The sequence below is a fragment of the Schistocerca gregaria genome, unplaced genomic scaffold, assembly GCF_023897955.1.
Source record: "Schistocerca gregaria isolate iqSchGreg1 unplaced genomic scaffold, iqSchGreg1.2 ptg000256l, whole genome shotgun sequence".
In the NCBI taxonomy this organism is placed as follows: Eukaryota; Metazoa; Arthropoda; class Insecta; order Orthoptera; family Acrididae; genus Schistocerca; species Schistocerca gregaria.
In genome coordinates this window covers 7,861,427-7,933,515 of record NW_026061762.1, presented here as the reverse complement: position 1 = coordinate 7,933,515, position 72,089 = coordinate 7,861,427, and positions in this window count along the sequence as shown.

Below are 72,089 nucleotides of genomic sequence, written 5' to 3'. Positions count from 1 at the left end.
TGTAGTAAAAACCTGAGAAATCCGTGGGTTTTCGTCATTTGTTATCGTATCGACTTAAAGCCAGATTGTCACATTGGCCGCTTTTCTCTCTGAGACGGTTACATTTATCGTCTGCAAAGCTATGTCGCGTGCTGCGGTATGCGGAGACACTAAAAGCACCATATTAGAACACAGAAGAAGCTTCTAAGTTGAAGTAATAGCCAGTAAGAAGTAGTACAATTCAAGTTGTAGTTGTCGATTAATCACTTTTTAGCTGGCTTTGGTGGCTTGGACATGAGGTGGAACCTTAAGATTTTGCATGAAAAGAGGACTAGCAGCCGCGTTGCACGGGAGAATGTGAAAAGTGTTCATATGTAGTAAAAACCTGAGAAATCCGTGGGTTTTCGTCATTTGTTATCGTATCGACTTAAAGCCAGATCGTCACATTGGCAGCTTTTCTCTCTGAGACTGTTACATTTATCGTCTGCAAAGCTATGTCGCGCGCTGCGGTATGCGGAGACAATAAAAGCACCATATTAGAACACAGAAGAAGCTTGTAAGTTGAAGTAATAGCCAGTAAGAAGTAGTACAATTCAAGTTGTAGTTGTCGATTAATCACGTTTTACCTGGCTTTGGTGGGTTGGACATGACGTAGGACCTTAAGATTTTGCATGAAAGGAAGACTAGCAGCCGCGTTGCACGGGAGAATGTGAAAAGTGTTCATATGTAGTAACAACCTGAGAAATGCGTCCGGTTTCGTCTTTGTTATCGAATCGACTTAAAGCCAGATCGTCACATTGGCCGCTTTTCTCTCTGAGACGGTTACATTTATCGTCTGCAAAGCTATGTCGCGCGCTGCGGTATGCGGAGACAAAAAAACACCATAGCAGAACACAGAAGAAGCTTCTAAGTTGAAGTAATAGCCAGTAAGAAGTAGTACAATTCAAGTTGTAGTTGTCGATTATTCACTTTTTAGCCGGCTTTGGTGGCTTTGACATGACCTACGACCTTAAGATTTTGCATGAAAGGAGGACTAGCAGCCGCGTTGCACGGGAGAATGTGAAAAGTGTTCATATGTAGTAAAAACCTGAGAAATCTGTCCATTTTCGCCATTTGTTATCGAATCGACTTAAAGCCAGATCGTCACATTGGACGCTTTTCTCTCTGATACGGTTACATTTTTCGTCTGCAAAGCTATGTCGCGTGCTGCGGTATGCGGAGACACTTAAAGCACCATAGTAGAACACAGAAGGAGCTTTTAAGTTGAAGTAATAGCCAGTAAGAAGTAGTACAATTGAAGTTTTAGTTGTCGATTATTCACTTTTTAGCCGTCTTTAGTGGCTTGGACATGACCTAGGACCTTAAGATTTTGCTTGAAAAGAGGACTAGCAGCCGCGTTGCACGGGAGAATGTGAAAAGTGTTCATATGTAGTAACAACCTGAGAAATGCGTCCGGTTTCGTCTTTGTTATCGAATCGACTTAAAGCCAGATCGTCACATTGGCCGCTTTTCTCTCTGAGACGGTTACATTTATCGTCTGCAAAGCTATGTCGCGCGCTGCGGTATGCGGAGACAAAAAAACACCATAGCAGAACACAGAAGAAGCTTCTAAGTTGAAGTAATAGCCAGTAAGAAGTAGTACAATTCAAGTTGTAGTTGTCGATTATTCACTTTTTAGCCGGCTTTGGTGGCTTTGACATGACCTACGACCTTAAGATTTTGCATGAAAGGAGGACTAGCAGCCGCGTTGCACGGGAGAATGTGAAAAGTGTTCATATGTAGTAAAAACCTGAGAAATCCGTGGGTTTTCGTCATTTGTTATCGTATCGACTTAAAGCCAGATCGTCACATTGGCCGCTTTTCTCTCTGAGACGGTTACATTAATCGTCTGCAAAGCTATGTCGCGTGCTGCGGTATGCGGAGACACTAAAAGCACCATAGTTGAACATAGAAGAAGCTTCTAAGTTGAAGTATTAGCCAGTAAGAAGTAGTACAATTCAAGTTGTAGTTGTCGATTAATCACGTTTTAGCTGGCTTTGGTGGGTTGGACATGACGTAGGACCTTAGGATTTTGCATGAAAGGAAGACTAGCAGCCGCGTTGCACGGGAGAATGTGAAAAGTGTTCATATGTAGTAACAACCTGAGAAATCCGTCAGGTTTCGTCATTGTTATCGAATCGACTTAAAGCCAGATCGTCACATTGGCCGCTTTTCTCTCTGAGACGGTTACATTTATCGTCTGCAAAGCTATGTCGCGCGCTGCGGTATGCGGAGACAATAAAACACCATATTAGAACACAGAAGAAGCTTCTAAGTTGAAGTAATAGCCAGTAAGAAGTAGTACAATTCAAGTTGTAGTTGTCTATTAATCACTTTTTAGCTGGCTTTGGTGGCTTGGACATGAGGTGGAACCTTAAGTTTTTGCATGAATAGAGGACTAGCAGCCGCGTTGCACGGGAGAATGTGAAAAGTGTTCATATGTAGTAAAAACCTGAGAAATCCGTGGGTTTTCGTCATTTGTTATCGTATCGACTTAAAGCCAGATCGTCACATTAGCCGCTTTTCTCTCTGAGGCGGTTACATTTATCGTCTGCAAAGCTATGTCCCGTGCTGCGGTATGCGGAGACACTAAAAGCACCATATTAGAACACAGAAGAAGCTTCTAAGTTGAAGTAATAGCCAGTAAGAAGTAGTACAATTCTAGTTTTAGTTATCGATTATTCACTTTTTAGCCGGCTATGGTGGCTTGGACATGAGGTGGAACCTTAAGATTTTGCATGAAAGGGGGACTAGCAACCGCGTTGCACGGGAGAATGTGAAAAGTGTTCATATGTAGTAAAAACCTGAGAAATCCGTGGGTTTTCGTCATTTGTTATCATATCGACTTAAAGCCAGATCGCCACATTGGCCGCTTTTCTCTCTGAGACGGTTACATTTATCGTCTGCAAAGCTATGTCGCGTGCTGCGGTATGCGGAGACACTAAAAGCACCATATTAGAACACAGAAGAAGCTTCTAAGTTGAAGTATTAGCCAGTAAGAAGTAGTACAATTCAAGTTGTAGTTGTCGATTAATCACGTTTTAGCTGGCTTTGGTGGGTTGGACATGACGTAGGACCTTAGGATTTTGCATGAAAGGAAGACTAGCAGCCGCGTTGCACGGGAGAATGTGAAAAGTGTTCATATGTAGTAACAACCTGAGAAATCCGTCAGGTTTCGTCATTGTTATCGAATCGACTTAAAGCCAGATCGTCACATTGGCCGCTTTTCTCTCTGAGACGGTTACATTTATCGTCTGCAAAGCTATGTCGCGCGCTGCGGTATGCGGAGACAATAAAACACCATATTAGAACACAGAAGAAGCTTCTAAGTTGAAGTAATAGCCAGTAAGAAGTAGTACAATTCAAGTTGTAGTTGTCGATTAATCACTTTTTAGCTGGCTTTGGTGGCTTGGACATGAGGTGGTACCTTAAGTTTTTGCATGAATAGAGGACTAGCAGCCGCGTTGCACGGGAGAATGTGAAAAGTGTTCATATGTAGTAAAAACCTGAGAAATCCGTGGATTTTCGTCATTTGTTATCGTATCGACTTAAAGCCAGATCGTCACATTAGCCGCTTTTCTCTCTGAGGCGGTTACATTTATCGTCTGCAAAGCTATGTCCCGTGCTGCGGTATGCGGAGACACTAAAAGCACCATATTAGAACACAGAAGAAGCTTCTAAGTTGAAGTAATAGCCAGTAAGAAGTAGTACAATTCAAGTTTTAGTTGTCGATTATTCACTTTTTAGCCGGCTATGGTGGCTTTGACATGACCTAGGACCTTAAGATTTTGCATGAAAGGAGGACTAGCAGCCGCGTTGCACGGGAGAATGTGAAAAGTGTTCATATGTAGTAAAAACCTGAGAAATCCGTCGGTTTTCGTCATTTGTTATCGAATCGACTTAAATTCAGATCGACACATTGGCCGCTTTTCTCTCTGAGACGGTTACATTAATAGTCTGCAAAGCTATGTCGCATGCTGCGGTATGCGGAGACACTAAAAGCACCATAGTAGAACACAGAAGAAGCTTCTAAGTTGAAGTAATAGCCTGTAAGAAGTAGTACAATTCAAGTTTTAATTATAGATTATTCACATTTTAGCCGGCTTTGGTGGCTTGGATATGACCTAGGACCTTAAGAATTTGCATGAAAGGCGGACTAGCAGCCGCGTTGCACGGGAGAATGTGAAAAGTGTTCATATGTATTAAAAACCTGAGAAATCCGTCCGTTTTCGTCATTTGTTATCGAATCGACTTAAAGCCAGATCGTCACATTGGCCGCTTTTCTCTCTGAGACGGTTACATTTATCGTCTGCAAAGCTATGTCGCGCGCTGCGGTATGCGGAGACAATAAAAGCACCATAGGAGAACACAGAAGAAGCTTCTAAGTTGAAGTAATAGCCAGTAAGAAGTAGTACAATTCAAGTTTTAGTTGTCGATTATTCACTTTTTAGCCGGCTTTGGTGGCTTGGACATGAGGTGGAACCTTAAGATTTTGCATGAAAGGAGGACTAGCGGCCGCGTTGCACGGGAGAATGTGAAAAATGTTCATATGTAGTAAAAACCTGAGAAATCCGTGGGTTTTCGTCATTTGTTATCGTATCGACCTACAGCCAGATCGTCACATTGGCCGCTTTTCTCTCTGAGGCGGTTACATTTATCGTCTGCAAAGGTATGTCGCGTGCTGCGGTATGCGGAAACACTAAAAGCATCATATTAGAACACAGAAGAAGCTTCTAAGTTGAAGTAATAGCCAGTAAGAAGTAGTACTATTTAAGTTTTAGTTGTCGATTAATCACTTTTTAACCTGCTTTTGTGGCTTGAACATGTCCTAGGAAATACGATTTTGCATGAAAGGAAGACTAGCAGCCGCGTTGCACGGGAGAATGTGAAAAGTGTTCATATGTAGTAAAAACCTGAGAAATCCGTCCGTTTTCGTCATTTGTTATCGAATCGATTTAAAGCCAGATCTTCACATTGGCCGCTCTTCTCTCCGAAACGGTTACATTTATCGTCTGCGAAGCTATGTCGCGTGCTGCGGTATGCGGAGACACTAAAAGCACCATAGTAGAACACAGAAGAAGCTTCTATGTTGAAGTAATAGCCAGTAAGAAGTAGTACTATTTAAGTTTTAGTTGTCGTTTAATCACTTTTTAGCCGGCTTTGGTGGCTTGGACATGAGGTGGAACCTTAAGATTTTGCATGAAACGAAGACTAGCAGCCGCGTTGCACGGGAGAATGTGAAAAGTGTTCATATGTAGTAAAAACCTGAGAAATCCGTCCGTTTTCGTCATTTGTTATCGAATCGATTTAAAGCCAGATCGTCACAATGGCCGCTCTTCTCTCTGAAACGGTTACATTTATCGTCTGCAAAGCTATGTCGCGTGTTGCGGTATACGGAAACACTAAAAGCACCACAGTAGAACTCAGAATAAGCTTCTAAGTTGAAGTAATAGCCAGTTAGAAGTAGTACAATTCAAGTTTTAATTATAGATTATTCATATTTTAGCCGGCTTTGGTGGCTTGGATATGACCTAGGACCTTACGACTTTGCTTGAAAGGAGGACTAGCAGCCACGTTGCAACGGGAGAATGTGAAAAGTGTTCATATGTAGTAAAAACCTGAGAAATCCGTCCGTTTTCGTCATTTGTTATAGCATCGACTTAAATTCAGATCGACACATTGGCCGCTTTTTCCTCTGAGACGGTTACATTTATCGTCTGCAAAGCTATGTCCCGTGCTGCGGTATGCGGAGACACTAAAAGCACCATAGCAGAACACAGAAGAAGCTTCTAAGTTGAAGTAATAGCCAGTAAGAAGTAGTACAATTCATGTTTTAGTTGTCGATTATTCACTTTTTAGCCGGCTTTGGTGGCTTGGACATGACCTAGGACCTTAAGATTTTGCATGAAAGGAAGACTAGCAGCCGTGTTGCACCGGAGAATGTGAAAAGTGTTCATATGTAGTAAAAACCTGAGAAATCCGTCCGTTTTCGTCATTTGTTATCGAATCGATTTAAAGCCAGATCGTCACAATGGCCGCTCTTCTCTCTGAAACGGTTACATTTATCGTCTGCAAAGCTATGTCGCGTGCTGCGGTATACGGAAACACTAAAAGCACCACAGTAGAACTCAGAATAAGCTTCTAAGTTGAAGTAATAGCCAGTAAGAAGTAGTACAATTCAAGTTTTAATTATAGATTATTCACATTTTAGCCGGCTTTGGTGGCTTGGATATGACCTAGGACCTTACGAATTTGCTTGAAAGGAGGAATAGCAACCGCGTTGCACGGGAGAATGTGAAAAGTGTTCATATGTAGTAAAAACCTGAGAAATCCGTGGGTTTTCGTCATTTGTTATCATATCGACTTAAAGCCAGATCGCCACATTGGCCGCTTTTCTCTCTGAGACGGTTACATTTATCGTCTGCAAAGCTATGTCGCGTGCTGCGGTATGCGGAAACACTAAAAGCACCATATTAGAACACAGAATAAGCTTCTAAGTTGAAGTAATAGCCAGTAAGAAGTAGTACAATTCAAGTTGTAGTTGTCGATTAATCACGTTTTAGCTGGCTTTGGTGGGTTGGACATGACGTAGGACCTTAGGATTTTGCATGAAAGGAAGACTAGCAGCCGCGTTGCACCGGAGAATGTGAAAAGTGTTCATATGTAGTAACAACCTGAGAAATCCGTCCGGTTTCGTCATTGTTATCGAATCGAATTAAAGCCAGATCGTCACATTGGCCGCTTTTCTCTCTGAGATGGTTACATTTATCGTCTGCAAAGCTATGTCGCGCGCTGCGGTATGCGGAGACAATAAAACACCATAGTAGAACACAGAAGAAGCTTCTAAGTTGAAGTAATAGCCAGTAAGAAGTAGTACAATTCAAGTTTTAGTTGTCGATTATTCACTTTTTAGCCGTCTTTAGTGGCTTGGACATGACCTAGGACCTTAAGATTTTGCATGAAAGGAGGACTAGCAGCCGCGTTGCACGGGATAATGTGAAAAGTGTTCATATGTAGTAAAAACCTGAGAAATCGTCCGTTTTCGGCATTTGTTATCGAATCGACTTAAAGCCAGATCGTCATATTGGCCGCTTTTCTCTCTGAGACGGTTACATTAATCGTCTGCAAAGCTATGTCGCGTGCTGCGGTATGCGGAGACACTAAAAGCACCATAGTTGAACACAGAAGAAGCTTCTAAGTTGAAGTAATAGCCAGTAAGAAGTAGTACAATTCAAGTTTTAGTTATCGATTATTCACTTTTTAGTCGGCTTTGGTGGCTTGGACATGAGGTGGAACCTTAAGATTTTGCATGAAAGGAGGACTAGCAGCCGCGTTGCACGGGAGAATGTGAAAAGTGTTCATATGTAGTAAAAACCTGAGAAATCCGTGGGTTTTCGTCATTTGTTATCGTATCGACTTAAAGCCAGATCGTCACATTGGCCGCTTTGCTCTCTGAGGCGGTTACATTTATCGTCTCCAAAGCTATGTCGCGTGCTGCGGTATACGGAAACACTAAAAGCACCATTGTAGAACTCAGAATAAGCTTCTAAGTTGAAGTAATAGCCAGTAAGATGTAGTACAATTCAAGTTTTAATTATAGATTATTCACATTTTAGCCGGCTTTGGTGGCTTGGATATGACCTAGGACCTTAAGAATTTGCATGAAAGGAGGACTAGCAGCCGCGTTGCACGGGAGAATGTGAAAAGTGTTCATATGTAGTAAAAACCTGAGAAATCCGTCGGTTTTCGTCATTTGTTATCGAATCGACTTAAATTCAGATCGACACATTGGCCGCTTTTTTCTATGAGACGGTTACATTAATCGTCTGCAAAGCTATGTCGCATGCTGCGGTATGCGGAGACACTAAAAGCACCATAGTAGAACACAGAAGAAGCTTCTAAGTTGAAGTAATAGCCTGTAAGAAGTAGTACAATTCAAGTTTTAATTATAGATTATTCACATTTTAGCCGGCTTTGGTGGCTTGGATATGACCTAGGACCTTAAGAATTTGCATGAAAGGCGGACTAGCAGCCGCGTTGCACGGGAGAATGTGAAAAGTGTTCATATGTATTAAAAACCTGAGAAATCCGTCCGTTTTCGTCATTTGTTATCGAATCGACTTAAAGCAAGATCGTCACATTGGCCGCTTTTCTCTCTGAGACGGTTACATTTATCGTCTGCAAAGCTATGTCGCGCGCTGCGGTATGCGGAGACAATAAAAGCACCATAGTAGAACACAGAAGAAGCTTCTAAGTTGAAGTAATAGGCAGTAAGAAGTAGTACAATTCAAGTTTTTGTTGTCGATTATTCACTTTTTAGCCGGCTTTGGTGGCTATGACATGACCTAGGACCTTAAGATTTTGCATGAAAGGAGGACTAGCAGCCGCGTTGCACGGGAGAATGTGAAAAGTGTTCATATGTAGTAAAAACCTGAGAAATCTGTCCATTTTCGCCATTTGTTATCGAATCGATTTAAAGCCAGATCGACACATTGGCCGCTTTTCTCTCTGAGACGGTTACATTTTTCGTCTGCAAAGCTATGTCGCGTGCTGCGGTATGCGGAGACACTAAAAGCACCATAGTTGAACACAGAAGAAGCTTCTAAGTTGAAGTAATAGCCAGTAAGAAGTAGTACAATTCAAGTTTTAGTTATCGATTATTCACTTTTTAGCCGGCTTTGGTGGCTTGGACATGAGGTGGAACCTTAAGATTTTGCATGAAAGGAGGACTAGCAGCCGCGTTGCACGGGAGAATGTGAAAAGTGTTCATATGTAGTAAAAACCTGAGAAATCCGTGGGTTTTCGTCATTTGTTATCGTATCGACTTACAGCCAGATCGTCACATTGGCCGCTTTTCTCTCTGAGGCGGTTACATTTATCGTCTGCAAAGGTATGTCGCGTGCTGCGGTATGCGGAAACACTAAAAGCATCATATTAGAACACAGAAGAAGCTTCTAAGTTGAAGTAATAGCCAGTAAGAAGTAGTACTATTTAAGTTTTAGTTGTCGATTAATCACTTTTTAACCGGCTTTGGTGGCTTGGACATGTCCTAGGACATTAAGATTTTGCATGAAATGAAGACTAGCATCCGCGTTGCACGGGAGAATATGAAAAGTGTTCATATGTAGTAAAAACCTGAGAAATCCGTCCGTTTTCGTCATTTGTTATCGAATCGACTTAAAGCCAGATCGTCATATTGGCCGCATTCTCTCTGAGACGGTTACATTAATCGTCTGCAAAGCTATGTCGCGTGCTGCGGTATGCGGAGACACCAAAAGCACCATAGTAGAAAAGAGAAGAAGCTTCTAAGTTGAAGTAATAGCCAGTATGAAGTAGTACTATTTAAGTTTTAGTTGTCGATTAATCACTTTTTAACCTGCTTTTGTGGCTTGAACATGTCCTAGGAAATACGATTTTGCATGAAAGGAAGACTAGCAGCCGCTTTGCACGGGAGAATGTGAAAAGTGTTCATATGTAGTAAAAACCTGAGAAATCCGTCCGTTTTCGTCATTTGTTATCGAATCGATTGAAAGCCAGATCGTCACATTGGCCGCTCTTCTCTCCGAAACGGTTACATTTATCGTCTGCAAAGCTATGTCGCGTGCTGCGGTATGCGGAGACACTAAAAGCACCATAGTAGAACACAGAAGAAGCTTCTAAGTCGAAGTAATACCCAGTAAGAAGTAGTACTATTTAAGTTTTAGTTGTCGTTTAATCACTTTTTAGCCGGCTTTGGTGGCTTGGACATGAGGTGGAACCTTAAGATTTTGCATGAAACGAAGACTAGCAGCCGCGTTGCACGGGAGAATGTGAAAAGTGTTCATATGTAGTAAAAACCAGAGAAATCCGTCCGTTTTCGTCATTTGTTATCGAATCGATTTAAAGCCAGATCGTCACAATGGCAGCTCTTCTCTCTGAAACGGTTACATTTATCGTCTCCAAAGCTATGTCGCGTGTTGCGGTATACGGAAACACTAAAAGCACCACAGTAGAACTCAGAATAAGCTTCTAAGTTGAAGTAATATCCAGTTAGAAGTAGTACAATTCAAGTTTTAATTATAGATTATTCATATTTTAGCCGGCTTTGGTGGCTTGCATATGACCTAGGACATTACGAATTTGCTTGAAAGGAGGACTAGCAGAAACGTTGCAACGGGAGAATGTGAAAAGTGTTCATATGTAGTAAAAACCTGAGAATCCGTCCGTTTTCATCATTTGTTATAGCATCGACTTAAATTCAGATCGACACATTGGCCGCTTTTTCCTCTGAGACGGTTACATTTATCGTCTGCAAAGCTATGTCCCGTGCTGCGGTATGCGGAGACACTAAAAGCACCATAGTAGAACACAGAAGAAGCTTCTAAGTTGAAGTAATAACCAGTAAGAAGTAGTACAATTCATGTTTTAGTTGTCGATTATTCACTTTTTAGCCGGCTTTGGTGGCTTGGACATGACCTAGGACCTTAAGATTTTGCATGAAAGGAAGACTAGCAGCCGCGTTGCACGGGAGAATGTGAAAAGTGTTCATATGTAGTAAAAACCTGAGAAATCCGTCCGTTTTCGTCATTTGTTATCGAATCGATTTAAAGCCAGATCGTCACAATGGCCGCTCTTCTCTCTGAAACGGTTACATTTATCGTCTGCAAAGCTATGTCGCGTGCTGCGGTATACGGAAACACTAAAAGCACCACAGTAGAACTCAGAATAAGCTTCTAAGTTGAAGTAATAGCCAGTAAGAAGTAGTACAATTCAAGTTTTAATTATAGATTATTCACATTTTAGCCGGCTTTGGTGGCTTGGATATGACCTAGGACCTTACGAATTTGCTTGAAAGGAGGAATAGCAGCCACGTTGCACGGGAGAATGTGAAAAGTGTTCATATGTAGTAAAAACCTGAGAATCCGTCCGTTTTCGTCATTTGTTATCGCATCGACTTAAATTCAGATCGACACATTGGCCGCTTTTCCCTCTGAGACGGTTACATTTATCGTCTGCAAAGCTATGTCGCGTGCTGCGGTATGCGGAGACACTAAAAGCACCATAGTAGAACACAGAAGAAGCTTCTAAGTTGATGTAATAGCCAGTAAGAAGTAATACAATTCAAGTTTTAGTTGTCGATTATTCATTTTTTAGCCGGCTTTGGTGGCTTGGACATGACCTAGGACCTTAATATTTTGCATGAGAGGAAGACTAGCAGCCGCGTTGCACGGGAGAATGTGAAAAGTGTTCATATGTAGTAAAAACCTGAGAAATCCGTCCGTTTCCGTCATTTGTTATCGAATCGATTTAAAGCCAGATCTTCACATTGGCCGCTCTTCTCTCTGAAACGGTTACATTTATCGTCTGCAAAGCTATGTCGCGTGCTGCGGTATGCGGAGACACTAAAAGCACCATATTAGAACACAGAAGAAGCTAATAAGTTGAAGTAATAGCCAGTAAGAAGTAGTACAATTCAAGTTTTAGTTATCGATTAATCACTTTTTAGCTGGCTTTGGTGGGTTGGACATGACCTAGGACCTTAAGATATTGCATGAAAGGAAGACTAGCGCCGCGTTGCACGGGAGCATGTGAAAAGTGTTCATATGTAGTAAAAACCTGAGAAATCCGTCCGTTTTCGTCATTGGTTATCGAATCGATTTAAAGCCAGATCGTCACATTGGCCGCTATTCTCTCTGAAACGGTTACATTTATCGTCTGCAAAGCTATGTCGCGTGCTGCGGTATGCGGAAACACTAAAAGCACCATAGTAGAACACAGAAGAAGCTTCTAAGTTGAAGTAATAGCCAGTAAGAAGTAGTACAATTCAAGTTTTAGTTGTCGATTATTCACTTTTTAGCCGGCTTTGGTGGCTTGGACATGACCTAGGACCTTACGATTTTGCATGAAAGGAGGACTAGTAGCCGCGTTGCACGGGAGAATGTGAAAAGTGTTCATATGTAGTAAAAACCTGAGAAATCCGTCCGTTTTCGTCATTTGTTATCGAATCGCCTTAAAGCCAGATCGTCATATTGGCCGATTTTTTCTCTCTGAGACGGTTACATTAATCGTCTGCAAAGCTATGTCGCGTGCTGCGGTATGCTGAGACACTAAATGCACCATAGTAGAACACAGAAGAAGCTTCTAAGTTGAAGTAATAGCCAGTAAGAAGTAGTACTATTTAAGTTTTAGTTGTCGATTAATCACTTTTTAACCGGCTTTGGTGGCTTGGACATGTCCTAGGACATTAAAATTTTGCATGAAAGGAGGACTAGCAGCCGCGTTGCACGGGAGAATGTGAAAAGTGTTCATATGTAGTAAATACCTGAGAAATCCGTCCGTTTTCGTCATTTGTTATCGAATCGACTTACAGCCAGATCGTCATATTGGCCGCTTTTCTCTCTGAGACTGTTACATTAATCGTCTGCAAAGCTATGTCGCGTGCTGCGGTATGCGGAAACACTAAAAGCACCATAGTAGAACAGAGAAGAAGCTTCTAAGTTGAAGTAATAGCCAGTAAGAAGTAGTACTATTTAAGTTTTAGTTGTCGTTTAATCACTTTTTAACCAGCTTTGGTGGCTTGGACATGTCCTAGGACCTTAAGATTTTGCATGAAAGGAAAACTAGCAGCCGCGTTGCCCGGGAGAATGTGAAAAGTGTTCATATGTAGTATAAACCTGAGTAATCCGTCCGTTTTCGTCATTTGTTATCGAATCGATTAAAAGCCAGATCGTCACATTGGCCGCTCTTCTCTCCGAAACGGTTACATTTATCGCCTGCAAAGCTATGTCGCGTGCTGCGGTATGCGGAGACACTAAAAGCACCATAGTAGAACACAGAAGAAGCTTCTAAATTGAAGTAATAGCCAGTAAGATGTAGTACAATTCAAGTTTTAGTTGTCGATTATTCACTTTGTAGCCGGCTTTGATGGCTTGGAAATGAGGTGGAACCTTAAGATTTTGCATGAAAGGAAGACTAGCAGCCGCGTTGCACGAGAGGATGTGAAAAGTGTTCATATGTAGTAAAAACCTGAGAAATCCGTCCGTTTTCGTCATTTGTTATCGAATCGATTTAAAGCCAGATCGTCACATTGGCCGCTCTTCTCTCTGAAACGGTTACATTTATCGTCTGCAAAGCAATGTCGCGTGCTGCGGTATGCGGAAACACTAAAAGCACCATAGTAGAACAGAGAAGAAGCTTCTAAGTTGAAGTAATAGCCAGTAAGAAGTAGTAATATTTAAGATTTAGTTGTCCATTAATCACTTTTTAACTGGCTTTGGTGGCTTGGACATGTCCTAGGACCTTAAGATTTTGCAAGAAATAAGACTAGCAGCCGCGTTGCACGGGAGAATGTGTAAAGTGTTCATATGTAGTAAAAACCTGAGAAATCCGTCCGTTTACGTCATTTGTTATCGAATCGATTTAAAGCCAGATCGTCACAATGGCCGCTCTTCTCTCTGAAACGGTTACATTTATCGTCTGCAAAGCTATGTCGCGTGCTGCGGTATGCGGAGACACTAAAAGCACCATAGTAGAAAAGAGAAGAAGCTTCTAAGTTGAAGTAATAGCCAGTATGAAGTAGTACTATTTAAGTTTTAGTTGTCGATTAATCACTTTTTAACCTGCTTTTGTGGCTTGAACATGTCCTAGGAAATACGATTTTGCATGAAAGGAAGACTAGCAGCCGCGTTGCACGAGAGAATGTGAAAAGTGTTCATATGTAGTAAAAACCTGAGAAATCCGTCCGTTTTCGTCATTTGTTATCGAATCGATTTAAAGCCAGATCGTCACATTGGCCGCTCTTCTCTCCGAAACGGTTACATTTATCGCCTGCAAAGCTATGTCGTGTGCTGCGGTATGCGGAGACACAAAAAGCACCATAGTAGAACACAGAAGAAGCTTCTAAGTTGAAGTAATAGCCATTAAGAAGTAGTACTATTTAAGTTTTAGTTGTCGTTTAATCACTTTTTAGCCGGCTTTGGTGGCTTGGACATGAGGTGGAACCTTAAGATTTTGCATGAAACGAAGACTAGCAGCCGCGTTGCACGGGAGAATGTGAAAAGTGTTCATATGTAGTAAAAACCTGAGAAATCCGTCCGTTTTCGTCATTTGTTATCGAATCGATTTAAAGCCAGATCGTCACAATGGCCGCTCTTCTCTCTGAAACGGTTACATTTATCGTCTGCAAAGCTATGTCGCGTGTTGCGGTATACGGAAACACTAAAAGCACCACAGTAGAACTCAGAATAAGCTTCTAAGTTGAAGTAATAGCCAGTTAGAAGTAGTACAATTCAAGTTTTAATTATAGATTATTCATATTTTAGCCGGCTTTGGTGGCTTGGATATGACCTAGGACCTTACGAATTTGCTCGAAAGGAGGACTAGCAGCCACGTTGCAACGGGAGAATGTGAAAAGTGTTCATATGTAGTAAAAACCTGAGAATCCGTCCGTTTTCGTCATTTGTTATAGCATCGACTTAAATTCAGATCGACACATTGGCCGCTTTTTCCTCTGAGACGGTTACATTTATCGTCTGCAAAGCTATGTCCCGTGCTGCGGTATGCGGAGACACTAAAAGCACCATAGTAGAACACAGAAGAAGCTTCTAAGTTGAAGTAATAGCCAGTAAGAAGTAGTACAATTCATGTTTTAGTTGTCGATTATTCACTTTTTAGCCGGCTTTGGTGGCTTGGACATGACCTAGGACCTTAAAATTTTGCATGAAAGGAAGACTAGCAGCGGCGTTGCACGAGAGGGTGTGAAAAGTGTTCATATGTAGTAAAAACCTGAGAAATCCGTCCGTTTTCGTCATTCGTTATCGAATCGATTTAAAGCCAGATTGTCACATTGGCCGCTCTTCTCTCTGAAACGGTTACATTTATCGTCTGCAAAGCAATGTCGCGTGCTGCGGTATGCGGAAACACTAAAAGCACCATAGTAGAACAGAGAAGAAGCTTCTAAGTTGAAGTAATAGCCAGTAAGAAGTAGTAATATTTAAGATTTAGTTGTCGATTAATCACTTTTTAACTGGCTTTGGTGGCTTGGACATGTCCTAGGACCTTAAGATTTTGCATGAAAGGAAGACTAGCAGCCGCGTTGCACGGGAGAATGTGAAAAGTGTTCATATGTAGTAAAAACCTGAGAAATCCGTCCGTTTTCGTCATTTGTTATCGAATCGACTTAAATTCAGATCGACACATTGGCCGCTTTTCTCTCTGAGACTGTTACATTTATCGTCTGCAAAGCTATGTCGCGTGCTGCGGTATGCGGAGACACTAAAATCACCATATTAGAACACAGAAGAAGCTTCTAAGTTGAAGTAATAGCCAGTAAAAGGTAGTACTATTTAAGTTTTAGTTGTCGTTGAATCACTTTTTAACCGGCTTTAGTGGCTTGGACATGTCCTAGGACCTTAAGATTTTGCAAGAAATAAGACTAGCAGCCGCGTTGCACGGGAGAATGCGAAAAGTGTTCATATGTAGTAAAAACCTGAGAAATCCGTCCGTTTACGTCATTTGTTATCGAATCGATTTAAAGCCAGATCGTCACAATGGCCGCTCTTCTCTCTGAAACGGTTACATTTATCGTCTGCAAAGCTATGTCGAATGCTGCGGTATACGGAAACACTAAAAGCACCACAGCAGAACTCAGAATAAGTTTTTAAGTTGAAGTAATAGCCAGTAAGAAGTAGTACAATTCAAGTTTTAATTATAGATTATTCACATTTTAGACGGCTTTGGTGGCTTGGATATGACCTAGGACCTTAAGGATTTGCATGAAAGGAGGACTAGCAGCCGCGTTGCACGGGAGAATGTGAAAAGTGTTCATATGTAGTAAAAACCTGAGAAATCCGTCCGTTTTCGTCATTTGTTATCGAATCGACTTACATTCAGATCGACACATTGGCCGCTTTTCTCTCTGAGACGGTTACATTTATCGTCTGCAAAGCTATGTCGCGTGCTGCGGTATGCGGAGACACTAAAAGCACCATAGTAGAACACAGAAGAAGCTTCTAAGTTGAAGTTATAGCCAGTAAGAAGTATAAAAATTCAAGTTTAAGTTGTCGATTATTCACTTTTTCGCCGGCTTTGGTGGCTTGGACATGACCTAGGACCTTAAGATTTTGCATGAGAGGAAGACTAGCAGCCGCGTTGCACTGGAGAATGTGAAAAGTGTTCATATGTAGTAAAAACCTGAGAAATCCGTCCGTTTTCGTCATTTGTTATCGAATCGATTTAAAGCCAGATCGTCACATTGGCCGCTCTTCTCTCTGAAACGGTTACATTTATCGTCTGCAAAGCTATGTCGCGTGCTGCGGTATGCGGAGACACTAAAAGCACCATAGTAGAAAAGAGAAGAAGCTTCTAAGTTGAAGTAATAGCCAGTATGAAGTAGTACTATTTAAGTTTTAGTTGTCGGTTAATCACTTTTTAACCTGCTTTTGTGGCTTGAACATGTCCTAGGAAATACGATTTTGCATGAAAGGAAGACTAGCAGCCGCGTTGCACGAGAGAATGTGAAAAGTGTTCATATGTAGTAAAAACCTGAGAAATCCGTCCGTTTTTGTCATTTGTTATCGAATCGATTTAAAGCCAGATCGTCACATTGGCCGCTCTTCTCTCCGAAACGGTTACATTTATCGTCTGCAAAGCTATGTCGCGTGCTGCGGTATGCGGAGACACAAAAAGCACCATAGTAGAACACATAAGAAGCTTCTAAGTTGAAGTAATAGCCATTAAGAAGTAGTACTATTTAAGTTTCAGTTGTCGTTTAATCACTTTTTAGCCGGCTTTGGTGGCTTGGACATGAGGTGGAACCTTAAGATTTTGCATGAAACGAAGACTAGCAGCCGCGTTGCACGGGAGAATGTGAAAAGTGTTCATATGTAGTAAAAACCTGAGAAATCCGTCCGTTTTCGTCATTTGTTATCGAATCGATTTAAAGCCAGATCGTCACAATGGCCGCTCTTCTCTCTGAAACGGTTACATTTATCGTCTCCAAAGCTATGTCGCGTGTTGCGGTATACGGAAACACTAAAAGCACCACAGTAGAACTCAGAATAAGCTTCTAAGTTGAAGTAATAGCCAGTTAGAAGTAGTACAATTCAAGTTGTAATTATAGATTATTCATATTTTAGCCGGCTTCGGTGGCTTGGATATGACCTAGGACCTTACGAATTTGCTTGAAAGGAGGACTAGCAGCCACGTTGCAACGGGAGAATGTGAAAAGTGTTCATATGTAGTAAAAACCTGAGAATCCGTCCGTTTTCGTCATTTGTTATAGCATCGACTTAAATTCAGATCGACACATTGGCCGCTTTTTCCTCTGAGACGGTTACATTTATCGTCTGCAAAGCTATGTCCCGTGCTGCGGTATGCGGAGACACTAAAAGCACCATAGTAGAACACAGAAGAAGCTTCTAAGTTGAAGTAATAGCCAGTAAGAAGTAGTACAATTCATGTTTTAGTTGTCGATTATTCACTTTTTAGCCGGCTTTGGTGGCTTGGACATGAGGTGGAACCTTAAGATTTTGCATGAAAGGAAGACTAGCAGCCGCGTTGCACGGGAGAATGTGAAAAGTGTTCATATGTAGTAAAAACCTGAGAAATCCGTCCGTTTTCGTCATTTGTTATCGAATCGATTTAAAGCCAGATCGTCACAATGGCCGCTCTTCTCTCTGAAACGGTTACATTTATCGTCTGCAAATCTATGTCGCGTGCTGCGGTATACGGAAACACTAAAAGCACCACAGTAGAACTCAGAATAAGCTTCTAAGTTGAAGTAATAGCCAGTAAGACGTAGTACAATTCAAGTTTTAATTATAGATTATTCACATTTTAGCCGGCTTTGGTGGCTTGGATATGACCTAGGACCTTACGAATTTGCTTGAAAGTAGGAATAGCAGCCACGTTGCACGGGAGAATGTGAAAAGTGTTCATATGTAGTAAAAACCTGAGAATCCGTCCGTTTTTGTCATTTGTTATCGCATCGACTTAAATTCAGATCGACACATTGGCCGCTTTTCCCTCTGAGACGGTTACATTTATCGTCTGCAAAGCTATGTCGCGTGCTGCGGTATGCGGAGACACTAAAAGCACCATAGTAGAACACAGAAGAAGCTTCTAAGTTGAAGTAATAGCCAGTAAGAAGTAGTACAATTCAAGTTTTAGTTGTCGATTAATCACTTTTAAGCCGGCTTTGGTGGCTTGGACATGACCTAGGACCTTACGATTTTGCATGAAAGGAAGACTAGCAGCCGCGTTGCACCGGAGAATGTGAAAAGTGTTCATATGTAGTAACAACCTGAGAAATCCGTCCGTTTCCATCATTTGTTATCGAATCGATTTAAAGCCAGATCTTCACATTGGCCGCTCTTCTCTCTGAATCGGTTACATTTATCGTCTGCAAAGCTATGTCGCGTGCTGCGGTATGCGGAGACACTAAAAGCACCATATTAGAACACAGAAGAAGCTAATAAGTTGAAGTAATAGCCAGTAAGAAGTAGTATAATTCAAGATTTAGTTATCGATTAATCACTTTTTAGCTGGCTTTGGTGGGTTGGACATGACCTAGGACCTTAAGATTTTGCATGAAAGGAAGACTAGCGCCGCGTTTCACGGGAGCATGTGAAAAGTGTTCATATGTAGTAAAAACCTGAGAAATCCGTCCGTTTTCGTCATTTGTTATCGAATCGATTTAAAGCCAGATCGTCACATTGGCCGCTATTCTCTCTGAAACGGTTACATTTATCGTCTGCAAAGCTATGTCGCGTGCTGCGGTATGCGGAAACACTAAAAGCACCATAGTAGAACACAGAAGAAACTTCTAAGTTGAAGTAATAGCCAGTAAGAAGTAGTACAATTCAAGTTTTAGTTGTCGATTATTCACTTTGTAGCCGGCTTTGATGGCTTGGAAATGAGGTGGAACCTTAAGATTTTGCATGAAAGGAAGACTAGCAGCCGCGTTGCACGAGAGGGTGTGAAAAGTGTTCATATGTAGTAAAAACCTGAGAAATCCGTCCGTTTTCGTCATTTGTTATCGAATCGATTAAAAGCCAGATCGTCACATTGGCCGCTCTTCTCTCCGAAACGGTTACATTTATCGCCTGCAAAGCTATGTCGCGTGCTGCGGTATGCGGAGACACTAAAAGCACCATAGTAGAACACAGAAGAAGCTTCTAAGTTGAAGTAATAGCCAGTAAGATGTAGTACAATTCAAGTTTTAGTTGTCGATTATTCACTTTGTAGCCGGCTTTGATGGCTTGGAAATGAGGTGGAACCTTAAGATTTTGCATGAAAGGAAGACTAGCAGCCGCGTTGCACGAGAGGGTGTGAAAAGTGTTCATATGTAGTAAAAACCTGAGAAATCCGTCCGTTTTCGTCATTTGTTATCAAATCGATTTAAAGCCAGATCGTCACATTGGCCGCTCTTCTCTCTGAAACGGTTACATTTATCGTCTGCAAAGCAATGTCGCGTGCTGCGGTATGCGGAAACACTAAAAGCACCATAGTAGAACAGAGAAGAAGCTTCTAAGTTGAAGTAATAGCCAGTAAGAAGTAGTAATATTTAAGATTTAGTTGTCGATTAATCACTTTTTAACTGGCTTTGGTGGCTTGGACATGTCCTAGGACCTTAAGATTTTGCAAGAAATAAGACTAGCAGCCGCGTTGCACGGGAGAATGTGAAAAGTGTTCATATGTAGTAAAAACCTGAGAAATCCGTCCGTTTACGTCATTTGTTATCGAATCGATTTAAAGCCAGATCGTCACAATGGCCGCTCTTCTCTCTGAAACGGTTACATTTATATTCTGCAAAGCTATGTCGCGTGCTGCGGTATGCGGAGACACTAAAAGCACCATAGTAGAAAAGAGAAGAAGCTTCTAAGTTGAAGTAATAGCCAGTATGAAGTAGTACTATTTAAGTTTTAGTTGTCGATTAATCACTTTTTAACCTGCTTTTGTGGCTTGAACATGTCCTAGGAAATACGATTTTGCATGAAAGGAAGACTAGCAGCCGCGTTGCACGAGAGAATGTGAAAAGTGTTCATATGTAGTAAAAAACTGAGAAATCCGTCCGTTTTCGTCATTTGTTATCGAATCGATTTAAAGCCAGATCGTCACATTGGCCGCTCTTCTCTCCGAAACGGTTACATTTATCGCCTGCAAAGCTATGTCGTGTGCTGCGGTATGCGGAGACACAAAAAGCACCATAGTAGAACACAGAAGAAGCTTCTAAGTTGAAGTAATAGCCATTAAGAAAGAGTACTATTTAAGTTTTAGTTGTCGTTTAATCACTTTTTAGCCGGCTTTGGTGGCTTGGACATGAGGTGGAACCTTAAGATTTTGCATGAAACGAAGACTAGCAGCCGCGTTGCACGGGAGAATGTGAAAAGTGTTCATATGTAGTAAAAACCTGAGAAATCCGTCCGTTTTCGTCATTTGTTATCGAATCGATTTAAAGCCAGATCGTCACAATGGCCGCTCTTCTCTCTGAAACGGTTACATTTATCGTCTGCAAAGCTATGTCGCGTGTTGCGGTATACGGAAACACTAAAAGCACCACAGTAGAACTCAGAATAAGCTTCTAAGTTGAAGTAATAGCCAGTTAGAAGTAGTACAATTCAAGTTTTAATTATAGATTATTCATATTTTAGCCGGCTTTGGTGGCTTGGATATGACCTAGGACCTTACGAATTTGCTTGAAAGGAGGACTAGCAGCCACGTTGCAACGGGAGAATGTGAAAAGTGTTCATATGTAGTAAAAACCTGAGAATCCGTCCGTTTTTGTCATTTGTTATAGCATCGACTTAAATTCAGATCGACACATTGGCCGCTTTTTCCTCTGAGACGGTTACATTTATCGTCTGCAAAGCTATGTCCCGTGCTGCGGTATGCGGAGACACAAAAAGCACCATAGTAGAACACAGAAGAAGCTTCTAAGTTGAAGTAATAGCCAGTAAGAAGTAGTACAATTCATGTTTTAGTTGTCGATTATTCACTTTTTAGCCGGCTTTGGTGGCTTGGACATGACCTAGGACCTTAAGATTTTGCATGAAAGGAAGACTAGCAGCGGCGTTGCACGAGAGGGTGTGAAAAGTGTTCATATGTAGTAAAAACCTGAGAAATCCGTCCGTTTTCGTCATTCGTTATCGAATCGATTTAAAGCCAGATCGTCACATTGGCCGCTCTTCTCTCTGAAACGGTTACATTTATCGTCTGCAAAGCAATGTCGCGTGCTGCGGTATGCGGAAACACTAAAAGCACCATAGTAGAACAGAGAAGAAGCTTCTAAGTTGAAGTAATAGCCAGTAAGAAGTAGTAATATTTAAGATTTAGTTGTCGATTAATCACTTTTTAACTGGCTTTGGTGGCTTGGACATGTCCTAGGACCTTAAGATTTTGCATGAAAGGAAGACTAGCAGCCGCGTTGCACGGGAGAATGTGAAAAGTGTTCATATGTAGTAAAAACCTGAGAAATCCGTCCGTTTTCGTCATTTGTTATCGAATCGACTTAAATTCAGATCGACACATTGGCCGCTTTTCTCTCTGAGACTGTTACATTTATCGTCTGCAAAGCTATGTCGCGTGCTGCGGTATGCGGAGACACTAAAATCACCATATTAGAACACAGAAGAAGCTTCTAAGTTGAAGTAATAGCCAGTAAAAAGTAGTACTATTTAAGTTTTAGTTGTCGTTGAATCACTTTTTAACCGGCTTTGGTGGCTTGGACATGTCCTAGGACCTTAAGATTTTGCAAGAAATAAGACTAGCAGCCGCGTTGCACGGGAGAATGCGAAAAGTGTTCATATGTAGTAAAAACCTGAGAATCCGTCCGTTTTTGTCATTTGTTATCGCATCGACTTAAATTCAGATCGACACATTGGCCGCTTTTCCCTCTGAGACGGTTACATTTATCGTCTGCAAAGCTATGTCGCGTGCTGCGGTATGCGGAGACACTAAAAGCACCATAGTAGAACACAGAAGAAGCTTCTAAGTTGAAGTAATAGCCAGTAAGAAGTAGTACAATTCAAGTTTTAGTTGTCGATTAATCACTTTTAAGCCGGCTTTGGTGGCTTGGACATGACCTAGGACCTTACGATTTTGCATGAAAGGAAGACTAGCAGCCGCGTTGCACGGGAGAATGTGAAAAGTGTTCATATGTAGTAAAAACCTGAGAAATCCGTCCGTTTCCATCATTTGTTATCGAATCGATTTAAAGCCAGATCTTCACATTGGCCGCTCTTCTCTCTGAATCGGTTACATTTATCGTCTGCAAAGCTATGTCGCGTGCTGCGGTATGCGGAGACACTAAAAGCACCATATTAGAACACAGAAGAAGCTAATAAGTTGAAGTAATAGCCAGTAAGAAGTAGTATAATTCAAGATTTAGTTATCGATTAATCACTTTTTAGCTGGCTTTGGTGGGTTGGACATGACCTAGGACCTTAAGATTTTGCATGAAAGGAAGACTAGCGCCGCGTTTCACGGGAGCATGTGAAAAGTGTTCATATGTAGTAAAAACCTGAGAAATCCGTCCGTTTTCGTCATTTGTTATCGAATCGATTTAAAGCCAGATCGTCACATTGGCCGCTATTCTCTCTGAAACGGTTACATTTATCGTCTGCAAAGCTATGTCGCGTGCTGCGGTATGCGGAAACACTAAAAGCACCATAGTAGAACACAGAAGAAGCTTCTAAGTTGAAGTAATAGCCAGTAAGAAGTAGTACAATTCAAGTTTTAGTTGTCGATTATTCACTTTGTAGCCGGCTTTGATGGCTTGGAAATGAGGTGGAACCTTAAGATTTTGCATGAAAGGAAGACTAGCAGCCGCGTTGCACGAGAGGGTGTGAAAAGTGTTCATATGTAGTAAAAACCTGAGAAATCCGTCCGTTTTCGTCATTTGTTATCGAATCGATTAAAAGCCAGATCGTCACATTGGCCGCTCTTCTCTCCGAAACGGTTACATTTATCGCCTGCAAAGCTATGTCGCGTGCTGCGGTATGCGGAGACACTAAAAGCACCATAGTAGAACACAGAAGAAGCTTCTAAGTTGAAGTAATAGCCAGTAAGATGTAGTACAATTCAAGTTTTAGTTGTCGATTATTCACTTTGTAGCCGGCTTTGATGGCTTGGAAATGAGGTGGAACCTTAAGATTTTGCATGAAAGGAAGACTAGCAGCCGCGTTGCACGAGAGGGTGTGAAAAGTGTTCATATGTAGTAAAAACCTGAGAAATCCGTCCGTTTTCGTCATTTGTTATCAAATCGATTTAAAGCCAGATCGTCACATTGGCCGCTCTTCTCTCTGAAACGGTTACATTTATCGTCTGCAAAGCAATGTCGCGTGCTGCGGTATGCGGAAACACTAAAAGCACCATAGTAGAACAGAGAAGAAGCTTCTAAGTTGAAGTAATAGCCAGTAAGAAGTAGTAATATTTAAGATTTAGTTGTCGATTAATCACTTTTTAACTGGCTTTGGTGGCTTGGACATGTCCTAGGACCTTAAGATTTTGCAAGAAATAAGACTAGCAGCCGCGTTGCACGGGAGAATGTGAAAAGTGTTCATATGTAGTAAAAACCTGAGAAATCCGTCCGTTTACGTCATTTGTTATCGAATCGATTTAAAGCCAGATCGTCACAATGGCCGCTCTTCTCTCTGAAACGGTTACATTTATCGTCTGCAAAGCTATGTCGCGTGCTGCGGTATGCGGAGACACTAAAAGCACCATAGTAGAAAAGAGAAGAAGCTTCTAAGTTGAAGTAATAGCCAGTATGAAGTAGTACTATTTAAGTTTTAGTTGTCGATTAATCACTTTTTAACCTGCTTTTGTGGCTTGAACATGTCCTAGGAAATACGATTTTGCATGAAAGGAAGACTAGCAGCCGCGTTGCACGAGAGAATGTGAAAAGTGTTCATATGTAGTAAAAACCTGAGAAATCCGTCCGTTTTCGTCATTTGTTATCGAATCGATTTAAAGCCAGATCGTCACATTGGCCGCTCTTCTCTCCGAAACGGTTACATTTATCGCCTGCAAAGCTATGTCGTGTGCTGCGGTATGCGGAGACACAAAAAGCACCATAGTAGAACACAGAAGAAGCTTCTAAGTTGAAGTAATAGCCATTAAGAAGTAGTACTATTTAAGTTTTAGTTGTCGTTTAATCACTTTTTAGCCGGCTTTGGTGGCTTGGACATGAGGTGGAACCTTAAGATTTTGCATGAAACGAAGACTAGCAGCCGCGTTGCACGGGAGAATGTGAAAAGTGTTCATATGTAGTAAAAACCTGAGAAATCCGTCCGTTTTCGTCATTTGTTATCGAATCGATTTAAAGCCAGATCGTCACAATGGCCGCTCTTCTCTCTGAAACGGTTACATTTATCGTCTGCAAAGCTATGTCGCGTGTTGCGGTATACGGAAACACTAAAAGCACCACAGTAGAACTCAGAATAAGCTTCTAAGTTGAAGTAATAGCCAGTTAGAAGTAGTACAATTCAAGTTTTAATTATAGATTATTCATATTTTAGCCGGCTTTGGTGGCTTGGATATGACCTAGGACCTTACGAATTTGCTTGAAAGGAGGACTAGCAGCCACGTTGCAACGGGAGAATGTGAAAAGTGTTCATATGTAGTAAAAACCTGAGAATCCGTCCGTTTTTGTCATTTGTTATAGCATCGACTTAAATTCAGATCGACACATTGGCCGCTTTTTCCTCTGAGACGGTTACATTTATCGTCTGCAAAGCTATGTCCCGTGCTGCGGTATGCGGAGACACAAAAAGCACCATAGTAGAACACAGAAGAAGCTTCTAAGTTGAAGTAATAGCCAGTAAGAAGTAGTACAATTCATGTTTTAGTTGTCGATTATTCACTTTTTAGCCGGCTTTGGTGGCTTGGACATGACCTAGGACCTTAAGATTTTGCATGAAAGGAAGACTAGCAGCGGCGTTGCACGAGAGGGTGTGAAAAGTGTTCATATGTAGTAAAAACCTGAGAAATCCGTCCGTTTTCGTCATTCGTTATCGAATCGATTTAAAGCCAGATCGTCACATTGGCCGCTCTTCTCTCTGAAACGGTTACATTTATCGTCTGCAAAGCAATGTCGCGTGCTGCGGTATGCGGAAACACTAAAAGCACCATAGTAGAACAGAGAAGAAGCTTCTAAGTTGAAGTAATAGCCAGTAAGAAGTAGTAATATTTAAGATTTAGTTGTCGATTAATCACTTTTTAACTGGCTTTGGTGGCTTGGACATGTCCTAGGACCTTAAGATTTTGCATGAAAGGAAGACTAGCAGCCGCGTTGCACGGGAGAATGTGAAAAGTGTTCATATGTAGTAAAAACCTGAGAAATCCGTCCGTTTTCGTCATTTGTTATCGAATCGACTTAAATTCAGATCGACACATTGGCCGCTTTTCTCTCTGAGACTGTTACATTTATCGTCTGCAAAGCTATGTCGCGTGCTGCGGTATGCGGAGACACTAAAATCACCATATTAGAACACAGAAGAAGCTTCTAAGTTGAAGTAATAGCCAGTAAAAAGTAGTACTATTTAAGTTTTAGTTGTCGTTGAATCACTTTTTAACCGGCTTTGGTGGCTTGGACATGTCCTAGGACCTTAAGATTTTGCAAGAAATAAGACTAGCAGCCGCGTTGCACGGGAGAATGCGAAAAGTGTTCATATGTAGTAAAAACCTGAGAAATCCGTCCGTTTACGTCATTTGTTATCGAATCGATTTAAAGCCAGATCGTCACAATGGCCGCTCTTCTCTCTGAAACGGTTACATTTATCGTCTGCAAAGCTATGTCGAATGCTGCGGTATACGGAAACACTAAAAGCACCACAGCAGAACTCAGAATAAGTTTTTAAGTTGAAGTAATAGCCAGTAAGAAGTAGTACAATTCAAGTTTTAATTATAGATTATTCACATTTTAGACGGCTTTGGTGGCTTGGATATGACCTAGGACCTTAAGGATTTGCATGAAAGGAGGACTAGCAGCCGCGTTGCACGGGAGAATGTGAAAAGTGTTCATATGTAGTAAAAACCTGAGAAATCCGTCCGTTTTCGTCATTTGTTATCGAATCGACTTAAATTCAGATCGACACATTGGCCTCTTTTCTCTCTGAGACGGTTACATTTATCGTCTGCAAAGCTATGTCGCGTGCTGCGGTATGCGGAGACACTAAAAGCACCATATTAGAACACAGAAGAAGCTAATAAGTTGAAGTAATAGCCAGTAAGAAGTAGTATAATTCAAGATTTAGTTATCGATTAATCGCTTTTTAGCTGGCTTTGGTGGGTTGGACATGACCTAGGACCTTAAGATTTTGCATGAAAGGAAGACTAGCGCCGCGTTTCACGGGAGCATGTGAAAAGTGTTCATATGTAGTAAATACCTGAGAAATCCGTCCGTTTTCGTCATTTGTTATCGAATCGACTTAAAGCCAGATCGCCATATTGGCCGCTTTTCACTCTGAGACGGTTACATTAATCGTCTGCAAAACTATGTCGCGTGCTGCGGTATGCGGAAACACTAAAAGCACCATAGTAGAACAGAGAAGAAGCTTCTAAGTTGAAGTAATAGCCAGTAAGAAGTAGTACTATTTAAGTTTTAGTTGTCGTTTAATCACTTTTTAACCAGCTTTGGTGGCTTGGACATGTCCTAGGACCTTAAGATTTTGCATGAAAGGAAAACTAGCAGCCGCGTTGCCCGGGAGAATGTGAAAAGTGTTCATATGTAGTAAAAACCTGAGTAATCCGTCCGTTTTCGTCATTTGTTATCGAATCGATTAAAAGCCAGATCGTCACATTGGCCGCTCTTCTCTCCGAAACGGTTACATTTATCGCCTGCAAAGCTATGTCGCGTGCTGCGGTATGCGGAGACACTATAAGCACCATAGTAGAACACAGAAGAAGCTTCTAAGTTGAAGTAATAGCCAGTAAGATGTAGTACAATTCAAGTTTTAGTTGTCGATTATTCACTTTGTAGCCGGCTTTGATGGCTTGGAAATGAGGTGGAACCTTAAGATTTTGCATGAAAGGAAGACTAGCAGCCGCGTTGCACGAGAGGGTGTGAAAAGTGTTCATATGTAGTAAAAACCTGAGAAATCCGTCCGTTTTCGTCATTTGTTATCGAATCGATTTAAAGCCAGATCGTCAAAATGGCCGCTCTTCTCTCTGAAACGGTTACATTTATCGTCTGCAAAGCTATGTCGCGTGCTGCGGTATACGGAAACACTAAAAGCACCACAGTAGAACTCAGAATAAGCTTCTAAGTTGAAGTAATAGCCAGTAAGAAGTAGTACAATTCAAGTTTTAATTATAGATTATTCACATATTAGCCGGCTTTGGTGGCTTGGATATGACCTAGGACCTTATGAATTCGCATGAAAGGAGGACTAGCAGCCGCGTTGCACGGGAGAATGTGAAAAGTGTTCATATGTAGTAAAAACCTGAGAATCCGTCCGTTTTCATCATTTGTTATCGAATCGATTTAAAGCCAGATCGTCACATTGGCCGCTATTCTCTCTGAAACGGTTACATTTATCGTCTGCAAAGCTATGTCGCGTGCTGCGGTATGCGGAGACACTAAAAGCACCATATTAGAACACAGAAGAAGCTTATAAGTTGAAGTAATAGCCAGTAAGAAGTAGTACAATTCAAGTTGTAGTTGTCGATTAATCACTTTTTAGCTGGCTTTGGTGGGTTGGACATGACCTAGGACCTTAAGACTTTGCATGAAAGGAAGAGTAGCGCCGCGTTGCACGGGAGAATGTGAAAAGTGTTCATATGTAGTAAAAACCTGAGAAATCCGTCCGTTTTCGTCATTTGTTATCGAATCGATGTAAAGCCAGATCGTCACATTGGCCGCTCTTCTCTCTGAAACGGTTACATTTATCGTCTGCAAAGCAATGTCGCGTGCTGCGGTATGCGGAAACACTAAAAGCACCATAGTAGAACAGAGAAGAAGCTTCTAAGTTGAAGTAATAGCCAGTAAGAAGTAGTAATATTTAAGATTTAGTTGTCGATTAATCACTTTTTAACTGGCTTTGGTGGCTTGGACATGTCCTAGGACCTTAAGATTTTGCATGAAAGGAAGACTAGCAGCCGCGTTGCACGGGAGAATGTGAAAAGTGTTCATATGTAGTAAAAACCTGAGAAATCCGTCCGTTTTCGTCATTTGTGATCGAATCGACTTAAATTCAGATCGACACATTGGCCGCTTTTCTCTCTGAGACTGTTACATTTATCGTCTGCAAAGCTATGTCGCGTGCTGCGGTATGCGGAGACACTAAAAGCACCATATTAGAACACAGAAGAAGCTTCTAAGTTGAAGTAATAGCCAGTAAAAAGTAGTACTATTTAAGTTTTAGTTGTCGTTGAATCACTTTTTAACCGGCTTTGGTGGCTTGGACATGTCCTAGGACCTTAAGATTTTGCAAGAAATAAGACTAGCAGCCGCGTTGCACGGGAGAATGTGAAAAGTGTTCATATGTAGTAAAAACCTGAGAAATCCGTCCGTTTTCGACATTTGTTATCGAATCGATTTAAAGCCAGATCGTCACAATGGCCGCTCTTCTCTCTGAAACGGTTACATTTATCGTCTGCAAAGCTATGTCGAATGCTGCGGTATACGGAAACACTAAAAGCACCACAGCAGAATTCAGAATAAGTTTCTAAGTTGAAGTAATAGCCAGTAAGAAGTAGTACAATTCAAGTTTTAATTATAGATTATTCACATTTTAGACGGCTTTGGTGGCTTGGATATGACCTAGGACCTTAAGGATTTGCATGAAAGGAGGACTAGCAGCCGCGTTGCACGGGAGAATGTGAAAAGTGTTCATATGTAGTAAAAACCTGAGAAATCCGTCCGTTTTCGTCATTTGTTATCGAATCGACTTACATTCAGATCGACACATTGGCCGCTTTTCTCTCTGAGACGGTTACATTTATCGTCTGCAAAGCTATGTCGCGTGCTGCGGTATGCGGAGACACTAAAAGCACCATAGTAGAACACAGAAGAAGCTTCTAAGTTGAAGTAATAGCCAGTAAGAAGTATAAGAATTCAAGTTTAAGTTGTCGATTATTCACTTTTTAGCCGGCTTTGGTGGCTTGGACATGACCTAGGACCTTAAGATTTTGCATGAGAGGAAGACTAGCAGCCGCGTTGCACTGGAGAATGTGAAAAGTGTTCATATGTAGTAAAAACCTGAGAAATCCGTCCGTTTTCGTCATTTGTTATCGAATCGTTTTAAAGCCAGATCGTCACATTGGCCGCTCTTCTCTCTGAAACGGTTACATTTATCGTCTGCAAAGCTATGTCGCGTGCTGCGTTATGCGGAAACACTAAAAGCACCATATTAGAACACAGAAGAAGCTTATAAGTTGAAGTAATAGCAAGTAAGAAGTCATACAATTCAAGTTATAGTTGTCGATTAATCACTTTTTAGCTGGCATTGGTGGGTTGGACATGACCTAGGACCTTAAGATTTTGCATGAAGGGAAGACTAGCGCCGCGTTGCACGGGAGAATGTGAAAAGTGTTCATATGTAGTAAAAACCTGGGAAATCCGTCCGTTTTCGTCATTCGTTATCGAATCGATTTAAAGCCAGATCGTCACATTGGCCGCTCTTCTCTCTGAAACGGTTACATTTATCGTCTGCAAACTATGTCGCGTGCTGCGTTATGCGGAAACACTAAAAGCACCATAGTAGAACACAGAAGAAGCTTCTAAGTTGAAGTATGAGCCAGTAAGAAGTAGTACAATTCAAGTTTTAGTTGTCGATTATTCACTTTTTAGCCGGCTTTGGTGGCTTGGACATGACCTAGGACCTTACGATTTTGCATGAAAGGAGGACTAGTAGCCGCGTTGCACGGGAGAATGTGAAAAGTGTTCATATGTAGTAAAAACCGGAGGAATCCGTCCGTTTTCGTCATTTGTTATCGAATCGACTTAAATTCAGATCGACTCATTGGCCGCTTTTCTCTCTGAGACGGTTACATTAATCGTCTGCAAAGCTATGTCGCATGCTGCGGTATGCGGAGACACTAAAAGCACCATAGTAGAACACAGAAGAAGCTTCTAAGTCTAAGTAATAGCCAGTAAGAAGTAGTACAATTCAAGTTTTAGTTATCGATTATTAACTTTTTAGCCAGCTTTGGTGGCTTGGACATGAGGTGGAACCTTAAGATTTTGCATGAAAGGAAGACTAGCAGCCGCGTTGCACGGGAGAATGTGAAAAGTGTTCATATGTAGTAAAAACCTGAAAAATCCGTCCGTTTTCGTCATTTGTTATCGAATCGATTTAAAGCCAGATCGTCACAGTGGCCGCTCTTCTCTCCGAAACGGTTACATTTATTCGTCTGCAAAGCTATGTCGCGTGCTGCGGTATGCGGAAACACTAAAAGCACCATAGTAGAACAGAGAAGAAGCTTCTAAGTTGAAGTAATAGCCAGTAAAAAGTAGTACTATTTAAGTTTTAGTTGTCGTTGAATCACTTTTTAACCGGCTTTGGTGGCTTGGACATGTCCTAGGACCTTAAGATTTTGAAAGATAGGAAGACTAGCAGCCGCGTTGCACGGGAGAATGTGAAAAGTGTTCATATGTAGTAAAAACCTGAGAAATCCGTCCGTTTTCGTCATTTGTTATCGAATCGACTTAAATTCAGATCGACACATTGGCCGCTTTTCTCTCTGAGACGGTTACATTTATCGTCTGCAAAGCTATGTCGCGTGCTGCGGTATGCGGAGACACTAAAAGCACCATAGTAGAACACAGAAGAAGCTTCTAAGTTGAAGTAATAGCCAGTAAGAAGTAGAAAAATTCAAGTTTAAGTTGTCGATTATTCACTTTTTAGCCGGCTTTGGTGGCTTGGACATGACCTAAGACCTTAAGATTTTGCATGAGAGGGAGACTAGCAGCCGTGTTGCACGGGAGAATGTGAAAAGTGTTCATATGTAGTAAAAACCTGAGAAATCCGTCCGTTTTCGTCATTTGTTATCGAATCGATTTAAAGCCAGATCGTCACATTGGCCGCTCTTCTCTCTGAAACGGTTACATTTATCGTCTGCAAAGCTATGTCGCGTGCTGCGGTATGCGGAAACACTAAAAGCACCATAGTAGAACACAGAAGAAGCTTATAAGTTGAAGTATGAGCCAGTAAGAAGTAGTACAATTCAAGTTTTAGTTGTCGATTATTCACTTTTTAGCCGGCTTTGGTGGCTTGGACATGACCCAGGACCTTAAGATTTTGCATGAAAGGAGGACTAGCAGCCGCGTTGCACGGGAGAATGTGAACAGTGTTCATATTTAGTAAAAACCTGAGTAATCCGTCCGTTTTCGTCATTTGTTATCGAATCGATTAAAAGCCAGATCGTCACATTGGCCGCTCTTCTCTCCGAAACGGTTACATTTATCGTCTGCAAAGCTATGTCGCGTGCTGCGGTATGCGGAGACACTAAAAGCACCATATTAGAACACAGAAGAAGCTTATAAGTTGAAGTAATAGCCAGTAAGAAGTAGTACAATTCAAGTTGTAGTTGTCGATTAATCACTTTTTAGCTGGCTTTGGTGGGTTGGACATGACCTAGGACCTTAAGATTTTGCATGAAATGAGGACTAGCAGCCGCGTTGCACGGGAGAATGTGAAAAGTGTTCATATGTAGTAAAAACCTGAGAAATCCGTCTGTTTTCGTCATTTGTTATCCAATCGACTTAAATTCAGATCGACACATTGGCCGCTTTTCTCTCTGAGACTGTTACATTTATCGTCTGCAAAGCAATGTCGCGTGCTGCGGTATGCGGAGACACTAAAAGCACCGTATTAGAACACAGAAGAAGCTTCTAAGTTGAAGTAATAGCCAGTAAAAAGTAGTACTATTTAAGTTTTAGTTGTCGTTGAATCACTTTTTAGCCGGCTTTGGTGGCTTGGACATGTCCTAGGACCTTAAGATTTTGCAAGAAAGGAAGACTAGCAGCCGCGTTGCACGGGAGAATGTGAAAAGTGTTCATATGTAGTAAAAACCTGAGAAATCCGTCCGTTTTCGTCATTTGTTATCGAATCGATTTAAAGCCAGATCGTCACAATGGCTGCTCTTCTCTCTGAAACGGTTACATTTATCGTCTGCAAAGCTATGTCGAATGCTGCGGTATACGGAAACACTAAAAGCACCACAGCAGAACTTAGAATAAGTTTCTAAGTTGAAGTAATAGCCTGTAAGAAGTAGTACAATTCAAGTTTTAATTATAGATTATTCACATTTTAGACGGCTTTGGTGGCTTGGATATGACCTAGGACCTTAAGGATTTGCATGAAAGGAGGACTAGCAGCCGCGTAGCACGGGAGAATGTGAAAAGTGTTCATATGTAGTAAAAACCTGAGAAATCCGTCCATTTTCGTCATTTGTTATCGAATCGACTTACATTCAGATCGACACATTGGCCGCTTTTCTCTCTGAGACTGTTACATTTATCGTCTGCAAAGCTATGTCACGTGCTGCGGTATGCGGAGACACTAAAAGCACCATAGTAGAACACAGAAGAAGCTTCTAAGTTGAAGTAATAACCAGTAAGAAGTAGAAAAATTCAAGTTTAAGTTGTCGATTATTCACTTTTTAGCCGGCTTTGGTGGCTTGGACATGACCTAGGACCTTAAGATTTTGCATGAGAGGAAGACTAGCAGCCGCGTTGCACTGGAGAATGTGAAAAGTGTTCATATGTAGTAAAAACCTGAGAAATCCGTCCGTTTTCGTCATTTGTTATCGAATCGATTTAAAGCCAGATCGTCACATTGGCCGCTCTTCTCTCTGAAACGGTTACATTTATCGTCTGCAAAGCTATGTCGCGTGCTGCGTTATGCGGAAACACTAAAAGAACCATAGTAGAACACAGAAGAAGCTTCTAAGTTGAAGTAATAGCCAGTAAGAAGTAGTACAATTCAAGTTTTAGTTGTCGATTATTCACTTTTTAGCCGGCTTTGGTGGCTTGGACATGACCTAGGACCTTACGATTTTGCATGAAAGGAGGACTAGTAGCCGCGTTGTACGGGAGAATGTGAAAAGTGTTCATATGTAGTAAAAACCTGAGAAATCCGTCCGTTTTCGTCATTTGTTATCGAATCGACTTAAAGCCCGATCGTCATATTGGCCGCTTTTCTCTCTAAGACGGTTACATTAATCGTGTGCAAAGCTATGTCGCGTGCTGCGGTATGCGGAGACACTAAAAGCACCATAGTAGAACACAGAAGAAGCACTAAGTTGAAGTAATAGCCAGTAAGAAGTAGTACAATTCAAGTTTTAGTTATCGATTATTCACTTTTTAGCCGGCTTTGGTGGCTTGGACATGAGGTGGAACCTTAAGATTTTGCATGAAAGGAAGACTAGCAGCCGCGTTGCACGGGAGAATGTGAAAAGTGTTCATATGTAGTAAAAACCTGAGGAATCCGTCCGTTTTCGTCATTTGATATCGAATCGACTTAAATTCAGATCGACACATTGGCCGGTTTTCTCTCTGAGACTGTTACATTTATCGTCTGCAAAGCAATGTCGCGTGCTGCGGTATGCGGAGACACTAAAAGCACCGTATTAGAACACAGAAGAAGCTTCTAAGTTGAAGTAATAGCCAGTAAAAAGTAGTACTATTTAAGTTTTAGTTGTCGTTGAATCACTTTTTAGCCGGCTTTGGTGGCTTGGACATGTCCTAGGACCTTAAGATTTTGCAAGAAAGGACGACTAGCAGCCGCGTTGCACGGGAGAATGTGAAAAGTGTTCATATGTAGTAAAAACCTGAGAAATCCGTCCGTTTTCGTCATTTGTTATCGAATCGATTTAAAGCCAGATCGTCACAATGGCTGCTCTTCTCTCTGAAACGGTTACATTTATCGTCTGCAAAGCTATGTCGAATGCTGCGGTATACGGAAACACTAAAAGCACCACAGCAGAACTTAGAATAAGTTTCTAAGTTGAAGTAATAGCCAGTAAGAAGTAGTACAATTCAAGTTTTAATTATAGATTATTCACATTTTAGACGGCTTTGGTGGCTTGGATATGACCTAGGACCTTAAGGATTTGCATGAAAGGAGGACTAGCAGCCGCGTAGCACGGGAGAATGTGAAAAGTGTTCATATGTAGTAAAAACCTGAGAAATCCGTCCATTTTCGTCATTTGTTATCGAATCGACTTACATTCAGATCGACACATTGGCCGCTTTTCTCTCTGAGACTGTTACATTTATCGTCTGCAAAGCTATGTCACGTGCTGCGGTATGCGGAGACACTAAAAGCACCATAGTAGAACACAGAAGAAGCTTCTAAGTTGAAGTAATAACCAGTAAGAAGTAGAAAAATTCAAGTTTAAGTTGTCGATTATTCACTTTTTAGCCGGCTTTGGTGGCTTGGACATGACCTAGGACCTTAAGATTTTGCATGAGAGGAAGACTAGCAGCCGCGTTGCACGGGAGAATGTGAAAAGTGTTCATATGTAGTAAAAACCTGAGAAATCCGTCCGTTTTCGTCATTTGTTATCGAATCGATTTAAAGCCAGATCGTCACATTGGCCGCTCTTCTCTCTGAAACGGTTACATTTATCGTCTGCAAAGCTATGTCGCGTGCTACGGTATGCGGAAACACTAAAAGCACCATAGTAGAACACAGAAGAAGCTCATAAGTTGAAGTATGAGCCAGTAAGAAGTAGTACAATTCAAGTTTTAGTTGTCGATTATTCCCTTTTTAGCCGGCTTTGGTGGCTTGGACATGACCCAGGACCTTAAGATTTTGCATGAAAGGAGGACTAGCAGCCGCGTTGCACGGGAGAATGTGAAAAGTGTTCATATGTAGTAAAAACCTGAGAAATTCGTCCGTTTTCGTCATTTGTTATCGAATCGACTTAAAGCCAGATCGTCATATTGCCCGCTTTTCTCTCTGAGACGGTTACATTAATCGTCTGCAAAGCTATGTCGCGTGCTGCGGTATGCGGAGACACTAAAAGCACCATAGTAGAACAGAGAAGAAGCTTCTAAGTTGAAGTAATAGCCAGTAAGAAGTAGTAATATTTAAGATTTAGTTGTCGATTAATCACTTTTTAACCGGCTTTGGTGGCTTGGACATGTCCTAGGACCTTAAGATTTTGCATGAAAGGAAGACTAGCAGCCGCGTTGCACGGGAGAATGTGAAAAGAGTTCATATGTAGTAAAAAGATGAAATCCGTCCGTTTTCGTCATTTGTTATCGAATCGACTTAAATTCAGATCGACACATTGGCCGCTTTTCTCTCTGAGACGGTTACATTAATCGTCTGCAAAGCTATGTCGCATGCTGCGGTATGCGGAGACACTAAAAGCACCATAGTAGAACACAGAAGAAGCTTCTAAGTTGAAGTAATAGCCAGTAAGAAGTAGTACAATTCAAGTTTTAGTTATCGATTATTCACTTTTTAGCCGGCTTTGGTGGCTTGGACATGAGATGGAACCTTAAGATTTTGTACGAAAGGAGGACTAACAACCGCGTTGCACGGGAGAATGTGAAAAGTGTTCATATGTAGTAAAAACCTAAGAAATCCATGGGTTTTCGTCATTTGTTATCGTATCGAATTAAAGCCAGATCGTCACATTGGCCGCTTTTCTCTCTGAGACTGTTACATTTATCGTCTGCAAAGCTATGTCGCGTGCTGCGGTATGCGGAGACACTAAAAGCACCATATTAGAACACAGAAGAAGCTTCTAAGTTGAAGTAATAGCCAGTAAAAAGTAGTACTATTTAAGTTTTAGTTGTCGTTGAATCACTTTTTAACCGGCTTTGGTGGCTTGGACATGTCCTAGGACCTTAAGATTTTGCAAGAAAGGAAGACTAGCAGCCGCGTTGCACGGGAGAATGTGAAAAGTGTTCATATGTAGTAAAAACCTGAGAAATCCGTCCGTTTTCGTCATTTGTTATCGAATCGATTTAAAGCCAGATCGTCACAATGGCCGCTCTTCTCTCTGAAACGGTTACATTTATCGTCTGCAAAGCTATGTCGAATGCTGCGGTATACGGAAACACTAAAAGCACCACAGTAGAACTCAGAATAAGTTTCTAAGTTGAAGTAATAGCCAGTAAGAAGTAGTACAATTCAAGTTTTAATATAGATTATTCACATTTTAGACGGCTTTGGTGGCTAGGATATGACCTAGGACCTTAAGGATTTGCATGAAAGGAGGACTAGCAGCCGCGTTGCACGGGAGAATGTGAAAAGTGTTCATATGTAGTAAAAACCTGAGAAATCCGTCCGTTTTCGTCATTTGTTATCGAATCGACTTAAATTCAGATCGACACATTGGCCTCTTTTCTCTCTGAGACGGTTACATTTATCGTCTGCAAAGCTATGTCGCGTGCTGCGGTATGCGGAGACATTAAAAGCACCATAGTAGAACACAGAAGAAGCTTCTAAGTTGAAGTAATAGCCAGTAAGAAGTAGAAAAATTCAAGTTTAAGTTGTCGATTATTCACTTTTTAGCCGGCTTTGGTGGCTTGGACATGACCTAGGACCTTAAGATTTTGCATGAGAGGAAGACTAGCAGCCGCGTTGCACTGGAGAATGTGAAAAGTGTTCATATGTAGTAAAAACCTGAGAAATCCGTCCGTTTTCGTCATTTGTTATCGAATCGATTTAAAGCCAGATCGTCACATTGGCCGCTCTTCTCTCTGAAACGGTTACATTTATCGTCTGCAAAGCTATGTCGCGTGCTGCGTTATGCGGAAACACTAAAAGAACCATAGTAGAACACAGAAGAAGCTTCTAAGTTGAAGTAATAGCCAATAAGAAGTAGTACAATTCAAGTTTTAGTTGTCGATTATTCACTTTTTAGCCGGCTTTGGTGGCTTGGACATGACCTAGGACCTTACGATTTTGCATGAAAGGAGGACTAGTAGCCGCGTTGTACGGGAGAATGTGAAAAGTGTTCATATGTAGTAAAAACCTGAGAAATCCGTCCGTTTTCGTCATTTGTTATCGAATCGACTTAAAGCCCGATCGTCACATTGGCCGCTTTTCTCTCTAAGACGGTTACATTAATCGTGTGCAAAGCTATGTCGCGTGCTGCGGTATGCGGAGACACTAAAAGCACCATAGTAGAACACAGAAGAAGCACTAAGTTGAAGTAATAGCCAGTAAGAAGTAGTACAATTCAAGTTTTAGTTATCGATTATTCACTTTTTCGCCGGCTTTGGTGGCTTGGACATGAGGTGGAACCTTAAGATTTTGCGTGAAAGGAAGACTAGCAGCCGCGTTGCACGGGAGAATGTGAAAAGTGTTCATATGTAGTAAAAACCTGAGGAATCCGTCCGTTTTCGTCATTTGATATCGATTCGACTTAAATTCAGATCGACACATTGGCCGGTTTTCTCTCTGAGACGGTTACATTAATCGTCTGAAAAGCTATGTCGCATGCTGCGGTATGCGGAGACACTAAAAGCACCATAGTAGAACACAGAAGAAGCTTCTAAGTCTAAGTAATAGCCAGTAAGAAGTAGTACAATTCAAGTTTTAGTTATCGATTATTCACTTTTTAGCCAGCTTTAGTGGCTTGGACATGAGGTGGAACCTTAAGATTTTGCATGAAAGGAAGACTAGCAGCCGCGTTGCACGGGAGAATGTGAAAAGTGTTCATATGTAGTAAAAACCTGAGAAATCCGTCCGTTTTCGTCATTTGTTATCGAATCGATTTAAAGCCAGATCGTCACAGTGGCCGCTCTTCTCTCCGAAACGGTTACATTTATCGTCTGCAAAGCTATGTCGCGTGCTGCGGTATGCGGAAACACTAAAAGCACCATAGTAGAACAGAGAAGAAGCTTCTGAGTTGAAGTAATAGCCAGTAAAAAGTAGTACTATTTAAGTTTTAGTTGTCGTTGAATCACTTTTTAACCTGCTTTGGTGGCTTGGACATGTCCTAGGACCTTAAGATTTTGCAAGAAAGGAAGACTAGATGCCGCGTTGCACGGGAGAATGTGAAAAGTGTTCATATGTAGTAAAAACCTGAGAAATCGGTCCGTTTTCGTCATTAGTAATCGAATCGATTTAAAGCCAGATCGTCACAATGGCCGCTCTTCTCTCTGAAACGGTTACATTTATCGTCTGCAAAGCTATGTCGAATGCTGCGGTATACGGAAACACTAAAAGCACCACAGTAGAACTCAGAATAAGTTTCTAAGTTGAAGTAATAGCCAGTAAGAAGTAGTACAATTCTAGTTTTAATTATAGATTATTCACATTTTAGACGGCTTTGGTGGCTTGGATATGACCTAGGACCTTAAGGATTTGCATGAAAGGAGGACTAGCAGCCGCGTTGCACGGGAGAATGTGAAAAGTGTTCATATGTAGTAAAAACCTGAGAAATCCGTCCGTTTTCGTATTTTGTTATCGATTCGACTTAAATTCAGATCGACACATTGGCCGCTTTTCTCTCTGAGACGTTTACATTTATCGTCTGCAAAGCTATGTCGCGTGCTGCGGTATGCGGAGACACTAAAAGCACCATAGTAGAACACAGAAGAAGCTTCTAAGTTGAAGTAATAGCCAGTAAGACGTAGAAAAATTCAAGTTTAAGTTGTCGATTATTCACTTTTTAGCCGGCTTTGGTGGCTTGGACATGACCTAGGACCTTAAGATTTTGCATGAGAGGAAGACTAGCAGCCGCGTTGCACGGGAGAATGTGAAAAGTGTTCATATGTAGTAAAAACCTGAGAAATCCGTCCGTTTTCGTCATTTGTTATCGAATCGATTTAAAGCCAGATCGTCACATTGGCCGCTCTTCTCTCTGAAACGGTTACATTTATCGTCTGCAAAGCTATGTCGCGTGCTACGGTATGCGGAAACACTAAAAGCACCATAGTAGAACACAGAAGAAGCTTATAAGTTGAAGTATGAGCCAGTAAGAAGTAGTACAATTCAAGTTTTAGTTGTCGATTATTCACTTTTTAGCCGGCTTTGGTGGCTTGGACATGACCCAGGACCTTAAGATTTTGCATGAAAGGAGGACTAGCAGCCGCGTTGCACGGGAGAATGTGAAAAGTGTTCATATGTAGTAAAAACCTGAGAAATTCGTCCGTTTTCGTCATTTGTTATCGAATCGACTTAAAGCCAGATCGTCATATTGCCCGCTTTTCTCTCTGAGACGGTTACATTAATCGTCTGCAAAGCTATGTCGCGTGCTGCGGTATGCGGAGACACTAAAAGCACCATAGTAGAACAGAGAAGAAGCTTCTAAGTTGAAGTAATAGCCAGTAAGAAGTAGTAATATTTAAGATTTAGTTGTCGATTAATCACTTTTTAACCGGCTTTGGTGGCTTGGACATGTCCTAGGACCTTAAGATTTTGCATGAAAGGAAGCCTAGCAGCCGCGTTGCACGGGAGAATGTGAAAAGAGTTCATATGTAGTAAAAAGATGAAATCCGTCCGTTTTCGTCATTTGTTATCGAATCGACTTAAATTCAGATCGACACATTGGCCGCTTTTCTCTCTGAGACTGTTACATTTATCGTCTGCAAAGCTATGTCGCGTGCTGCGGTATGCGGAGACACTAAAAGCACCATATTAGAACACAGAAGAAGCTTCTAAGTTGAAGTAATAGCCAGTAAAAAGTAGTACTATTCAAGTTTTAGTTGTCGTTGAATCACTTTTTAACCGGCTTTGGTGGCTTGGACATGTCCTAGGACCTTAAGATTTTGCAAGAAAGGAAGACTAGCAGCCGCGTTGCACGGGAGAATGTGAAAAGTGTTCATATGTAGTAAAAACCTGAGAAATCCGTCCGTTTTCGTCATTTGTTATCGAATCGATTTAAAGCCATATCGTCACAATGGCCGCTCTTCTCTCTGAAACGGTTACATTTATCGTCTACAAAGCTATGTCGAATGATGCGGTATACGGAAACACTAAAAGCACCACAGTAGAACTCAGAATAAGTTTCTAAGTTGAAGTAATAGCCAGTAAGAAGTAGTACAATTCAAGTTTTAATATAGATTATTCACATTTTAGACGGCTTTGGTGGCTAGGATATGACCTAGGACCTTAAGGATTTGCATGAAAGGAGGACTAGCAGCCGCGTTGCACGGGAGAATGTGAAAAGTGTTCATATGTAGTAAAAACCTGAGAAATCCGTCCGTTTTCGTCATTTGTTATCGAATCGACTTAAATTCAGATCGACACATTGGCCTCTTTTCTCTCTGAGACGGTTACATTTATCGTCTGCAAAGCTATGTCGCGTGCTGCGGTATGCGGAGACACTAAAAGCACCATAGTAGAACACAGAAGAAGCTTCTAAGTTGAAGTAATAGCCAGTAAGAAGTAGAAAAATTCAAGTTTAAGTTGTCAATTATTCACTTTTTAGCCGGCTTTGGTGGCTTGGACATGACCTAGGACCTTAAGATTTTGCATGAGAGGAAGACTAGCAGCCGCGTTGCACTGGAGAATGTGAAAAGTGTTCATATGTAGTAAAAACCTGAGAAATCCGTCCGTTTTCGTCATTTGTTATCGAATCGATTTAAAGCCAGATCGTCACATTGGCCGCTCTTCTCTCTGAGACGGTTACATTTATCGTCTGCAAAGCTATGTCGCGTGCTGCGGTATGCGGAGACACTAAAAGCACCATATTAGAACACAGAAGAAGCTTATAAGTTGAAGTAATAGCAAGTAAGAAGTAGTACAATTCAAGTTATAGTTGTCGATTAATCACTTTTTAGCTGGCTTTGGTGGGTTGGACATGACCTAGGACCTTAACATTTTGCATGAAAGGAAGACTAGCGCCGCGTTGCACGGGAGAATGTGAAAAGTGTTCATATGTAGTAAAAACCTGAGAAATCCGTCCGTTTTCGTCATTTGTTATCGAATCGATTTAAAGCCAGATCGTCACATTGGCCGCTCTTCTCTCTGAAACGGTTACATTTATGGTCTGCAAAGCTATGTCGCGTGCTGCGTTATGCGGAAACACTAAAAGCACCATAGTAGATCACAGAAGAAGCTTCTAAGTTGAAGTAATAGCCAGTAAGAAGTAGTACAATTCAAGTTTTAGTTGTCGATTATTCACTTTTTAGCCTGCTTTGGTGGCTTGGACATGACCTAGGACCTTACGATTTTGCATGAAAGGAGGACTAGTAGCCGCGTTGCACGGGAGAATGTGAAAAGTGTTCATATGTAGTAAAAACCTGAGAAATCCGTCCGTTTTCGTCATTTGTTATCGAATCGATTAAAGCCCGATCGTCATTTTTTCCGCATTTCACTCTGAGACGGTTACATTAATCGTGTGCAAAGCTATGTCGCGTGCTGCGGTATGCGGAGACACTAAAAGCACCATAGTAGAACACAGAAGAAGCTTCTAAGTCTAAGTAATCGCCAGTAAGAAGTAGTACAATTCAAGTTTTAGTTATCGATTATTCACGTTTTAGCCAGCTTTGGTGGCTTGGACATGAGGTGGAACCTTAAGATTTTGCATGAAAGGAAGACTAGCAGCCGCGTTGCACGGGAGAATGTGAAAAGTGTTCATATGTAGTAAAAACCTGAGAAATCCGTCCGTTTTCGTCATTTGTTATCGAATCGATTTAAAGCCAGATCGTCACGTTGGCCGCTCTTCTCTCTGAAACGGTTACATTAATCGTCTGCAAAGCTATGTCGCATGCTGCGGTATGCGGAGACACTAAAAGCACCATATTAGAACACAGAAGAAGCTTCTAAGTAGAAGTAATAGCCAGTAAGTAGTAGTACTATTTAAGTTTTAGTTGTCGATTAATCACATTTTAACCGGCTTTGGTGGCTTGGACATGACCTAGGACATTAAGATTTTGCATGACAGGAAGACTAGCAGCCGCGTTGCACGGGAGAATGTGAAAAGTGTTCATATGTAGTAAAAACCTGAGAAATCCGTCCGTTTTCGTCATTTGTTATCGAATCGACTTAAATTCAGATCGACACATCGGCCTCTTTTCTCTCTGAGACGGTTACATTTATCGTCTGCAAAGCTATGTCGCGTGCTGCGGTATGCGGAGACACTAAAAGCACCATAGTAGAACACAGAAGAAGCTTCTAAGTTGAAGTAATAGCCAGTAAGAAGTAGAAAAATTCAAGTTTAAGTTGTCGATTATTCACTTTTTAGCCGGCTTTGGTGGCTTGGACATGACCTAGGACCTTAAGATTTTGCATGAGAGGAAGACTAGCAGCCGCGTTGCACTGGAGAATGTGAAAAGTGTTCATATGTAGTAAAAACCTGAGAAATCCGTCCGTTTTCGTCATTTGTTATCGAATCGATTTAAAGCCAGATCGTCACATTGGCCGCTCTTCTCTCTGAGACGGTTACATTTATCGTCTGCAAAGCTATGTCGCGTGCTGCGGTATGCGGAGACACTAAAAGCACCATATTAGAACACAGAAGAAGCTTATAAGTTGAAGTAATAGCAAGTAAGAAATAGTACAATTTAAGTTATAGTTGTCGATTAATCACTTTTTAGCTGGCTTTGGTGGGTTGGACATGACCTAGGACCTTAACATTTTGCATGAAAGGAAGACTAGCGCCGCGTTGCACGGGAGAATGTGAAAAGTGTTCATATGTAGTAAAAACCTGAGAAATCCGTCCGTTTTCGTCATTTGTTATCGAATCGATTTAAAGCCAGATCGTCACATTGGCCGCTCTTCTCTCTGAAACGGTTACATTTATGGTCTGCAAAGCTATGTCGCGTGCTGCGTTATGCGGAAACACTAAAAGCACCATAGTAGATCACAGAAGAAGCTTCTAAGTTGAAGTAATAGCCAGTAAGAAGTAGTACAATTCAAGTTTTAGTTGTCGATTATTCACTTTTTAGCCGGCTTTGGTGGCTTGGACATGACCTAGGACCTTACGATTTTGCATGAAAGGAGGACTAGTAGCCGCGTTGCACGGGAGAATGTGAAAAGTGTTCATATGTAGTAAAAACCTGAGAAATCCGTCCGTTTTCGTCATTTGTTATCGAATCGATTAAAGCCCGATCGTCATATTGGCCGCATTTCACTCTGAGACGGTTACATTAATCGTGTGCAAAGCTATGTCGCGTGCTGCGATATGCGGAGACACTAAAAGCACCATAGTAGAACACAGAAGAAGCTTCTAAGTCTAAGTAATCGCCAGTAAGAAGTAGTAATATTTAAGATTTAGTTGTCGATTAATCACTTTTTAACCGGCTTTGGTGGCTTGGACATGTCCTAGGACCTTAAGATTTTGCATGAAAGGAAGACTAGCAGCCGCGTTGCACGGGAGAATGTGAAAAGAGTTCATATGTAGTAAAAAGATGAAATCCGTCCGTTTTCGTCATTTGTTATCGAATCGACTTAAATTCAGATCGACACATTGGCCGCTTTTCTCTCTGAGACGGTTACATTAATCGTCTGCAAAGCTATGTCGCATGCTGCGGTATGCGGAGACACTAAAAGCACCATAGTAGAACACAGAAGAAGCTTCTAAGTTGAAGTAATAGCCAGTAAGAAGTAGTACAATTCAAGATTTAGTTATCGATTATTCACTTTTTAGCCGGCTTTGGTGGCTTGGACATGAGATGGAACCTTAAGATTTTGTACGAAAGGAGGACTAACAACCGCGTTGCACGGGAGAATGTGAAAAGTGTTCATATGTAGTAAAAACCTAAGAAATCCATGGGTTTTCGTCATTTGTTATCGTATCGAATTAAAGCCAGATCGTCACATTGGCCGCTTTTCTCTCTGAGACTGTTACATTTATCGTCTGCAAAGCTATGTCGCGTGCTGCGGTATGCGGAGACACTAAAAGCACCATATTAGAACACAGAAGAAGCTTCTAAGTTGAAGTAATAGCCAGTAAAAAGTAGTACTATTTAAGTTTTAGTTGTCGTTGAATCACTTTTTAACCGGCTTTGGTGGCTTGGACATGTCCTAGGACCTTAAGATTTTGCAAGAAAGGAAGACTAGCAGCCGCGTTGCACGGGAGAATGTGAAAAGTGTTCATATGTAGTAAAAACCTGAGAAATCCGTCCGTTTTCGTCATTTGTTATCGAATCGATTTAAAGCCAGATCGTCACAATGGCCGCTCTTCTCTCTGAAACGGTTACATTTATCGTCTGCAAAGCTATGTCGAATGCTGCGGTATACGGAAACTCTAAAAGCACCACAGTAGAACTCAGAATAAGTTTCTAAGTTGAAGTAATAGCCAGTAAGAAGTAGTACAATTCAAGTTTTAATATAGATTATTCACATTTTAGACGGCTTTGGTGGCTAGGATATGACCTAGGACCTTAAGGATTTGCATGAAAGGAGGACTAGCAGCCGCGTTGCACGGGAGAATGTGAAAAGTGTTCATATGTAGTAAAAACCTGAGAAATCCGTCCGTTTTCGTCATTTGTTATCGAATCGACTTAAATTCAGATCGACACATTGGCCTCTTTTCTCTCTGAGACGGTTACATTTATCGTCTGCAAAGCTATGTCGCGTGCTGCGGTATGCGGAGACATTAAAAGCACCATAGTAGAACACAGAAGAAGCTTCTAAGTTGAAGTAATAGCCAGTAAGAAGTAGAAAAATTCAAGTTTAAGTTGTCGATTATTCACTTTTTAGCCGGCTTTGGTGGCTTGGACATGACCTAGGACCTTAAGATTTTGCATGAGAGGAAGACTAGCAGCCGCGTTGCACTGGAGAATGTGAAAAGTGTTCATATGTAGTAAAAACCTGAGAAATCCGTCCGTTTTCGTCATTTGTTATCGAATCGATTTAAAGCCAGATCGTCACATTGGCCGCTCTTCTCTCTGAAACGGTTACATTTATCGTCTGCAAAGCTATGTCGCGTGCTGCGTTATGCGGAAACACTAAAAGAACCATAGTAGAACACAGAAGAAGCTTCTAAGTTGAAGTAATAGCCAATAAGAAGTAGTACAATTCAAGTTTTAGTTGTCGATTATTCACTTTTTAGCCGGCTTTGGCGGCTTGGACATGACCTAGGACCTTACGATTTTGCATGAAAGGAGGACTAGTAGCCGCGTTGTACGGGAGAATGTGAAAAGTGTTCATATGTAGTAAAAACCTGAGAAATCCGTCCGTTTTCGTCATTTGTTATCGAATCGACTTAAAGCCCGATCGTCACATTGGCCGCTTTTCTCTCTAAGACGGTTACATTAATCGTGTGCAAAGCTATGTCGCGTGCTGCGGTATGCGGAGACACTAAAAGCACCATAGTAGAACACAGAAGAAGCACTAAGTTGAAGTAATAGCCAGTAAGAAGTAGTACAATTCAAGTTTTAGTTATCGATTATTCACTTTTTCGCCGGCTTTGGTGGCTTGGACATGAGGTGGAACCTTAAGATTTTGCGTGAAAGGAAGACTAGCAGCCGCGTTGCACGGGAGAATGTGAAAAGTGTTCATATGTAGTAAAAACCTGAGGAATCCGTCCGTTTTCGTCATTTGATATCGATTCGACTTAAATTCAGATCGACACATTGGCCGGTTTTCTCTCTGAGACGGTTACATTAATCGTCTGAAAAGCTATGTCGCATGCTGCGGTATGCGGAGACACTAAAAGCACCATAGTAGAACACAGAAGAAGCTTCTAAGTCTAAGTAATAGCCAGTAAGAAGTAGTACAATTCAAGTTTTAGTTATCGATTATTCACTTTTTTGCCAGCTTTAGTGGCTTGGACATGAGGTGGAACCTTAAGATTTTGCATGAAAGGAAGACTAGCAGCCGCGTTGCACGGGAGAATGTGAAAAGTGTTCATATGTAGTAAAAACCTGAGAAATCCGTCCGTTTTCGTCATTTGTTATCGAATCGATTTAAAGCCAGATCGTCACAGTGGCCGCTCTTCTCTCCGAAACGGTTACATTTATCGTCTGCAAAGCTATGTCGCGTGCTGCGGTATGCGGAAACACTAAAAGCACCATAGTAGAACAGAGAAGAAGCTTCTGAGTTGAAGTAATAGCCAGTAAAAAGTAGTACTATTTAAGTTTTAGTTGTCGTTGAATCACTTTTTAACCTGCTTTGGTGGCTTGGACATGTCCTAGGACCTTAAGATTTTGCAAGAAAGGAAGACTAGATGCCGCGTTGCACGGGAGAATGTGAAAAGTGTTCATATGTAGTAAAAACCTGAGAAATCGGTCCGTTTTCGTCATTTGTAATCGAATCGATTTAAAGCCAGATCGTCACAATGGCCGCTCTTCTCTCTGAAACGGTTACATTTATCGTCTGCAAAGCTATGTCGAATGCTGCGGTATACGGAAACACTAAAAGCACCACAGTAGAACTCAGAATAAGTTTCTAAGTTGAAGTAATAGCCAGTAAGAAGTAGTACAATTCTAGTTTTAATTATAGATTATTCACATTTTAGACGGCTTTGGTGGCTTGGATATGACCTAGGACCTTAAGGATTTGCATGAAAGGAGGGCTAGCAGCCGCGTTGCACGGGAGAATGTGAAAAGTGTTCATATGTAGTAAAAACCTGAGAAATCCGTCCGTTTTCGTATTTTGTTATCGATTCGACTTAAATTCAGATCGACACATTGGCCGCTTTTCTCTCTGAGACGTTTACATTTATCGTCTGCAAAGCTATGTCGCGTGCTGCGGTATGCGGAGACACTAAAAGCACCATAGTAGAACACAGAAGAAGCTTCTAAGTTGAAGTAATAGCCAGTAAGACGTAGAAAAATTCAAGTTTAAGTTGTCGATTATTCACTTTTTAGCCGGCTTTGGTGGCTTGGACATGACCTAGGACCTTAAGATTTTGCATGAGAGGAAGACTAGCAGCCGCGTTGCACGGGAGAATGTGAAAAGTGTTCATATGTAGTAAAAACCTGAGAAATCCGTCCGTTTTCGTCATTTGTTATCGAATCGATTTAAAGCCAGATCGTCACATTGGCCGCTCTTCTCTCTGAAACGGTTACATTTATCGTCTGCAAAGCTATGTCGCGTGCTACGGTATGCGGAAACACTAAAAGCACCATAGTAGAACACAGAAGAAGCTTATAAGTTGAAGTATGAGCCAGTAAGAAGTAGTACAATTCAAGTTTTAGTTGTCGATTATTCACTTTTTAGCCGGCTTTGGTGGCTTGGACATGACCCAGGACCTTAAGATTTTGCATGAAAGGAGGACTAGCAGCCGCGTTGCACGGGAGAATGTGAAAAGTGTTCATATGTAGTAAAAACCTGAGAAATTCGTCCGTTTTCGTCATTTGTTATCGAATCGACTTAAAGCCAGATCGTCATATTGCCCGCTTTTCTCTCTGAGACGGTTACATTAATCGTCTGCAAAGCTATGTCGCGTGCTGCGGTATGCGGAGACACTAAAAGCACCATAGTAGAACAGAGAAGAAGCTTCTAAGTTGAAGTAATAGCCAGTAAGAAGTAGTAATATTTAAGATTTAGTTGTCGATTAATCACTTTTTAACCGGCTTTGGTGGCTTGGACATGTCCTAGGACCTTAAGATTTTGCATGAAAGGAAGCCTAGCAGCCGCGTTGCACGGGAGAATGTGAAAAGAGTTCATATGTAGTAAAAAGATGAAATCCGTCCGTTTTCGTCATTTGTTATCGAATCGACTTAAATTCAGATCGACACATTGGCCGCTTTTCTCTCTGAGACTGTTACATTTATCGTCTGCAAAGCTATGTCGCGTGCTGCGGTATGCGGAGACACTAAAAGCACCATATTAGAACACAGAAGAAGCTTCTAAGTTCAAGTAATAGCCAGTAAAAAGTAGTACTATTTAAGTTTTAGTTGTCGTTGAATCACTTTTTAACCGGCTTTGGTGGCTTGGACATGTCCTAGGACCTTAAGATTTTGCAAGAAAGGAAGACTAGCAGCCGCGTTGCACGGGAGAATGTGAAAAGTGTTCATATGTAGTAAAAACCTGAGAAATCCGTCCGTTTTCGTCATTTGTTATCGAATCGATTTAAAGCCAGATCGTCACAATGGCCGCTCTTCTCTCTGAAACGGTTACATTTATCGTCTGCAAAGCTATGTCGAATGCTGCGGTATACGGAAACTCTAAAAGCACCACAGTAGAACTCAGAATAAGTTTCTAAGTTGAAGTAATAGCCAGTAAGAAGTAGTACAATTCAAGTTTTAATATAGATTATTCACATTTTAGACGGCTTTGGTGGCTAGGATATGACCTAGGACCTTAAGGATTTGCATGAAAGGAGGACTAGCAGCCGCGTTGCACGGGAGAATGTGAAAAGTGTTCATATGTAGTAAAAACCTGAGAAATCCGTCCGTTTTCGTCATTTGTTATCGAATCGACTTAAATTCAGATCGACACATTGGCCTCTTTTCTCTCTGAGACGGTTACATTTATCGTCTGCAAAGCTATGTCGCGTGCTGCGGTATGCGGAGACATTAAAAGCACCATAGTAGAACACAGAAGAAGCTTCTAAGTTGAAGTAATAGCCAGTAAGAAGTAGAAAAATTCAAGTTTAAGTTGTCGATTATTCACTTTTTAGCCGGCTTTGGTGGCTTGGACATGACCTAGGACCTTAAGATTTTGCATGAGAGGAAGACTAGCAGCCGCGTTGTACGGGAGAATGTGAAAAGTGTTCATATGTAGTAAAAACCTGAGAAATCCGTCCGTTTTCGTCATTTGTTATCGAATCGACTTAAAGCCCGATCGTCACATTGGCCGCTTTTCTCTCTAAGACGGTTACATTAATCGTGTGCAAAGCTATGTCGCGTGCTGCGGTATGCGGAGACACTAAAAGCACCATAGTAGAACACAGAAGAAGCACTAAGTTGAAGTAATAGCCAGTAAGAAGTAGTACAATTCAAGTTTTAGTTATCGATTATTCACTTTTTCGCCGGCTTTGGTGGCTTGGACATGAGGTGGAACCTTAAGATTTTGCGTGAAAGGAAGACTAGCAGCCGCGTTGCACGGGAGAATGTGAAAAGTGTTCATATGTAGTAAAAACCTGAGGAATCCGTCCGTTTTCGTCATTTGATATCGATTCGACTTAAATTCAGATCGACACATTGGCCGGTTTTCTCTCTGAGACGGTTACATTAATCGTCTGAAAAGCTATGTCGCATGCTGCGGTATGCGGAGACACTAAAAGCACCATAGTAGAACACAGAAGAAGCTTCTAAGTCTAAGTAATAGCCAGTAAGAAGTAGTACAATTCAAGTTTTAGTTATCGATTATTCACTTTTTTGCCAGCTTTAGTGGCTTGGACATGAGGTGGAACCTTAAGATTTTGCATGAAAGGAAGACTAGCAGCCGCGTTGCACGGGAGAATGTGAAAAGTGTTCATATGTAGTAAAAACCTGAGAAATCCGTCCGTTTTCGTCGTTTGTTATCGAATCGATTTAAAGCCAGATCGTCACAGTGGCCGCTCTTCTCTCCGAAACGGTTACATTTATCGTCTGCAAAGCTATGTCGCGTGCTGCGGTATGCGGAAACACTAAAAGCACCATAGTAGAACAGAGAAGAAGCTTCTGAGTTGAAGTAATAGCCAGTAAAAAGTAGTACTATTTAAGTTTTAGTTGTCGTTGAATCACTTTTTAACCTGCTTTGGTGGCTTGGACATGTCCTAGGACCTTAAGATTTTGCAAGAAAGGAAGACTAGATGCCGCGTTGCACGGGAGAATGTGAAAAGTGTTCATATGTAGTAAAAACCTGAGAAATCGGTCCGTTTTCGTCATTTGTAATCGAATCGATTTAAAGCCAGATCGTCACAATGGCCGCTCTTCTCTCTGAAACGGTTACATTTATCGTCTGCAAAGCTATGTCGAATGCTGCGGTATACGGAAACACTAAAAGCACCACAGTAGAACTCAGAATAAGTTTCTAAGTTGAAGTAATAGCCAGTAAGAAGTAGTACAATTCTAGTTTTAATTATAGATTATTCACATTTTAGACGGCTTTGGTGGCTTGGATATGACCTAGGACCTTAAGGATTTGCATGAAAGGAGGGCTAGCAGCCGCGTTGCACGGGAGAATGTGAAAAGTGTTCATATGTAGTAAAAACCTGAGAAATCCGTCCGTTTTCGTATTTTGTTATCGATTCGACTTAAATTCAGATCGACACATTGGCCGCTTTTCTCTCTGAGACGTTTACATTTATCGTCTGCAAAGCTATGTCGCGTGCTGCGGTATGCGGAGACACTAAAAGCACCATAGTAGAACACAGAAGAAGCTTCTAAGTTGAAGTAATAGCCAGTAAGACGTAGAAAAATTCAAGTTTAAGTTGTCGATTATTCACTTTTTAGCCGGCTTTGGTGGCTTGGACATGACCTAGGACCTTAAGATTTTGCATGAGAGGAAGACTAGCAGCCGCGTTGCACGGGAGAATGTGAAAAGTGTTCATATGTAGTAAAAACCTGAGAAATCCGTCCGTTTTCGTCATTTGTTATCGAATCGATTTAAAGCCAGATCGTCACATTGGCCGCTCTTCTCTCTGAAACGGTTACATTTATCGTCTGCAAAGCTATGTCGCGTGCTACGGTATGCGGAAACACTAAAAGCACCATAGTAGAACACAGAAGAAGCTTATAAGTTGAAGTATGAGCCAGTAAGAAGTAGTACAATTCAAGTTTTAGTTGTCGATTATTCACTTTTTAGCCGGCTTTGGTGGCTTGGACATGACCCAGGACCTTAAGATTTTGCATGAAAGGAGGACTAGCAGCCGCGTTGCACGGGAGAATGTGAAAAGTGTTCATATGTAGTAAAAACCTGAGAAATTCGTCCGTTTTCGTCATTTGTTATCGAATCGACTTAAAGCCAGATCGTCATATTGCCCGCTTTTCTCTCTGAGACGGTTACATTAATCGTCTGCAAAGCTATGTCGCGTGCTGCGGTATGCGGAGACACTAAAAGCACCATAGTAGAACAGAGAAGAAGCTTCTAAGTTGAAGTAATAGCCAGTAAGAAGTAGTAATATTTAAGATTTAGTTGTCGATTAATCACTTTTTAACCGGCTTTGGTGGCTTGGACATGTCCTAGGACCTTAAGATTTTGCATGAAAGGAAGCCTAGCAGCCGCGTTGCACGGGAGAATGTGAAAAGAGTTCATATGTAGTAAAAAGATGAAATCCGTCCGTTTTCGTCATTTGTTATCGAATCGACTTAAATTCAGATCGACACATTGGCCGCTTTTCTCTCTGAGACTGTTACATTTATCGTCTGCAAAGCTATGTCGCGTGCTGCGGTATGCGGAGACACTAAAAGCACCATATTAGAACACAGAAGAAGCTTCTAAGTTCAAGTAATAGCCAGTAAAAAGTAGTACTATTTAAGTTTTAGTTGTCGTTGAATCACTTTTTAACCGGCTTTGGTGGCTTGGACATGTCCTAGGACCTTAAGATTTTGCAAGAAAGGAAGACTAGCAGCCGCGTTGCACGGGAGAATGTGAAAAGTGTTCATATGTAGTAAAAACCTGAGAAATCCGTCCGTTTTCGTCATTTGTTATCGAATCGATATAAAGCCATATCGTCACAATGGCCGCTCTTCTCTCTGAAACGGTTACATTTATCGTCTACAAAGCTATGTCGAATGCTGCGGTATACGGAAACACTAAAAGCACCACAGTAGAACTCAGAATAAGTTTCTAAGTTGAAGTAATAGCCAGTAAGAAGTAGTACAATTCAAGTTTTAATATAGATTATTCACATTTTAGACGGCTTTGGTGGCTAGGATATGACCTAGGACCTTAAGGATTTGCATGAAAGGAGGACTAGCAGCCGCGTTGCACGGGAGAATGTGAAAAGTGTTCATATGTAGTAAAAACCTGAGAAATCCGTCCGTTTTCGTCATTTGTTATCGAATCGACTTAAATTCAGATCGACACATTGGCCTCTTTTCTCTCTGAGACGGTTACATTTATCGTCTGCAAAGCTATGTCGCGTGCTGCGGTATGCGGAGACACTAAAAGCACCATAGTAGAACACAGAAGAAGCTTCTAAGTTGAAGTAATAGCCAGTAAGAAGTAGAAAAATTCAAGTTTAAGTTGTCAATTATTCACTTTTTAGCCGGCTTTGGTGGCTTGGACATGACCTAGGACCTTAAGATTTTGCATGAGAGGAAGACTAGCAGCCGCGTTGCACTGGAGAATGTGAAAAGTGTTCATATGTAGTAAAAACCTGAGAAATCCGTCCGTTTTCGTCATTTGTTATCGAATCGATTTAAAGCCAGATCGTCACATTGGCCGCTCTTCTCTCTGAGACGGTTACATTTATCGTCTGCAAAGCTATGTCGCGTGCTGCGGTATGCGGAGACACTAAAAGCACCATATTAGAACACAGAAGAAGCTTATAAGTTGAAGTAATAGCAAGTAAGAAGTAGTACAATTCAAGTTATAGTTGTCGATTAATCACTTTTTAGCTGGCTTTGGTGGGTTGGACATGACCTAGGACCTTAACATTTTGCATGAAAGGAAGACTAGCGCCGCGTTGCACGGGAGAATGTGAAAAGTGTTCATATGTAGTAAAAACCTGAGAAATCCGTCCGTTTTCGTCATTTGTTATCGAATCGATTTAAAGCCAGATCGTCACATTGGCCGCTCTTCTCTCTGAAACGGTTACATTTATGGTCTGCAAAGCTATGTCGCGTGCTGCGTTATGCGGAAACACTAAAAGCACCATAGTAGATCACAGAAGAAGCTTCTAAGTTGAAGTAATAGCCAGTAAGAAGTAGTACAATTCAAGTTTTAGTTGTCGATTATTCACTTTTTAGCCTGCTTTGGTGGCTTGGACATGACCTAGGACCTTACGATTTTGCATGAAAGGAGGACTAGTAGCCGCGTTGCACGGGAGAATGTGAAAAGTGTTCATATGTAGTAAAAACCTGAGAAATCCGTCCGTTTTCGTCATTTGTTATCGAATCGATTAAAGCCCGATCGTCATATTGGCCGCATTTCACTCTGAGACGGTTACATTAATCGTGTGCAAAGCTATGTCGCGTGCTGCGGTATGCGGAGACACTAAAAGCACCATAGTAGAACACAGAAGAAGCTTCTAAGTCTAAGTAATCGCCAGTAAGAAGTAGTACAATTCAAGTTTTAGTTATCGATTATTCACGTTTTAGCCAGCTTTGGTGGCTTGGACATGAGGTGGAACCTTAAGATTTTGCATGAAAGGAAGACTAGCAGCCGCGTTGCACGGGAGAATGTGAAAAGTGTTCATATGTAGTAAAAACCTGAGAAATCCGTCCGTTTTCGTCATTTGTTATCGAATCGATTTAAAGCCAGATCGTCACGTTGGCCGCTCTTCTCTCTGAAACGGTTACATTAATCGTCTGCAAAGCTATGTCGCATGCTGCGGTATGCGGAGACACTAAAAGCACCATATTAGAACACAGAAGAAGCTTCTAAGTAGAAGTAATAGCCAGTAAGTAGTAGTACTATTTAAGTTTTAGTTGTCGATTAATCACATTTTAACCGGCTTTGGTGGCTTGGACATGACCTAGGACATTAAGATTTTGCATGACAGGAAGACTAGCAGCCGCGTTGCACGGGAGAATGTGAAAAGTGTTCATATGTAGTAAAAACCTGAGAAATCCGTCCGTTTTCGTCATTTGTTATCGAATCGACTTAAATTCAGATCGACACATCGGCCTCTTTTCTCTCTGAGACGGTTACATTTATCGTCTGCAAAGCTATGTCGCGTGCTGCGGTATGCGGAGACACTAAAAGCACCATAGTAGAACACAGAAGAAGCTTCTAAGTTGAAGTAATAGCCAGTAAGAAGTAGAAAAATTCAAGTTTAAGTTGTCGATTATTCACTTTTTAGCCGGCTTTGGTGGCTTGGACATGACCTAGGACCTTAAGATTTTGCATGAGAGGAAGACTAGCAGCCGCGTTGCACTGGAGAATGTGAAAAGTGTTCATATGTAGTAAAAACCTGAGAAATCCGTCCGTTTTCGTCATTTGTTATCGAATCGATTTAAAGCCAGATCGTCACATTGGCCGCTCTTTTCTCTGAGACGGTTACATTTATCGTCTGCAAAGCTATGTCGCGTGCTGCGGTATGCGGAGACACTAAAAGCACCATATTAGAACACAGAAGAAGCTTATAAGTTGAAGTAATAGCAAGTAAGAAATAGTACAATTCAAGTTATAGTTGTCGATTAATCACTTTTTAGCTGGCTTTGGTGGGTTGGACATGACCTAGGACCTTAACATTTTGCATGAAAGGAAGACTAGCGCCGCGTTGCACGGGAGAATGTGAAAAGTGTTCATATGTAGTAAAAACCTGAGAAATCCGTCCGTTTTCGTCATTTGTTATCGAATCGATTTAAAGCCAGATCGTCACATTGGCCGCTCTTCTCTCTGAAACGGTTACATTTATGGTCTGCAAAGCTATGTCGCGTGCTGCGTTATGCGGAAACACTAAAAGCACCATAGTAGATCACAGAAGAAGCTTCTAAGTTGAAGTAATAGCCAGTAAGAAGTAGTACAATTCAAGTTTTAGTTGTCGATTATTCACTTTTTAGCCGGCTTTGGTGGCTTGGACATGACCTAGGACCTTACGATTTTGCATGAAAGGAGGACTAGTAGCCGCGTTGCACGGGAGAATGTGAAAAGTGTTCATATGTAGTAAAAACCTGAGAAATCCGTCCGTTTTCGTCATTTGTTATCGAATCGATTAAAGCCCGATCGTCATATTGGCCGCATTTCACTCTGAGACGGTTACATTAATCGTGTGCAAAGCTATGTCGCGTGCTGCGGTATGCGGAGACACTAAAAGCACCATAGTAGAACACAGAAGAAGCTTCTAAGTCTAAGTAATCGCCAGTAAGAAGTAGTACAATTCAAGTTTTAGTTATCGATTATTCACGTTTTAGCCAGCTTTGGTGGCTTGGACATGAGGTGGAACCTTAAGATTTTGCATGAAAGGAAGACTAGCAGCCGCGTTGCACGGGAGAATGTGAAAAGTGTTCATATGTAGTAAAAACCTGAGAAATCCGTCCGTTTTCGTCATTTGTTATCGAATCGATTTAAAGCCAGATCGTCACGTTGGCCGCTCTTCTCTCTGAAACGGTTACATTAATCGTCTGCAAAGCTATGTCGCATGCTGCGGTATGCGGAGACACTAAAAGCACCATATTAGAACACAGCAGAAGCTTCTAAGTTGAAGTAATAGCCAGTAAGTAGTAGTACTATTTAAGTTTTAGTTGTCGATTAATCACATTTTAACCGGCTTTGGTGGCTTGGACATGACCTAGGACATTAAGATTTTGCATGACAGGAAGACTAGCAGCCGCGTTGCACGGGAGAATGTGAAAAGTGTTCATATGTAGTAAAAACCTGAGAAATCCGTCCGTTTTCGTCATTTGTTATCGAATCGATTTAAAGCCAGATCGTCAGAGTGGCCGCTCTTCTCTCCGAAACGTTTACATTTATCGTCTGCAAAGCTATGTCGCGTGCTGCGGTATGCGGAAACACTAAAAGCACCATAGTAGAACAGAGAAGAAGCTTCTAAGTTGAAGTAATAGCCAGTAAAAAGTAGTACTATTTAAGTTTTAGTTGTCGTTGAATCACTTTTTAACCGGCTTTGGTGGCTTGGACATGTCTTAGGACCTTAAGATTTTGCAAGAAAGGAAGACTAGCAGCCGCGTTGCACGGGAGAATGTGAAAAGTGTTCATATGTAGTAAAAACCTGAGAAATCCGTCCGTTTTCGTCATTTGTTATCGAATCGATTTAAAGCCAGATCGCCACATTGGCCGCTCTTCTCTCTGAAACGGTTACATTTATGGTCTGCAAAGCTATGTCGCGTACTGCGGTATGCGGAGACATTAAAAGCACCATAGTAGAACACAGAAGAAGCACTAAGTTGAAGTAATAGCCAGTAAGAAGTAGTACAATTCACGTTTTAGTTATCGATTATTCACTTTTTAGCCGGCTTTGGTGGCTTGGACATGAGGTGGAAACTTAAGATTTTGCATGAAAGGAAGACTAGCAGCCGCGTTGCACGGGAGAATGTGAAAAGTGTTCATATGTAGTAAAAACCTGAGAAATCCGTCCGTTTTCGTCATATGTTATCGAATCGACTTAAATTCAGATCGACACATTGGCCGCTTTTCTCTCTGAGACGGTTACATTAATCGTCTGCAAAGCTATGTCGCATGCTGCGGTATGCGGAGACACTAAAAGCACCATAGTAGAACACAGAAGAAGCTTCTAAGTCTAAGTAATCGCCAGTAAGAAGTAGTACAATTCAAGTTTAAGTTGTCGATTATTCACTTTTTAGCCGGCTTTGGTGGCTTGGACATGACCTAGGACCTTAAGATTTTGCATGAGAGGAAGACTAGCAGCCGCGTTGCACTGGAGAATGTGAAAAGTGTTCATATGTAGTAAAAACCTGAGAAATCCGTCCGTTTTCGTCATTTGTTATCGAATCGATTTAAAGCCAGATCGTCACATTGGCCGCTCTTCTCTCTGGACGGTTACATTTATCGTCTGCAAAGCTATGTCGCGTGCTGCGGTATGCGGAGACACTAAAAGCACCATATTAGAACACAGAAGAAGCTTATAAGTTGAAGTAATAGCAAGTAAGAAGTAGTACAATTCAAGTTATAGTTGTCGATTAATCACTTTTTAGCTGGCTTTGGTGGGTTGGACATGACCTAGGACCTTAACATTTTGCATGAAAGGAAGACTAGCGCCGCGTTGCACGGGAGAATGTGAAAAGTGTTCATATGTAGTAAAAACCTGAGAAATCCGTCCGTTTTCGTCATTTGTTTTTGAATCGATTTAAATCCAGATCGTCACATTGGCCGCTCTTCTCTCTGAAACGGTTACATTTATGGTCTGCAAAGCTATGTCGCGTGCTGCGTTATGCGGAAACACTAAAAGCACCATAGTAGATCACAGAAGAAGCTTCTAAGTTGAAGTAATAGCCAGTAAGAAGTAGTACAATTCAAGTTTTAGTTGTCGATTATTCACTTTTTAGCCGGCTTTGGTGGCTTGGACATGACCTAGGACCTTACGATTTTGCATGAAAGGAGGACTAGTAGCCGCGTTGCACGGGAGAATGTGAAAAGTGTTCATATGTAGTAAAAACCTGAGAAATCCGTCCGTTTTCGTCATTTGTTATCGAATCGATTAAAGCCCGATCGTCATATTGGCCGCATTTCACTCTGAGACGGTTACATTAATCGTGTGCAAAGCTATGTCGCGTGCTGCGGTATGCGGAGACACTAAAAGCACCATAGTAGAACACAGAAGAAGCTTCTAAGTCTAAGTAATCGCCAGTAAGAAGTAGTACAATTCAAGTTTTAGTTATCGATTATTCACGTTTTAGCCAGCTTTGGTGGCTTGGACATGAGGTGGAACCTTAAGATTTTGCATGAAAGGAAGACTAGCAGCCGCGTTGCACGGGAGAATGTGAAAAGTGTTCATATGTAGTAAAAACCTGAGAAATCCGTCCGTTTTCGTCATTTGTTATCGAATCGATTTAAAGCCAGATCGTCACGTTGGCCGCTCTTCTCTCTGAAACGGTTACATTAATCGTCTGCAAAGCTATGTCGCATGCTGCGGTATGCGGAGACACTAAAAGCACCATATTAGAACACAGAAGAAGCTTCTAAGTAGAAGTAATAGCCAGTAAGTAGTAGTACTATTTAAGTTTTAGTTGTCGATTAATCACATTTTAACCGGCTTTGGTGGCTTGGACATGACCTAGGACATTAAGATTTTGCATGACAGGAAGACTAGCAGCCGCGTTGCACGGGAGAATGTGAAAAGTGTTCATATGTAGTAAAAACCTGAGAAATCCGTCCGTTTTCGTCATTTGTTATCGAATCGACTTAAATTCAGATCGACACATCGGCCTCTTTTCTCTCTGAGACGGTTACATTTATCGTCTGCAAAGCTATGTCGCGTGCTGCGGTATGCGGAGACACTAAAAGCACCATAGTAGAACACAGAAGAAGCTTCTAAGTTGAAGTAATAGCCAGTAAGAAGTAGAAAAATTCAAGTTTAAGTTGTCGATTATTCACTTTTTAGCCGGCTTTGGTGGCTTGGACATGACCTAGGACCTTAAGATTTTGCATGAGAGGAAGACTAGCAGCCGCGTTGCACTGGAGAATGTGAAAAGTGTTCATATGTAGTAAAAACCTGAGTAATCCGTCCGTTTTCGTCATTTGTTATCGAATCGATTTAAAGCCAGATCGTCACATTGGCCGCTCTTCTCTCTGAGACGGTTACATTTATCGTCTGCAAAGCTATGTCGCGTGCTGCGGTATGCGGAGACACTAAAAGCACCATATTAGAACACAGAAGAAGCTTATAAGTTGAAGTAATAGCAAGTAAGAAATAGTACAATTCAAGTTATAGTTGTCGATTAATCACTTTTTAGCTGGCTTTGGTGGGTTGGACATGACCTAGGACCTTAACGTTTTGCATGAAAGGAAGACTAGCGCCGCGTTGCACGGGAGAATGTGAAAAGTGTTCATATGTAGTAAAAACCTGAGAAATCCGTCCGTTTTCGTCATTTGTTATCGAATCGATTTAAAGCCAGATCGTCACATTGGCCGCTCTTCTCTCTGAAACGGTTACATTTATGGTCTGCAAAGCTATGTCGCGTGCTGCGTTATGCGGAAACACTAAAAGCACCATAGCAGATCACAGAAGAAGCTTCTAAGTTGAAGTAATAGCCAGTAAGAAGTAGTACAATTCAAGTTTTAGTTGTCGATTATTCACTTTTTAGCCGGCTTTGGTGGCTTGGACATGACCTAGGACCTTACGATTTTGCATGAAAGGAGGACTAGTAGCCGCGTTGCACGGGAGAATGTGAAAAGTGTTCATATGTAGTAAAAACCTGAGAAATCCGTCCGTTTTCGTCATTTGTTATCGAATCGATTAAAGCCCGATCGTCATATTGGCCGCATTTCACTCTGAGACGGTTACATTAATCGTGTGCAAAGCTATGTCGCGTGCTGCGGTATGCGGAGACACTAAAAGCACCATAGTAGAACACAGAAGAAGCTTCTAAGTCTAAGTAATCGCCAGTAAGAAGTAGTACAATTCAAGTTTTAGTTATCGATTATTCACGTTTTAGCCAGCTTTGGTGGCTTGGACATGAGGTGGAACCTTCAGATTTTGCATGAAAGGAAGACTAGCAGCCGCGTTGCACGGGAGAATGTGAAAAGTGTTCATATGTAGTAAAAACCTGAGAAATCCGTCCGTTTTCGTCATTTGTTATCGAATCGATTTAAAGCCAGATCGTCACGTTGGCCGCTCTTCTCTCTGAAACGGTTACATTAATCGTCTGCAAAGCTATGTCGCATGCTGCGGTATGCGGAGACACTAAAAGCACCATATTAGAACACAGCAGAAGCTTCTAAGTTGAAGTAATAGCCAGTAAATAGTAGTACTATTTAAGTTTTAGTTGTCGATTAATCACATTTTAACCGGCTTTGGTGGCTTGGACATGACCTAGGACATTAAGATTTTGCATGACAGGAAGACTAGCAGCCGCGTTGCACGGGAGAATGTGAAAAGTGTTCATATGTAGTAAAAACCTGAGAAATCCGTCCGTTTTCGTCATTTGTTATCGAATCGATTTAAAGCCAGATCGTCAGAGTGGCCGCTCTTCTCTCCGAAACGTTTACATTTATCGTCTGCAAAGCTATGTCGCGTGCTGCGGTATGCGGAAACACTAAAAGCACCATAGTAGAACAGAGAAGAAGCTTCTAAGTTGAAGTAATAGCCAGTAAAAAGTAGTACTATTTAAGTTTTAGTTGTCGTTGAATCACTTTTTAACCGGCTTTGGTGGCTTGGACATGTCTTAGGACCTTAAGATTTTGCAAGAAAGGAAGACTAGCAGCCGCGTTGCACGGGAGAATGTGAAAAGTGTTCATATGTAGTAAAAACCTGAGAAATCCGTCCGTTTTCGTCATTTGTTATCGAATCGATTTAAAGCCAGATCGCCACATTGGCCGCTCTTCTCTCTGAAACGGTTACATTTATGGTCTGCAAAGCTATGTCGCGTGCTGCGTTATGCGGAAACACTAAAAGCACCATAGTAGAACACAGAAGAAGCTTCTAAGTTGAAGTAATAGCCAGTAAGAAGTAGTACAATTCAAGTTTTAGTTGTCGATTATTCACTTTTTAGCCGGCTTTGGTGGCTTGGACATGACCTAGGACCTTACGATTTTGCATGAAAGGAGGACTAGTAGCCGCGTTGCACGGGAGAATGTGAAAAGTGTTCATATGTAGTAAAAACCTGAGAAATCCGTCCGTTTTCGTCATTTGTTATCGAATCGACTTAAAGCCCGATCGTCATATAGGCCGCTTTTCTCTCCGAGACGGTTACATTAATCGTGTGCAAAGCTATGTCGCGTACTGCGGTATGCGGAGACATTAAAAGCACCATAGTAGAACACAGAAGAAGCACTAAGTTGAAGTAATAGCCAGTAAGAAGTAGTACAATTCAAGTTTTAGTTATCGATTATTCACTTTTTAGCCGGCTTTGGTGGCTTGGACATGAGGTGGAAACTTAAGATTTTGCATGAAAGGAAGACTAGCAGCCGCGTTGCACGGGAGAATGTGAAAAGTGTTCATATGTAGTAAAAACCTGAGAAATCCGTCCGTTTTCGTCATATGTTATCGAATCGACTTAAATTCAGATCGACACATTGGCCGCTTTTCTCTCTGAGACGGTTACATTAATCGTCTGCAAAGCTATGTCGCATGCTGCGGTATGCGGAGACACTAAAAGCACCATAGTAGAACACAGAAGAAGCTTCTAAGTCTAAGTAATCGCCAGTAAGAAGTAGAACAATTCAAGTTTAAGTTGTCGATTATTCACTTTTTAGCCGGCTTTGGTGGCTTGGACATGACCTAGGACCTTAAGATTTTGCATGAGAGGAAGACTAGCAGCCGCGTTGCACTGGAGAATGTGAAAAGTGTTCATATGTAGTAAAAACCTGAGAAATCCGTCCGTTTTCGTCATTTGTTATCGAATCGATTTAAAGCCAGATCGTCACATTGGCCGCTCTTCTCTCTGGACGGTTACATTTATCGTCTGCAAAGCTATGTCGCGTGCTGCGGTATGCGGAGACACTAAAAGCACCATATTAGAACACAGAAGAAGCTTATAAGTTGAAGTAATAGCAAGTAAGAAGTAGTACAATTCAAGTTATAGTTGTCGATTAATCACTTTTTAGCTGGCTTTGGTGGGTTGGACATGACCTAGGACCTTAACATTTTGCATGAAAGGAAGACTAGCGCCGCGTTGCACGGGAGAATGTGAAAAGTGTTCATATGTAGTAAAAACCTGAGAAATCCGTCCGTTTTCGTCATTTGTTTTTGAATCGATTTAAATCCAGATCGTCACATTGGCCGCTCTTCTCTCTGAAACGGTTACATTTATGGTCTGCAAAGCTATGTCGCGTGCTGCGTTATGCGGAAACACTAAAAGCACCATAGTAGATCACAGAAGAAGCTTCTAAGTTGAATTAATAGCCAGTAAGAAGTAGTACAATTCAAGTTTTAGTTGTCGATTATTCACTTTTTAGCCGGCTTTGGTGGCTTGGACATGACCTAGGACCTTACGATTTTGCATGAAAGGAGGACTAGTAGCCGCGTTGCACGGGAGAATGTGAAAAGTGTTCATATGTAGTAAAAACCTGAGAAATCCGTCCGTTTTCGTCATTTGTTATCGAATCGATTAAAGCCCGATCGTCATATTGGCCGCATTTCACTCTGAGACGGTTACATTAATCGTGTGCAAAGCTATGTCGCGTGCTGCGGTATGCGGAGACACTAAAAGCACCATAGTAGAACACAGAAGAAGCTTCTAAGTCTAAGTAATCGCCAGTAAGAAGTAGTACAATTCAAGTTTTAGTTATCGATTATTCACGTTTTAGCCAGCTTTGGTGGCTTGGACATGAGGTGGAACCTTAAGATTTTGCATGAAAGGAAGACTAGCTGCCGCGTTGCACGGGAGAATGTGAAAAGTGTTCATATGTAGTAAAAACCTGAGAAATCCGTCCGTTTTCGTCATTTGTTATCGAATCGATTTAAAGCCAGATCGTCACGTTGGCCGCTCTTCTCTCTGAAACGGTTACATTAATCGTCTGCAAAGCTATGTCGCATGCTGCGGTATGCGGAGACACTAAAAGCACCATATTAGAACACAGAAGAAGCATCTAAGTAGAAGTAATAGCCAGTAAGTAGTAGTACTATTTAAGTTTTAGTTGTCGATTAATCACATTTTAACCGGCTTTGGTGGCTTGGACATGACCTAGGACATTAAGATTTTGCATGACAGGAAGACTAGCAGCCGCGTTGCACGGGAGAATGTGAAAAGTGTTCATATGTAGTAAAAACCTGAGAAATCCGTCCGTTTTCGTCATTTGTTATCAAATCGATTTAAAGCCAGATCGCCACATTGGCCGCTCTTCTCTCTGAAACGGTTACATTTATGGTCTGCAAAGCTATGTCGCGTGCTGCGTTATGCGGAAACACTAAAAGCACCATAGTAGAACACAGAAGAAGCTTCTAAGTTGAAGTAATAGCCAGTAAGAAGTAGTACAATTCAAGTTTTAGTTGTCGATTTTTCACTTTTTAGCCGGCTTTGGTGGCTTGGACATGACCTAGGACCTTACGATTTTGCATGAAAGGAGGACTAGTAGCCGCGTTGCACGGGAGAATGTGAAAAGTGTTCATATGTAGTAAAAACCTGAGTAATCCGTCCGTTTTCGTCATTTGTTATCGAATCGACTTAAAGCCCGATCGTCATATTGGCCGCTTTTCTCTCTGAGACGGTTACATTAATCGTGTGCAAAGCTATGTCGCGTGCTGCGGTATGCGGAGACATTAAAAGCACCATAGTAGAACACAGAAGAAGCACTAAGTTGAAGTAATAGCCAGTAAGAAGTAGTACAATTCAAGTTTTAGTTATCGATTATTCACTTTTTAGCCGGCTTTGGTGGCTTGGACATGAGGTGGAAACTTAAGATTTTGCATGAAAGGAAGACTAGCAGCCGCGTTGCACGGGAGAATGTGAAAAGTGTTCATATGTAGTAAAAACCTGAGAAATCCGTCCGTTTTCTCCATATGTTATCGAATCGACTTAAATTCAGATCGACACATTGGCCGCTTTTCTCTCTGAGACGGTTACATTAATCGTCTGCAAAGCTATGTCGCATGCTGCGGTATGCGGAGACACTAAAAGCACCATAGTAGAACACAGACGAAGCTTCTAAGTCTCAGTAATCGCCAGTAAGAAGTAGTACAATTCAAGTTTTAGTTATCGATTATTCACGTTTTAGCCAGCTTTGGTGGCTTGGACATGAGGTGGAACCTTAAGATTTTGCATGAAAGGAAGACTAGCAGCCGCGTTGCACGGGAGAATGTGAAAAGTGTTCATATGTAGTAAAAACCTGAGAAATCCGTCCGTTTTCGTCATTTGTTATCAAATCGATTTAAAGCCAGATCGCCACATTGGCCGCTCTTCTCTCTGAAACGGTTACATTTATGGTCTGCAAAGCTATGTCGCGTGTTGCGTTATGCGGAAACACTAAAAGCACCATAGTAGAACACAGAAGAAGCTTCTAAGTTGAAGTAATAGCCAGTAAGAAGTAGTACAATTCAAGTTTTAGTTGTCGATTTTTCACTTTTTAGCCGGCTTTGGTGGCTTGGACATGACCTAGGACATTAAGATTTTGCATGACAGGAAGACTGGCAGCCGCGTTGCACGGGAGAATGTGAAAAGTGTTCATATGTAGTAAAAACCTGAGAAATCCGTCCGTTTTCGTCATTTGTTATCGAATCGATTTAAAGCCAGATCGTCACAGTGGCCGCTCTTCTCTCCGAAACGGTTACATTTATCGTCTGCAAAGCTATGTCGCGTGCTGCGGTATGCGGAAACATTAAAAGCACCATAGTAGAACAGAGAAGAAGCTTCTAAGTTGAAGTAATAGCCAGTAAAAAGTAGTACTATTTAAGTTTTAGTTGTCGTTGAATCACTTTTTAACCGGCTTTGGTGGCTTGGACATGTCTTAGGACCTTAACATTTTGCAAGAAAGGAAGACAAGCAGCCGCGTTGCACGGGAGAATGTGAAAAGTGTTCATATGTAGTAAAAACCTGAGAAATCCGTCCGTTTTCGTCATTTGTTATCGAATCGATTTAAAGCCAAATCGTCACAATGGCCGCTCTTCTCTCTGAAACGGTTACATTTATCGTCTGCAAAGCTATGTCGAATGCTGCGGTATACGGAAACACTAAAAGCACCACAGTAGAACTCAGAATAAGTTTCTAAGTTGAAGTAATAGCCAGTAAGAAGTAGTACAATTCAAGTTTTAATTATAGATTATTCACATTTTAGACGGCTTTGGTGGCTTGGATATGACCTAGGACCTTAAGGATTTGCATGAAAGGAGGACTAGCAGCCGCGTTGCACGGGAGAATGTGAAAAGTGTTCATATGTAGTAAAAACCTGAGAAATCTGTCCGTTTTCGTCATTTGTTATCGAATCGACTTAAATTCAGATCGACACATTGGCTGCTTTTCTCTCTGAGACGGTTACATTTATCGTCTGCAAAGCTATGTCGCGTGCTGCGGTATGCGGAGACAATAAAAGCACCATATTAGAACACAGAAGAAGCTTATAAGTTGAAGCAATAGCAAGTAAGAAGTAGTACAATTCAAGTTATAGTTGTCGATTAATCACTTTTTAGCTGGCTTTGGTGGGTTGGACATGACCTAGGACCTTAAGATTTTGCATGAAAGGAAGACTAGCAGCCGCGTTGCACGGAGAATGTGAAAAGTGTTCATATGTAGTAACAACCTGAGAAATCCGTCCGTTTTCGTCATTTGTTATCGAATCGTCTTAAAGCCCGATCGTCATATTGGCCGCTTTTCTCTCTGAGACGGTTACATTAATCGTCTGCAAAGCTATGTCGCGTGCTGCGGTATGCGGAGACACTAAAAGGACCATAGTAGAACACAGAAGATGCACTAAGTTGAAGTAATAGCCAGTAAGAAGTAGTACAATTCAACTTTTAGTTATCGATTATTCACTTTTTAGCCGGCTTTGGTGGATTGGACATGAGGTGGAACCTTAAGATTTTACATGAAAGGAGGACTAGCAGCCGCGTTGCACGGGAGAATGTGAAAAGTGTTCATATGTAGTAAAAACCTGAGATATCCGTCCGTTTTCGTCATTTGTTATCGAATCGATTTAAAGCCAGATCGTCACAATGGCTGCTCTTCTCTCTGAAACGGTGACATTTATCGTCTGCAAAGCTATGTCGCGTGCTGCGGTATACGGAAACACTAAAAGCACCACAGTAGAACTCAGAATAAGTTTCTAAGTTGAAGTAATAGCCAGTAAGAAGTAGTACAATTCAAGTTTTAATTATAGATTATTCACATTTTAGCCGACTTTGGTGGCTTGGATATGACCTAGGACCTTAAGGATTTGCATGAAAGGAGGACTAGCAGCCGCGTTGCACGGGAGAATGTGAAAAGTGTTCATATGTAGTAAAAACTTGAGAAATCAGTCCGTTTTCGTCATTTGTTATCGTATCGACTTAAAGCCAGATCGTCACATTGGCCGCTTTTCTCTCTGAGACGGTTACATTTATCGTCAGCAAAGCTATGTCGCGTGCTGCGGTATGCGGAGACACTAAAAGCACCATATTAGAACACAGAAGAAGCTTCTATGTTGAAGTAATAGCCAGTAAGAAGTAGTACAATTCAAGTTTTAGTTGTCGATTATTCACTTTTTAGCCGGCTTTGGTGGCTTGGACATGACCTAGGACCTTAAGATTTTGCATGAATGGAGGACTAGCTGCCGCGTTGCACGGGAGAATGTGAAAAGTGTTCATATGTAGTAAAAACCTGAGTAATCCTTGGGTTTTCATCATAATGTTATCGTGTCGACTTAAAGCCAGATAGTCACATAGGCCGCTTTTCTCTCTGATACGGTTACATTTATCGTCTGCAAAGCTATGTCGCGTGCTGCGGTATGCAGAGACACTAAAAGCACCATATTAGAACACAGAAGAAGCTTCTAAGTTGAAGTAATAGCCAGTAAGAAGTAGTACTATTTAAGTTTTAGTTGTCGATTAATCACTTTTTAACCGACTTTGGTGGCTTGTACATGTCGTAGGACCTTAAGATTTTGCATGAAATTAAGACTAGCAGCCGCGTTGCAAGGGAGAATGTGAAAAGTGTTCATATGTAGTAAAAACCTGAGAAATCCGTCCGTTTTCGTCATTTGTTATCGAATCGATTTAAAGCCAGATCGTCACATTGGCCGCTCTTCTCTCTGAAACGGTTACATTTATCGTCTGCAAAGCTATGTCGCGTGCTGCGGTATGCGGAGACACTAAAAGCACCATAGTAGAACAGAGAAGAAGCTTCTAAGTTGAAGTAATAGCCAGTAAGAAGTAGTACAATTCAAGTTTTAGTTATCGATTATTCACTTTTTAGCCGGCTTTGGTGTCTTGGACATGAGGTGGAACCTTAAGATTTTACATGAAAGGAGGACTAGCAGCCGCGTTGCACGGGAGAATGTGAAAAGTATTCATATGTAGTAAAAACTTGAGAAATCCGTGGGTTTTCGTCATTTGTTATCGTATCGACATAAAGCCAGATCGTCACATTGGCCGGTTTTCTCTCTGAGACGATTTATCGTCTGCAAAGCTATGTCGCGTGCTGCGGTATGCGGAGACATTAAAAGCACCATATTAGAACACAGAAGAAGCTTCTAAGTTGAAGTAATAGCCAGTAAGAGGTAGTACTATTTAAGTTTTAGTTGTCGATTATCAACTTTTTAGAAGGCTTTGGTGGCTTGGACATGACCTAGGACCTTAAGATTTTGCATGAAAGGAAGACTAGCAGCCGCGTTGCACGGGAGAATGTGAAAAGTGTTCATATGTAGTAAAAACCTGAGAAATCCATCCGTTTTCGTCATTTGTTATCGAATCGATTTAAAGCAAGATCGCCACATTGGCCGCTCTTCTCTCTGAAACGGTTGTACTTATCGTCTGCAAAGCTATGTCGCGTGCTGCGGTATGTGGTGACCCTAAAAGCACCATAGTAGAACACGGATGAAGTTTCTAAGTTGATGTAATAGCCAGTAAGAAGTAATACAATTCAAGTTTTAGGTATCGATTATTGACTTTTTACCCTCCTTTTGTGCCTTGGACATGAGTTAGGATATTAAGATTTTGCATGAAAGGAGGACTAGCAGCCGCGTGTGCACGGGAGAATGTGAAAAGTGTTCATATGTAGTAAAAACCTGAGAAATCCATCCGTTTTCGTCATTTGTTATCGAATCGACTTAAAGCCAGATCGTCACATTTGCCGCTATTCTCTCTGGAACGGTTGTACTTATCGTCTGCAAAGCTATGTCGCGTGCTGCGGTATGCGGAGACACTAAAAGCACCATAGTAAAACACAGATGAAGCTTCCAAGTTGATGTAATAGTCAGTATGAAGTAGTACAATTCAAGTTTTTGTTATCGATTATTGACTTTTTCTCTTCTTTGGTGCCTTGGACATGAGCTAGGACCTTAAGATTCTGCATGAAAGGAGGATTAGTAGCCGAGTTGCACAGGAGAATGTGAAAAGTGTTCATATGTAGTAAAAACCTGAGAATCCGTCCGTTTTCGTCATTTGTTATCGAATCGACTTTAAGCCAGATCGCCACATTGGCCGCTCTTCTCTCTGAAACGGTTGTACTTATCGTCTGCAAAGCTATGTCGCGTGCTGCGGTATGTGGAGACCCTAAAAGCACCATAGTAGAACACGGATGAAGTTTCTAAGTTGATGTAATAGCCAGTAAGAAGTAGTACAATTCAAGTTTTAGGTATCGATTATTGACTTTTTACCCTTCTTTGGTGCCTTGGACATGAGTTAGGATATTAAGATTTTGCATGAAAGGAGGACTAGCAGCCACGTGTGCATGGGAGAATGTAAAAAGTGTTCATATGTAGTAAAAACCTGAGAAATCCGTCCGTTTTCGTCATTTGTTATCGAATCGACTTAAAGCCAGATCGTCACATTTGCCGCTCTTCTCTCTGAAACGATTGTACTTATCGTCTGCAAAGCTATGACGCGTGCTGCGGTATGCGGAGACATTAAAAGCACCATAGTAGAACACAGATGAAGCATCTAAGTTGATGTAATAGCTAGTAAGAAATAGTACAATTCAAGTTTTAGGTATCGATTATTGACTTTTTAGCTGGCTTAGGTGCTTTGGACATGAGCTAGGAACTTAAGTTTCTTCATGAAAGGTGGACTAGCAGCCGAGTTGCACGGGAGAATGTGAAAAGTGTTCATATGTAGTATAAACCTGAGAAATCCGTCCGTTTTCGTCATTAGTTATCAAATCAACTTAAAGCCAGATCGTCACATTGGCCACTCTTCTCTCTGAAACGGTTTTACTTATCGTCTGCAAAGCTATGTCGCGTGCTGCGGTATGCGGAGACACTAAAAGCACCATAGTAGAACACAGATGAAGCTTCTAAGTTGATGTAATAGTCAGTAAGAAGTAGTACAATTCAAGCTTTAGTTGTCGATTATTCACTTTTTAGCCGGCTTTGGTGGCTTGGACATGACCTAGGACCTTAAGATTTTGCATGAAAGGAAGACTAGCAGCCGCGTTGCACGGGAGAATGTGAAAAGTGTTCATATGTAGTAAAAACCTGAGAAATCCGTCCGTTTTCGTCATTTGTTATCGAATCGACTTAAAGCCAGATCGTCACATTTGCCGCTCTTCTCTCTGAAACGGTTGTACTTATCGTCTGCAAAGCTATGTCGCGTGCTGCGGTATGCGGAGACACTAAAAGCACCATAGTAGAACACAAATGAAGCTTCTAAGTTGATATAATAGTTAGTATGAAGTAGTATAATTCAAGTTCTGTTATCGATTGTTGACTTTTTACCCATCTTTGGTGCCTTGGACATGAGCTATAAACTAAAGATTTTGCATGAAAGGAGGACTAGCAGCCGCGTTGCATGGCACAATGTGAAAAGTGATTATATGTAGTAAAAACCTGAGAAATCCGTCCGTTTTCGTCATTTGTTATCGAATCGACTTAAACCCAGATCGTCACATTGGCCGCTCTTCTGACTGAAACGGTTACATTTATCGTCTGCAAAGCTATGTCGCGTGGTGCGGTACGCGGAGACACTAAAAGCACCATAGTAGAACACAGACGAAGCATCTAAGTTGATGTAATAGCTAGAAAGAAGTAGTAAAATTCAAGTTTTAGGTATTGATTATTGACGTTTTATCTGGCTTTGGTGTCTTGGACATGAGCTAGGAGCTTAAGATTCTGCATGAAAGGAGGACTAGCAGCAGAGTTGCATGGGAGAATGTGAAAAGTCTTCATATGTAGTAAAATCCTGAGAAATCCGTCCGTTTTCGTTATTTGTTATCGAATCGACTTAAACCCAGATCGTCACATTGGCCGCTCTTCTCTCTGAAACGGTTGTACTTATCGTCCGCAAAGCTATGTCGCGTGCTGCGGTATGCGGAGACACTAAAAGCACCATAGTAGAACACAGATGAAGCTTCTAATTTGAAGTAATAGCCATTAAGAAGTAGTACAATTCAAGTTTTAGGTATCGATTATTGATTTTTTAGCTGGCTTTGGTGCCTTGGACATGAGCTAGGACTTTAAGATTCTGCATGAAAGGAGGACTAGCAGCCGAGTTGCACGGGAGAATGAGAAAAGTGTTCATATGTAGTAAACACCTGAGAAATCTGTCCGTTTTCGTAATTTGTTATCGAATCGACTTAAAGCCAGATCGTCACATTCGCCGCTCTTCTCCTGAAACGGTTGTACTTATCGTCTGCAAAGCTATGTCGCGTGCTGCGGTATGTGGAGACCCTAAAAGCACCATAGTAGACCACGGATGAAGTTTCTAAGTTGATGTTATAGCCAGTAAGAAGTAGTACAATTCAAGTTTTAGGTATCGAATATTGACTTTTTACCCTTCTTTGGTGCCTTGGACATGAGTTAGGATATTAAGATTTTTCATGAAAGGAGGACTAGCAGCCACGTGTGCATGGGAGAATGTAAAAAGTGTTCATATGTAGTAAAAACCTGAGAAATCCGTCCGTTTTCGTCATTTGTTATCGAATCGACTTAAAGCCAGATCGTCACATTTGCCGCTCTTCTCTCTGAAACGATTGTACTTATCGTCTGCAAAACTATGACGCGTGCTGCGGTATGCGGAGACATTAAAAGCACCATAGTAGAACACAGATGAAGCATCTAAGTTGATGTAATAGCTAGTAAGAAATAGTACAATTCAAGTTTTAGGTATCGATTATTGACTTTTTAGCTGGCTTTGGTGCTTTGGACATGAGCTAGGAACTTAAGTTTCTTCATGAAAGGAGGACTAGCAGCCGAGTTGCACGGGAGAATGTGAAAAGTGTTCATATGTAGTACAAACCTGAGAAATCCGTCCGTTTTCGTCATTAGTTATCAAATCAACTTAAAGCCAGATCGTCACATTGGCCACTCTTCTCTCTGAAACGGATTTACTTATCGTCTGCAAAGCTATGTCGCGTGCTGCGGTATGCGGAGACACTAAAAGCACCATAGTAGAACACAGATGAAGCTTCTAAGTTTATGTAATAGTCAGTAAGAAGTAGTACAATTCAAGTTTTACTTGTCGATTATTCACTTTTTAGACGGCTTTGGTGGCTTGGACATGACCTAGGACCTTAAGATTTTGCATGAAAGGAAGACTAGCAGCCGCGTTGCACGGGAGAATGTGAAAGGTGTTCATATGTAGTAAAAACCTGAGAAATCCGTCCGTTTTCGTTATTTGTTATCGAATCGACTTAAACCCAGATCGTCACATTGGCCGCTCTTCTCTCTGAAACGGTTGTACTTATCGTCCGCAAAGCTATGTCGCGTGCTGCGGTATGCGGAGACACTAAAAGAACCATAGTAGAACACAGATGAAGCTTCTAATTTGAAGTAATAGCCATTAAGAAGTAGTACAATTCAAGTTTTAGGTATCGATTATTGACGTTTTAGCTGGCTTTGGTGCCTTGGACATGAGCTAGGACCTTAAGATTCTGCATGAAAGGAGGACAAGCAGCCGAGTTGCACGGGAGAATGAGAAAAGTGTTCATATGTAGTAAACACCTGAGAAATCTGTCCGTTTTCGTAATTTGTTATCGAATCGACTTAAACCCAGATCGTCACATTGGCTGCTCTTCTCTCTGGAACGGTTGTCCTTATCGTCCGCAAGGCTATGTCGCGTGCTGCGGAATGCGTAGACACTAAAAGCACCATAGTAGAACACAGATGAAGCTTCTAATTTGAAGTAATAGCCATTAAGAAGTAGAAAAATTCAAGTTATAGGTATCGATTATTGACATTTTAGCTGGCTTTGGTGCCTTGGACATGAGCTAGGACCTTCAGATTCTGCATCAAAGGAGGACTAGCAGCCGAGTTGCTCGGGAGAATGTGAAAAGTGTTCATATGTAGTAAAAACCTGAGAAATCCTTCCGTTTTCGTCATTTGTTATGAAATCGACTTAAATCGAGATCGTCACATTGGCTGCTCTTCTCTCTGAAACGGTTGTCCTTATCGTCCGCAAGGCTATGTCGCGTGCTGCGGTATGTGGAGACACTAAAAGCACCATAGTAGAACACAGATGAAGCTTCTAAGTTGATGTAATAGCCAGTAAGAAGTAGTACAATTCAAGTTTTAGGTATCGATTATTGACTTTTACCCTTCTTTGGTGCCTTGGACATGAGCTAGGAACTTAAGATTGTGCATGAAAGGAAGACTAGCAGCCGAGTTGCACAGGAGAATGTGAAAAGTGTTCATACGTAGTAAAAACCTGAGAAATCCGTCCGTTTTCGTCACTTCTTATCGAATCGACCTAAAGCCAGATCGTCACATTGGCCGCTCTTCTGACTGAAACGGTTACATTTATTGTCTGCAAAGCTATGTCGCGTGGTGCGGTACGCGGAGACACTAAAAGCACCATAGTAGAACACAGATGAAGCATCTAAGTTGATGTAATAGCTAGAAAGAAGTAGTAAAATTCAAGTTTTAGGTATCGATTATTGACGTTTTAGCTGGCTTTGGTGCCTTGGACATGAGCTAGGAACTTAAGATTCTGCATGAAAGGAGGACTAGCAAGAGAGTTGCATGGGAGAATGTGAAAAGTGTTCATATGTAGTA